General features: G+C 40.8%; 1 protein-coding gene across 2 annotated transcripts; it reads left to right on the top strand.

Annotated features, from left to right (window-relative positions):
• Window positions 1-17031: 17031 nt before the first annotated feature.
• Window positions 17032-61792, top strand: MDM1 (Mdm1 nuclear protein). Of its 2 annotated transcripts, XM_059683540.1 has the most exons (15): window positions 17032-17201; window positions 18183-18297; window positions 22067-22437; window positions 23693-23827; window positions 33717-33884; window positions 35355-35458; window positions 36158-36257; window positions 44234-44263; window positions 44588-44763; window positions 45796-46098; window positions 47361-47473; window positions 47569-47678; window positions 57639-57888; window positions 59624-59683; window positions 61005-61792. In XM_059683540.1, the coding sequence occupies exons 1-15, from the start codon at window positions 17184-17186 to the stop codon at window positions 61112-61114; spliced, it is 2163 nt and encodes a 720-aa protein (XP_059539523.1). In that variant the 5' UTR covers window positions 17032-17183; the 3' UTR covers window positions 61115-61792. The 2 variants fall into 2 exon arrangements, with proteins under 2 accessions (XP_059539523.1, XP_059539524.1); XM_059683541.1 differs by lacking the exon at window positions 44234-44263.
• The last annotated feature ends 10297 nt before the right edge of the window (window positions 61793-72089 follow it).

Below are 72089 nucleotides of genomic sequence, written 5' to 3'. Positions count from 1 at the left end.
TTATTTTTATTTTTTACAATACAGCCTTCCTTCACATACCTTTGCATGTGAAGATTACTCTGGATCAGTTATCAATCATGGGCAATTACTTAACCTCTCTGTGTCTTTGTTTCCTAAGCTGTAAAACAGTAATAATATTTATACTTTATAGGATTATTGTGAGGATCAAACAATTTGATATATGTAAAGCTCCTTAGATGAGTACTTGGTATACCGGTATAGTATAGTGTGTATTATTGTTACTAGAGGCCCGATGCATGAAATTCATGCAAGGGGCTTGGCCCTCACAGTTGCGGTGGCTTGCCTCGGCCCTCCCAGCCCTGGGTTCCTCCGAAAGGTCATCCAGAAGGACGTCCAGAAGGTCTTTTGGCTGTCCAATCTAATTAGCATATTACACTTTTATTATTATAGATCATCAAGGTTTTCGGAGTCTTTACCATTTTCTTATGGCTCTCCTAGGTGCAGGGTAGGGAAGCAGTGGAGCAGAGACATTGAATTTTAGGAAACACTTCAACCTTCTAGGATCTTATAATCCAATACATGCAAAAAATGACATATTTGGAACTATCTATACTAATAAAAGGGTAATATGCTAATTAGACAGGGAGACCTTCCAGGAGACCTTCTGGACGTTCTTCTGGACAAAGCCATGGTGGTGGGGCCAAGGTAGAAGTGATTAGAGGCCAAGAGGGGAGGGCAGTTGTGGGTGATCAGGCTGGTGAGGGGCGGGGCCATTGGGGGCAAGCAGACCATCAGTGGGGGTCAGTTGGAGGTAATCAGGACAGCAGGGGGGGCAGTTTGGAGTGAGCAGGCCAGCAGGGGGGCAGTTAGGGGTGATCAGGCTGGCAGGGGGGGGCATTTGGGGGCAAGCAGGCCATCAGTGGGGGGCAGTTGGGGGCAAGCAGGCCAGCAGGCAGAGTGGTTAGGGGCAATCAGGCAGGCAGGCAGGCAGGTGAGTGGTTAGGAGCCAGCAGTTCAGGATTTGCGAGAGGGATGTCCAACCGCCGGTTTAGGCCCAATCCCTGTAAGCTGGCAGTAGGACATCCTTCAAGGGGTCCCAGATTGGAGAGGGTGCAGGCTGGGCTGAGGAACACCCCCTCCCCCGTGCATGAATTTTGTGCACCGGGCCACTAGTATGGAATAATATGCTATAATATATAATTGTGGTCAAATGCTGACTTTAGATGTGGCAATAATAGAAAGAATGAGATCAAGTGGGATTATATACCGCAGGGAGATTGAACTGGGCTGAAGAACAGGTAGGGTTAAGACAGGTGGAGAAAAGTGAGGGGCACTTCAGGTGAGAACATGCAAGATAGCAGAGAGGCCAGAAAGAACATGAGATGATCTTGGGGCAGTGGGGAAACAGAGTGGCAAAGCAGGTGAGTTAAAGGAAATGAGATTGCACAGAATGGAGCTGTATTATGTAAGTTCTAGAAATTTCTCTCTCCTCAGAGGATTCTTCAACTGATGGGGATGGATACAAGGAGAGCTGAAAGTTTCTGACTGAAGGAGAGAACAATAAATGAGGTCTTAGATAAGATCTCCATGGTTTGGGGGTTGGAAGCTGAGTCCATGGAGACTAGTGAGGAGGTGGTTGCTCTGGTGGTGTTAGTGTGAGGAGATGGGGCTGGTCTGGAGCATAGGAGAGGGTGAAGAGGAAAGAAAAAGACTGAAGTGGCGTTTCAGGGAAAAATTAGTAGAAAAGTAAGCAAGACTGTCAACTGACTGGATAAAGGAATTGAAGTAGAGAGTAAATCAAAGATTATTACAAATGTTCAAATCTGTGGGCCTGATAATTAGAGATATCAAAGAAAAACTTGAGGAGAACTGATTAAAGGGGAAGAGAAGCAAATAAAGAGTTTGGTGTTGTATAAATTGAGTTTGCAGTGACAGCGTGATCTCCAATAATGATAACTAACATTTATTTACTATATGCCTGGTACTGTGTTTTACACAGGTAAACTCATTTAATCCTCATAGAAACCGTTTGTAATTGATATTACATTATTATTATTATTATTCACATATTTTGGAGGATGAGAGGTTAAATGTGACCCCGATTTTAAATAGTTATACTGAAATTTAAATTCAGGCCATCTGATTCCACTGCTTATACTAGACCACTACAGTTACCTTCAGGAAGTCCTCTCTGAAAAGAAGTGAATTCATAAAATAACAGTTGGGAGTCATCAGCAAAAAGGTGTTAATTGCAGTTATGGGAATGGATGAGCTTTCTGAGGGAGAAAGCATGCAGAAAGGAGAGCAGATGGCCAAGGATGAATGCTGGGGGAGGTGCATACTGAGAAGTTAACCACAGTGAATGGTGCGGAGCCCAAGCCTGCAGATCCCCAGCCCGTTAGGGTGAAGAGATCAGAGAATAGGCTGCAGGCCTGTCCCTGAAAGGACTGGGTTGGGGAGGGGCCTGAGACAGAAATTAGTATTAAGGAGAGAAAACTTCATCACAGACCAAAGGGGGAAGTTTTGTCAGGAAAATAAAGATTGTTTTTCTTTTCTTTTCTTTTCTTTTCTTTTCTTTTCTTTTCTTTTCTTTTCTTTTCTTTTCTTTTCTTTTCTTTTTTTCTTTTCTTTTCTTTTCTTTTCTTTTCTTTTCTTTTCTTTTCTTTCTTTTCTTTTCTTTTCTTCTTTTCTTTTCTTTTCTTTTCTTTCTTTCTTTCTTTCTTTCTTTCTTTCTTTCTTTCTTTCTTTCTTTCTTTCTTTCTTTCTTTCTTTCTTCCTTCCTTCCTTCCTCTCTCTCTCTCCCCCCCCCCCCCTCTCTTTCTTTTAACCAAAAATAAGAGAGACCTATAGCTCAAAAAGCTAGAGGAAAGAGGGGAAAAGTGAATACATGTGGGGAAAAAAGATCCTGTAGGAGCCATAAAAGGGAGAATCAATAGCTTTTAGTCTGGCTGTGAGGACTATTAAAATGTCAAGTCTTGGGGCTGGAAATGGGCCCTAAAATCTGGTCACCTGTCTGGCCCTTGAGATAGATGCACTACATTGAAGAGGATAAACTTGAATCTGCATTCCCCCGCACCCCCCAACACACATACACTCAATTTGTTCATTTAGCAAAGAAATACATGTGACATCTCAAATTGTATATCTTTTAGGTGTCTCAAAATTACTAAGTCCAAAATAACCCCTAATTTCTCACCCTTGCACCTGTACCCTGAATTTAACAGTTTCCCCTCCAGCCTTCTAGTTGTTTGGGCTACAAACCTTGGCTTCATCCTTAACTTTTCTGTTTCTCTCACACATGACATCAAATCATCAGTGAGTCTTGTCCATCTGTCTTTAAGATTTATTGATAATCTGATCACTTCTCATTATCTCCATGGAAATTTACCCTATTCCAGTGGTCTTCAACTAGTGTGCTGAAAGAATTTTTAAAACCTGCAATAGCTGGCTATTTTTTAAAAAAATTTATTGTTGAAAGTATTACATAGGTCCTCCTTTTCCCTACATTAACCTCTTCCAGCCTGCCCCCATCTCCTCCCCATCCTTGCCATAACCACCCCATTGTCCATGTCCAAGGGTTAAGCATCTATGCATACAAGTTCATTGGTTGACCTCTTCCCACCCACCCTCCTTGCCTTCCCTCTGAGATTCAATGGTCTGTTCATGCTTCTATGTCTCTGGGTCTATTTTTATTCATCAGTTTAATTTGCTCATTAGATTCCACATATGAGTGAGATCATGTGATACTTATCTTTCTCTGACTGATTAAAATAAAAAGCTTCTGCACTTCAAAAGAAACCATCAACAAAATAACAAGAGAGCCCACTACAAGGGAGGACATATTTGCCAATGATACATCCAATAAGGGGTTAATCTCCAAAATATATAGGGAACTCATACAACTTAACAAAAGGAAGACAAACCATCCAATAAAAAAATGGGCCAAGGACATAAATAGACACTTCTCCAAGGCAGACATACAGATGGCCAAGAGACATATGAAAAAATGCTCAAAGTCACTGATCATCAGAGAGATGCAAATTAAAATGACAATGAGGTATCACCTTATACCTGTCAGAATGGCTACCATCAACAAATCAACAAATGACAAGGGTTGGGGAGGTTGTGGAAAAAAGGGAACCCTAGTACAGTGCTGATGGGAATGCAGACTGGTGCAGCCACTGTCGAAAACAGTATGGAGTTTCCTCAAAAAATTAAATATGGAACTGCCATTTGACCCAGTGATCCTATTCTAGGAATATATCCTAGGAAACCTGAAGCACTCATCAGAAAGAATGCATGCACCCCTATGTTCATAGCAGCACAATTTACAATAGCTAAGTGCCCATGAGCAGATGAGTGGATAAAAAAGCTATGGTACATTTCCAGAATGGAATACTCTATGGCAATACAAAAAAGAAAGAACTCTTACCATTAGTAACAACATGGGTGGACCTGCAGAGTATTATGCTAAATACCTATTTAATTTGGGGTACTGACTTCTTTTCCCTTAGATTTTCAAATAAAACTAGGGGCCCAGTGCATGAATTCGTGCACCTTGAAAGGAACTGTGTGCTGTGAGGCTGCAGTAGGCACAGGGGTGGGTCTTGGCCCATCCTCTGTGTCCCCCCGCCCATCCCCTCCCGCCACAGCCCCCAGTCTCCTGTCTGCTGGCAGCCTTGCTCCCGCAGCTGCTCCCATGCGCTGACAGCACCAGCCCTGCTCGCACCCGCTGAAGGTGCAGATTGGGGCCGGTGCCAGCAGCAGGTGTGAGCAGGGCCAGTGTAGTCAGTGGATGCAAGCAGTGTCTGCTGTCCCAATTGCCCCTTTGGAGCAGGGGGAGGTGGAGAAGCTCTCAGGGGCTATCAAGGCCGGCAGCCACCACTTGCACCCGCTGATGGCGCCCAGCGATTGGGACCAGGACCAGGCACCAGCAGTGGGTGTGAGCGAGACCATCGCTGGCAGCCAGTGTGAGAGGCAGCTGCTGGCCCCAATCTCCCCTCAGGAGCAGGAGGAGGTAGAGAAACCCTGAGGGGCAATCGGGGCCGGCAGCTGCTGCTCGCACCTGCTGATGGTGCCAAGTGATCAGGGCTGGTGCCAGGCATCAGCAGGGGTGCAAGCAGGGCTGGTGCCAGCTGCAGGTGTGAGCGCCGGGTGGGACCATGGTGCATGCAGGAGCAAAGAATATTCAGCAACCACCAGAGGCTCACCCCGATGACAGTGACTGGCACCCTGCCTTGGTCTGGCGCCCCTGCTCACCTGCTCCACCATTCTTCTGCAGCACACATCATAGTGACTGGTTGTTCCGTTGTTCTGCTGTTTGGTCTATTTGCATATTAGCCTCTTATTACATAGGATGACAACAGACAGCACAACAGTAGCCATCCAGTGTGAATGCTCTGTCTTGAACCATGAATATATAGGTCATATAGTAGAGTTGCATCTTATTGGTCACATCACATAATACACTGAGTGGCCAGATTATTATGACCGGCCACATTATTATGACCACCCCATCATTACTTCATTGACACTTGCAAAAATACTGAATATTGAAAACTTCCTAAGCAAATGCTCTCAAGGTTTTATTATTATTATTATTTGCACAACTAATTCACCTCAGTGTAAGGTTGTGTATGATTGGTTAATTCTTGGTACCAGAAATCCTGATACACAAATATAGGTAACTGATTTTTTAAAAATTCACTTTGGAGCTAAAAGGGTAGGTAATAACTATTATTATCTTTATTTGTGTAAATCAATCAAAATTATACCTATTTTTTGTCAGGTCAGCAAAAAATATATTTTTAGTGTGTGCAGAATTTTAGAAATTAGTTTATGTGTGTCATGAGATGAAAAAGGTTGAAAATCACTGCCCTACCCTAAGCCATTGATAATATTTGCCTGGACTAGTGTGGCCTTCTACTCCCACCAAAGTTCCCTTACTCTTTGCCTCACAGAAGCAAGGGTCGTTCTGTAGCAATGTCAATTGTATCTTGGCACTGCTGTCCAGAACTCTGCAGTGGATCTTCCTCTATCTCAGAATAAAATCCAGAGTCCTTGCCATGGTCTCTCTATAAGAGGTCACTGCCTACCATTTCTCCCCAAGCTTCCTCTACTCCATATGCACTGACATTCTTGAACAAGCCCAGGAAGTTCTTATGTTAGGACCTTTGCACATGCTGTTCCTTATGCCTTGAGTTACTCATTCAACAAATGTTTCTTGAGTGCCTACTATGTGTTAGGCACAGGTAGCTGGGATATATCAGTATATAAGGTGGATAAAGAACCTTGTCCCTGCTGTACTTATATTTGCAGTATGTCTGCATCTCTTATTCCCTCTGCTCCACTGTCACCTTATCAGAGAGACCTTACCTGACCACATGACCTACGACAGCAATCCCATTATTCCATATTCCTTTATCCTGATTTATTTTCCTTAATAACACCTGTTACCATCTGACACATCACATCACTTGTCTCCTTCCAGTAGGATGCAAACTCCTTGGCAGGGACTTTACCTTTGCTGTAGTTCTAGAATGGGGTGCTTTTAAATATTTGCTAAATGAATTAAGGCAAATACTTGGTGAGCACTTTAATTTGGACACTCATGTTTTTAATTCTGGGATGATTTCTTGCATTTTTTGGTAATTTATTTTTCTACATTTTTGTTCTTGTTTTCTTTCTCAAACTCCTATTATAATGTCAGAATTTGAACCTTCTCAATGATTGTTGATTATTGTCTTTTATTTATTTTTATGAATTTTTCTTTTTGATCCAACTTCTAGAAGGTGCCCTGAACTGCATTTTCTCTTATATGACAGTTTAAGATTGTTTTATGTTTTTAGTTGCTAAGAGTTCTTTTATGTTCCCCCATTGTTCCTACTGTATTGGTATAATCATCTTACCTACAAGCTGGACTGAAAAGATAAAGCAGAAATTGACTTTGTTCTTTCCCATCTTCCCTGATAAATCCCATTCCTGGATGTAATCTGAGTTAACTCCCAAACTTTTCAGTCACTCTTAGTAAAAGAAAAAGCCTTGGTCATGTTTAGTCACGAGAATAGCCTTCTACTGGTGATTTAAAAAGTTCCCATGTAGAATAAAACTATGATCCAGTTCCCCTTTCCTTTCCTTTTGCCATCCCTCTCCAACCCCCAAATTGTGCCGGATTGGGGACAGATGCATAATTGACTTCTCTGCTTCCTTGTGTTACCCTGTCCTTAAATTTCTCCCTTTTTTTTTAGGTGCCATTTCTGACCTTTCCAGGGCCAGACTCAGAAGGAGAGGGGGTTAATGAAAAATGCCTTTTGTGGCTTGTGCTGCCTGTAATCTGATGATTTCCTCTGAGGTGGCAGGTGCACGATTGCTTTCCCTTGAGGGACGTTTTGGAGGTGTGCCCACTGAAGACTTCAGACTGCAGCTCCCTTGGTGTGGGTGGGTTGCACTGCCATAGCCACCATGATTCCACCCTTGGCATCTGGACTGTAGCAATCCACCAGCATGTCCATTTACCCTCTAGGCAATGCCCTTAGGTAGGAGTGAACATGACCCCAAGTTGGCTCCCTCCTATCTGTTTAACTTAACTCACAACACAACTCAGACATTCTTGTCCTACTGTGGGCAGAAGTGTAGTTTGTTCCTACTACTTTCTTCATTCTGCCATTACACCAGCAACTCTAGCTGTAATCCTTTATTCACCACTGTGTTTCCCCAGGCAGGAAATAGACAATAGCTTTTCTGTTTCACAAAGTCTAGGGAACACGTGTCAAACTCTCCAATTTTTCCCTTGAAGCTCTTCTCACTCAGCTTGAGATAATGGAAAGCATGCCCTTCCCTTTATCCAAAAGGAGGGTTCAAGGTAGCACTGTATAGGCACAGTATGTGGAAAGACTGGGGAACTGAGGAGCATAGAAATTAATTTTTCCCCAGCCAGAGGAAGAAAAAGAACTTTCTAATAATGTAGCTCCGTAAGCTGCCTAACAATTCACCTTATACTACGGGCAGCAGAAATGTCCCTGACATATCACTTTAATTTTGAGATCTATCTCTCTTACCCACAGTGTTTTAGAATAGTCAAAACATATGCCTCTGGTACTCACAGAGACAGAAAGTAATATTAAGAGAAATGTTCTGACAGATAATCAGTATTTACAAAGAGTTTTAAGGGCCATTAGAGAATACTTGTTAAGATCATAAGCATCTGACAGACTTAGGCTTGGGTTTTAGCTCAGCCACCTATTAGTGTGTAACCTCAGGTAAGTTATTGAACATTGCAGAATTTTAACTGCCAAAACATGTTAATGATTGCACTTACCGCCTAGATCAGCGGTTCTCAACCTGTGGGTCGTGACCCCTTTGGCAGTTGAACGACCCTTTCACAGGGGTCGCCTAAGATCATCCTGCATATCAGATATTTACATTACGATTCATAACAGTAGCAACATTACAGTTATGAAGTAGCAACGAAAATAATTTTATGGTTGGGTCACAACATGAGGAACTGTATTTAAAGGGCCAGAAGGTTGAGAACCACTGTCCTAGATATTAGAGTTGTCTGGTTGCTGCCTTGCCTGTTGGTAACTTGGCCCTATCAACATCACTTCTGTCTAAGGCTGGGAACTACCTTTCTCAGAGTCCCCCTCCCTATGTGGTTCTGGGTTGGAGTTTGTGAATGAGACTGAGTTGACTTGTGCAGACTTGGAAGGCAGAAGTGGAAAGAGACCACTGTTTTGGAGATAATGGTTGCTAAGGTTCATCAGGGCTTCACCAGACTCAGGCCCATACCCCTTTCCATTAGTTCTCACTGAAGCTACGACAGAATTATCTGATAACTTCCTCCTTTCCCCTCCCCCAGGAGCTGAGTTTCTCCACCCACTTCAGTCATACTGAAGACATCAGTGACTCTTTTCCCACTCATCTGGCTGCCACCTTCTAGACCAGGGGTGGGGAATGTCTGGCCTGCAGGCCATATAAGGCCTATAAAATCATTTGGTCTGGCCCTGTCAAGGCATTAGGGGTGAGTTGATTGATTGTTTGACCAAATATAGCAGGCTAATTTTTAAGTTGATAATTTTATATGATCCGCAAATGTTGTAAAAAATATCCAAATGGCCCTTGGCAGAAAAAAAGGTCCCCACCCCTGTTCGAGACCTCTACTCCCCCAGCTCCTTTCTCATCCATGTAAGCTGTCATTTCTATACATGAAGTCCTTTATTCCACATGCAGTGGCTGTTTTCCTGGTGGAAGCATTCTAATACAGCATATTCTTAAGACATGTAGCAAGCACTCAATAAACATTTGAGAATAATAATAAGAAAAGGTATTGTTCATAATAAATTTGAGCCTGAGAGATTAATAATGTTAAACTATGTGAGTTCCACTGTTTAAAAACGGCAAAGATGAGTGGTACAAAAGCAGACAATACCAGAAGTGCTCACAGTTCTCTAACACTTTTCAGTTCATGAAGTATCTGCACATATTTTACGTTTGGCTAAGATGAAGCATAATTGGAAATAGACACTGCTTTCTTAACAATAAAAATCCAAGATCAAGAGAGCATCACAATTCAACTAGGAAACTGGCTTATACTGTACAGAGAACATTTATTTGAAATATGGATTTGCTTCACAGGGTTTTCTCTCATCAGGAGAGAATGACATTGCCCTCTGGCTCATGTGGCCTCTAGTGTTATGGATCCTTGGATTACAAAGAATAATTAACAAATCCTAACACCTGTCCATATAGTACAGGGTTTAGATTTCTAATCAATTTATAAAATGCACTTTATGACATGAACACTTCTTATTGTGCTGCATGGTAATTAGACATAAATGGTAGTAGCCAGTTTATAAATGACTATAATTGGAATTAATTTTAGAGAGCCAATATTCTTTTCCCTTCTTGGTTCACTGATACTGACAATTTTTCTTAATATTGTGTTTTATATGCCTATAAGCCCCGGGCTCAGCGCAGGTCCAGTTCCTTTCCCCTTGCTCCCTTCTAGGGTGGGGGTTCTTGTGCTCCTCCCAGCTCCATTCCCATCCTTCCTTTGCCTGTGGAATTCATGTCCTATTAGCCCCTGCATCTGGCTTTTCTAATTGTTTAAATGGCACCAACACCACCAGCATCTCTGGAAGCACAAGGTTGCGGATGGTCTGCCACAGGTCAAAGCATGATACCGTGCCACATGGAAAGGTAAAGGAGATACCTACGGAAGGGAAAGGGGACAGCAAAATGCGGGTCTAGTGTTTTGTCTGGGGTTTTGAGCCAGAACTAAGGGCACCAGTGTTGATATGTACCCTCCTTCACTAATGAAAGTCTGGGGACTACGACTCTAAGAGCTGCATTGAGATTAGCTCCCAGCAGGAGGTATTTTTGTCTATGGCTTCAAATATGTGTTGCTTGTTAGGAACATTGACTGCTTAGTAGCTTACTATTATGATTAGTGTTCATATCCTGCCTCAAGGAAGGATAGTTGAGAATGTTCTTTATTGTCATTCCTTTAGGGATTGCTGTACTTGTACTACAGAGAGCCACTTTCCCCCAGGCTATGCCCTTCCTAGGGAAGCCCATTATGGCCCATGAAGGACAGTTCTGACAGGCCATTTTAGTTCTGGACTCCCCATGTGGGGACAGTGAGGCTGTCGTCAGGCTTGCCTTGCAACTCAACTTCTATTCAATTCTGCTCCTTTGCTGTCCCTTCCACAGGTGTGGATCCCAAAAGCTCTCACTAATAAACACTCAGCACACTCACCTTCATTGTGGGGCCTGCTTCCCAGAGAACCCAGCCTGCAACATACTCTGCTCTCCACATCACCAATATCTGTCAATATTTCCATGTTGCTGTTGTCTCCTCTGCCATTCTCTTTGACCTAGCCAGTTTCACTCATTTACCATCATTTTATAGAGTTTTAAGAGGGAATAGAGATAAAATGAAAGTGTCTAACCCACCACAGTATTGGTCAGAGAATATAATTTATTCTAGTTATTTAAAGCAGAAATATTATTTTCAGGATATTCAGTGCTGAGGCAGATTTATTGCAATAGTCCCAATTTTGCATCTTTCCTTAACAATGTGACTTTGTAACTCCTCCTATTCAGGAGTTGAATCTATTTCCATAGCCCTTGAATTCTGGCTAGATTTTTGACTTGCTTTGGCCAATGGAATGTGCTAGAAATGATGTGCCATTTCTAAGCCTAATCCTCAAGGGTCCTTGCACACTTTGTTTTTCGCTTGGAACTCCATGAACACAATCCAGGCTAATCTGCTAGAAGATGAAGGCCCCCATGGAGCAGTGATGATATGAGACCAGTCAGCCTCTAGCTAACCATCAGCTGATCACAAATACATGAGCAAGCTCAGTCAGGTCAGTGAAGCTCAAGCTAGACCAGTAGAACTGGCCAACTAACCCATGGATTAATGAGCAAAAATAAATGATTATTGTTTTAAGCTGCTGTATCTGGGATTTTTTTTAATACAGCATTATTGTAGCAATAGATGATGATACAAGTAGCTTACATGATTGGGAGAGATGAATTATAGACTCTAGGGCCAAGATTCTTAGGAAGGCAGGTAGGTAGCATCCTTTGATCCTACCATGACATCTGGTTTTAAGTGGTCAGAGAATGAATGCTTCCAAATCTGTAGAGTTGGCAATTCTAGAAAAATCTGTGTCCCTGTAGGTGCCTTTGTAGGATGGTAATTTAAGACAATGAATAATCAGTGAAGAAAAGGAAGGCAATTCTTAGATAACAGAATCATCGGCAGTGAAGGTGTTAAAATGAAAGAAATTTTATGACGCTAGATTTTGTTCCCTGTGTCTTGTTCAGCAGATGTCCAACATATTATTATGGGTGCCTGCAGTGGTTTATACCTCACTGAGAATTACTATACTCAACCATAGCCTTATATGGCTAAGAGTCCCTCAGGCGCGCACGACACACACACACACACACACACACACACACACACACACACACACACACACACACACACACAAAGTCTAAGCTGTAGAGAGAATCTAGAGTCTTTCCAAAAGGTGCCCTATGGATTCAAAATGCAGACACGTCTTGTCAACAAAGGCAATCCATAGCTATGGGTGTGAAGGCAAACTGCACTTGGCTCAGTGCTGAGTCGTAATCACAGACTCTGTTTATTCTTACTGACATTAATGTACAATATCGGCAATTTTGCTTCTGAAACAGAATTTCTTGATTTTGCCTTTTTTTTTTTTTTAATTGTGCAATCACAAATCCATTTAAAGGAGGAGAAAGAAGTTAATGCCTATGGAAAAACACCAAAGAAAATGGTTCTCAGACTGATTGCTTTTTGGCAAAGGCTGAGCTCAGGATTTACCAAGGAAACTCCAGTTAAGTGTGAGCCTAGAGACAGAGGAAGAGCTCAAGAGCTTTACCTAGCCTGGAAATTGAATTTTCAAGTTACCTTGTAAGGTATTTCAGAGAAAATTATATATGCAAATACAGGCTGAAATGTTAAGAAATGTTTCTAAAACTGCTTTACTCTGAAACAATAAGGAAATAGGAGAGAGACAACAGACAGCAAGTAATTTGCCTTTTTGGGAACCAATATTGAGAAAAAGTTAGTTAAATCTTCCCCAGGATCGTCTGGCCGGGATTCAGCTATCTGGGGCGGAACAAAAGAGAAAGTGAAAGGTCCTCTAGATCAGGGGTTTCCCAGGATGGAATTTAAAAGCAGCTCCCTTATCCTGTCTGCTTTTGTCTTAGATCACACTTTCTGGCACTAGATTTAAAAGCATCCTCAGAATAGGAGGGTGCTCACATTGGCCCCTTCCTTGCTTCCTTCTTTCTATTCATTTCCTGTGGTCTTTGTGTCTGTCCCCCCAAATTGATTGCAGTCAGATTTGAAGGCAGGGGCTGTGTCTCAACTCATCTTTGTATATTTTCTTTCAACCCTTGTTGTCTGACAATGTTTTTGTTTATATATAATACATTTTTGTTTGTTAAATAAAATTAAACATATAGAGGCAAATACATATATCCAATGTTTCAATTGCTGCTGAGAAAATGAAGATTATTAGATTTGTGATGTGATTGACTTCATGTTCTTAATAGAATGATTTGTATTTCAAGTGCAAATAAAAGTTGCTTTAAAGGACTTTGATATGTATTTTTCTCAAAGAAGGAACAGCCTTACTGTGATATATATAAATGAAAGTGAATTTAGAAAGGTTCGATGGAAGGAGTTAGTTATGTAAAGAGGATAGCCCCTAATGATAGTTACCAATGTCTTAAAGTTTCCATATCGTTATAAGTTGAATAAAATGCTTTTCATCTTTATAGCTACTGCTAATGGTGTTAGACTCATGAGGGGGAAAGTGTCTGTGAATGATGTCACTATAATATATCATTTTTCTTTCTTTTCTTCATCTTTCTTTTACCCCAACTTATGGTATAGTATTACACTCTTCCACACCTTGCTTTTTTTTTTTTTTTTTTAGATCCCACCCTGTTAGGTCTGCTAAGAGGGGACACTAGTGACTGAATGTACTCTTTTTTCTCTCAATAACACCTTATCAATAACCTTTTACTCCAGGGTGGGCAGTTCAGTGCAGTCTCCACCCCCTCCCCTTTTTTCTTTTTGGTATCCCCAAAGGCAGCCTCATTTTGTCCCTTCAGAGGCAACAGCACCAACTAAGCAGTGACCCCTTCTCAGAGCTGACCAACACCATGAGGCCTCTTCAGCAAACCTCAGTGTTCAACTAATTTCAACATTTTCCTTCTGTTCTTCCAGCCTCAGGGGAGGGAGCTGCTTCCTGGAATTACTATCTTTTCTTTCTCCTTTTAGCTTTTAAAGTTCTCCAGGAACTAATTAACCAATAGCTTACATTAAGTTTTCTTTGTTGAAATGCTTCTGGCAGTTTCTGTTTTCCTGGCTGGATCCTGATGAATATGGTACTTAAGACCCGAAGGGGGTCCAACTCCACAGGGGTCCATCCCTGGACCCGCTGGGTCAGAAGGTCTGAAGGAGCAGAGCAGAGCCTGCACTGGCATGTGGACCTGCTGCAGAGCTGGTTCTTACTCTGGATCCTAAAGAAACCATGATGCATTTAACTAGTCTCCTGCAGATGGATATTTATGCTGTTTCTAACTTTTGTTACTGTAGACAATGCAGCAAATAACCTCAAATAAAGATTTTTCACATATGGGCAAGAATATCTCTAAGATAGTTACAAAAGTGGAATTGCTGAGTTAAAAGGATTGCCCAGCCCTAACAGGTCTGGCTCAGTGGATAGAGCGTCGGCCTGCAGATTGAAAGGTCCCAGGTTCGATTCCGGTCAAGGGCATGTACCTTGGTTGCAGGCACATCCCCAGTGGGGAGTGTGCAGGAGGCAGCTGATTGATGTTTCTCTCTCATCGATATTTCTAACTCTCTATCCCTCTCCCTTCCTCTCTGTAAAAAAATCAATAAAATGTAAAAAAATAAAAAAATAAAAATAAAAGGATTGCCCAATTACTTTTTTTTTTTTGCTTTTTTTCCTCAATTATTCTTCATAGAGGTTGTACCAATCTAGTCTCTTGAAGGCAATAAACAAATTTATTTGTGTGAGAAACAGAGAAATTAACAAATGGATGAGGGAGTCAGGTATAGCAGGCGCCCTTGTCCCAGTAAGAGGGCCTTAACTGGTGGAAGAGAGCTCATCTAAGTACAGAGTGAGATGTATCACTACTTTCTGGCTTAGACTCCATGGACTTCCCTTTGGAGAGAAGGGAGGATAAAATACATGTGTTAAAGTTCTTTTCAATACTTTGGTACTCACCTAATAGAGGGTCACACAGAAAAGGGAGAGAGGCTTGCCACAGATCACCAACAGGGCTGAGCTGTCTGAGGAGGTTTCATGCTGTGCCCAGGGACACTCAGTACCTAGCAAGTGTGGCTGTGCTGGCCAGCAGCAAGAATGACATCTACAGACGTGTGGCTATCGGAATAACACAGCTATTTGGTACAGTTTACGTGGTAGCTATAAGCAAAGGGGAGACACTTTCTAGGGACTCCCCAAAACGCTTGGGGTGGAACTTTCTAGGGTACTGGGTCTGTTTCCTGCAGTATCAGAGAGTGTAAGAGCAGGCGAAACAGGCTACAAACTCTCATTTGCTAAGGTTGTCCCTTTTTTTCCATTTCTACATCTTTGTCTCAAAAAACTGGGGTAGGCTTTCATTTAAAAATAGACTAGTCTTCTCCCTATAAGACGTTTTAGCAAATTCAGGTTGTGACTCAGTTATTTTTCCCATCTGCTGTTTGATTTTTCTTGTCGTTTATTCCCTGTTCAGTGGAGCTCTACTACCGCAGTTATTATTGCTCTTGTTTAGTAGACCGGCTACACCCCACATGCTTGCTTTCACTGATGTCACCATGGCATCACTTGGTCACAAAGCTGTGTTCAACCACAGCTCCGTCTTCCCTGCCCTGTAAGATCTGGGCTGCCTTTTGTTTTATGTTTCACAGTGTCTTGTTTGTGCCATTCTTAATTTACACGGTAGAGATGCTATCATCACCAATTAACATTTTTCAAGGGCCCCCTGCATGCACGGCACATTGGGACTAATTTAATATTCTCTTTGTGTCAGATATAGCAGGTGGATCCTTCAAATGGATTTTTAAGTATCTCAGTGATGAAGAAGAAGAACAGAGGCATCAGTCAGGATTCGGGAAGACAAGCCTTTGCAGAACATGCTTTAAATAGAGCATCAAGGATTGGCATTAATATGTGAAAGTTTCCTTCGGCCAACAAATGACAAAAGTAAGAGACACTGCATTCGTTGCTCCTGGAAGAAGCTTTACCCCAGTCCATTCAGACATCTGCCCTTCGTTTGTGGCATTTCCCTCTTTACTTATTTCAGCCCTTCTGATCTTCAAGGCTGAGTCTAAATATTTCTCCCTGAGGCATTTTCTCATGATCTCTGCCCTTGGGGTGACTCCCTCCTCCAATTCCGATAGCCCTTATCACTTATACCAGTCATTTGGAAATTTACCACATGATGCATTATACTCTTATTTAATGAATATTTGTTAATACTCCTCAAGTATATTAGAGAACTGTCTACACCATTTCTTTCTTTCCCATTCTCAGGGTCTGCACGGTGTTCTGTCAATCGTAGAATATATTAAAGTCTATTAAAATGAAACCGAATTTTTAAAAAAGGGTGGGAGGGGAGACAGTGAGACTCACAAGCATCATTAATGTAAGAGTTATATGTACATTTTTTTTTTTTTTGAGGGGGTATTGGAGGAGGCAAGAACACCACTGGAAATCAGCAGTTTGTCTTTCAAGATATAATAAATTCTTTTTTTTTTTTGCTCTGCCTAAGCTGTATTTATTTTTTGGCCTAGCCCTTTCGATGTGGCAGTAAGTAGTCTACCATGGCTTTCTGTTAGCAGTGGTTCTCAACCTTGACTGCACATTAGAATCACCTGGGAATCTTTTTAAAATCCTGATTTCTGGGCCTCACCTTCCGGAAATTCTGTTTGTTACTAATGTTGTGGCCCCACGCTATAACAAAGAAACAGAATTTCCGGAGGAAGAGGCCCAGAAATCAGGATTTTAAAAAGATTCCCAGGTGATTCTAATGTGCAGCCAAGGTTGAGAACCACTGGGTTGTAGGAACTGATATTCAGGAGAACAGACCTCATCACTTTCCCTTTAGAAAAACAAACGTTCGGTTCCGTCACACATTTTGGAATGAAGAACACACCTTTATGCCTTATGACGTCAGGAACCTGGCCCCGCGAGGCCTGGGGCTCACGAATCCCACCACCACCGACGCCCATTGTTGCGCGGGAACCGCAATACCCGCAGCCGCGAGCTGTTTCCCAGACGAAGCTCCCGCGGGGCCCCGCCCACCGCGCTCCCGGGAACCTCATTGGCCGGCCCTCCGCCCGCCATCGCGATTTGCCCTCGGGATTTGGCACGGGAGGCGGGAGTCCCCCTTCCGGGCATCGATTGGTAAAATATTCATGACGGCAAGCAGTTTTCCAAGTTTCTATTGGTCCTTAGGACTCCGAGTGGGCGGGGAAAGGCAGAGCGACGGGGCTCAAGGAGGGAAGCGCGGAATGCGCCGGCGCGTAGTCGGGGACGCCGGGCCGAGGGTTTTGCTAGGAAACCGACTGTTGTTGCCCCGCCCCCTCGGGGCTTTTGGTCCCGTTAACTGTCGGGGTGCGGGGGGCTCCAGTGCCGGGCGACATGCCGGTGCGCTTCAAGGTGAGGCCGGGGTCCGCGGGCCCGAAGGCTGATGGGGGGGAGCCATGGCGGGGCGGGTGCGAGGCGTGGCGGCCTCGCTGGCTTTCTGCGCCGCGCCCCTCGCTCGGCCCCTGCAGAACCTGCCAGGCTGGGCGCCTGCCTGCCACCGCCCTGGAGGATGCTCGTCTCCTCTTACCGAGCTCCCTCTCGGCTCGCACTCGCTTCCGACTTACCATGTGGTCCAGTTGGATGGTGTTGAGATGGGTTGGGAGGCTCCGTGGAGATGGAGGGAGAGCACCTTCGAGTGGCCTTCAGATTGGGACACTGGGGGCCCACCTCCCAGTTTAGCGTTTAACGCCCCTCCCCTTGGAAACTTGAAAGTGCGTCTATCTTTTAAAGGCTTGAGAAATGGGACCTTGACAGGACGACAGGGTGTGAGAAATACACATCATTCATAGTCGTGCCTTTGGTTCGTTAAAATGTCTAGGTAGCTGACAGCGTCAAGCACCCTTCAACATAACGGCTTGGCCAAGCTTTCCACAAAACCCCGACTGTCTTAGCTTTGTATCTTAAGGGTTTGTATCCAGATGGGGATGGGGATTTGTCTTTCTTCTATTGACTTGGCAGAATTTTCAAAGGGACTAGGCATAATGCAGAATATTGTGTCCTCCTCGAGACCTTAATTAGGGTAATTATAGTGGTGAGGCTTTCGATTGTCACTGTTATTAGAAAAGAGCTCAGGCTTTGGAATCAGGGTAGCTGTTCTGAGTCTCAGATTCCTGCTGGCATCTGCCTCCAGTGGTTGCGAGGATTAAAGGATATAACGCCTGTGAACTGCTTAGCCCAGGGCCAGGTCAATATTAGCTATGGTGAAGGTGCTCTTCTTTGTTTATCTTAAGTCTTGCAAACCTTTATAGAGGTTCAGAAATGATTTTTACTGATGCCTTCTTTAAAACAACGCTCATTAATGACATTGTACTCCAATTGTACTTTGCATTGCAGGGGCTGAGTGAATACCAGAGGAACTTTCTGTGGAAAAAGTCTTACTTATCAGAGTCCTGTAACGCCTCAGTAAGTCGAAGGCACCCATGGGCTGGACTTAGATCAGATCAATTAGGTAAGTTGGGGAAACAGATAGTCATTATTACTTGAAAAAGCCTTGGGGTAAGTTTGCAAAGTGATTACAAAATTGTGAAGCATCAGTTGGCCTGGTTGACTTATGCATTTGTTTATATAACAAATATATATATATTTTTTAGGATTTACTATAGGCCAGGACCATTCTTAGCTTCTAGGGAAATAGTCTCTAACTAGACATTCTAACTTCCCTACATTCCTTAAATGTAGGGAAGAGCAGAACAAGTAACTTATTAAAAAAGCTAGGGGATTTCAGGTCGTTTTTTAAAATTGTAGGCGAGCATGATAGATACCTTTGGGGAGGGATGGATTGGAGAAAATATACTTTAGATTCGCTGTTTGAGCTGATATATGAAAACAGAGTAGACAAGCTTGGGGAGAAGTGTTCCCAAGGTATTGAGGAATTGAAGCGTAGATAGATTATGTTGCCCAAGGCTCACAGCTAGTAAATGATGGGACTATGATTTGAAATCAAGTCTGTACTGTTCACAACCATGAGTTCAGAGGCCACATTCTTGTCATCATACATGCTTCCTCCCTTTATACCAAGGAAGTCAGTGCCCTGGGCCAAGGTTTCCCAGAGCCTGGCAGAGGGGAAAAGAGAGGGACTGACTTTATTCTACCTGCTTCCTTAATTCTTCCTCACTAGAGTATAAAATCTCTGAGAGCAGCACTTTGAGTCTGTCTTCAGCACCTTGTTACCACGCAGTACCTGACACACTCTAGTTCTTATCACTAATTTCTGAATGAATGAATAAGCCTGAAGTGTGAATCCACATTAGCTGTGTGACCTTGGCAAATTTGGCCTATTTCACCAAGTGAGACTTAGGAAGCACATTGCACAGAACTGCTGGGAGGGATTAAATGAGCTGTTGCCTGTTAAGGGTCAGACCCATATATACAGATGAATGCTTGGTGCCTCATATGTGACATGTGGAAGTGCCTGATGTGTGGCCGGTAAGTTCCTCAAATGTTGGGTGTTTTAAGCCAGGAGAAGGAAAGGCTTATGAGTACTTGCCAGGCCTGGGAAATTAGTAAAATGAGGGTGTTCCCAGGATTAGGTTTGGGAAATAAAGGGAAGAGTTGAATAGAAGGGTGACTCTTTTAGGGATCCTTTGAAGTATCGGAATCTTTGCCCAGAGCCTGACTTCAAAGGCTGGATGTCCCTGTTTCTTGGGCAGGATGATGCTCATAATCCTCTCCAAATGATGAGAAGCTCCACAAATTTGATTAGATAAGAATCCAAAATAAATCTCTCTTACAGTGTGGATGCTCCACTGAGGGTCTAGAGCAGGGGTGGGCAAACTTTTTGACTCGAGGGCCACAATGGGTTTTTAAACTGGACCGGAGGGCCGGAACAAAAGCATGGATGGAGTGTTTGTGTGAATTAATATAAATTCAAAGTAAACATCATTACATAAAAGGGTACGGTCTTTTTTTTTTTTAGTTTTATTCATTTCAAACGGGCCGGATCCGGCCCGCGGGCCGTAGTTTGCCCACAGCTGGTCTAGAGGGAAATTGGGTAACCAAATAGTTGCCTCCATGTCCTTTTTACTTAGATGAGGTGTGTTTGAGGGTTGAGAGGTAATGAAATGATACTTTGGAGAATGATCCATACGAATAAAAGGGTAATATGCTAATTAGACTAGGAGACCTTCTGGAAGACCTTCCGGACATCCTTCCGGACAAAGCCATGGTGGTGGGGCCAAGGCAGAGGCAGTTAGGGATGATCAGGCTGGCAGGCAGAGTGGTTAGGGGCAATCAGGCAGGTAGGCAGGCAGGTGAGTGGTTAGGAGCCAGCAGTCCCAGATTGTGAGAGGGTGCAGGCCAGGCTGAGGAACACCCCACCTCCCCCCCAACCCCCCAGCATGAATTTTGTGCACCGGGCCACTAGTACATTATAAAAGGAGGCATGTTAATGGAGAATATTAGGTAAGGGGGAGGCCTGAGTTGAGAACTCCAGGATGTTCATAAAGGAAAGTGGGAGGTTTGCCAGGAACAACAGTAGTGTTACCTAGGACTGGCTGGGTGTTCTGTTAACAAGTATATTTTTTCCCCATAGTGTATTTTTGCTGGTGCTGGGAGATAAGGGGAGGCCACTTGAAAATCTTCTCCATTTATTTTGTTCTTCTACCAGAAGCGCCTGTCTGTGTTAAAGCAGAGAAAAGTCTAGTGGGCTTCAAACTTCAAGCTTTCATACCCCTAAAAGAACTTAAAAGGTGTTTATATTCCTTCACATTTTTAAGTTGATATTTAATTTTTTTTTATTATAAGTGTGATAAAGTTTCAAAAAATGTGATTTCTGGTATATTAAATATTGTACATGTATTTGACATATATTTTGTTAAAATTGGAGCTTCCACTTTAGCTCATTCAGTTTATGGTAAATGTTCATCATAGATATAATCGGTAAAGTTAGTCCTTGGCAAAACTAATCAAAATTATTTTCTGTGAGAAAAAAGAGGTCAAACTTTGCAATCCACATAAATGAGTTAATATGCATATATGCATTTCACATGATGACCCTCCACACCTGAATTTTAATTTAAGATAGGCAGATGGAAAAGCTGTGGAGCTGGGTGAAATAAGGCGTGGCTCCTTTGTTATTTCTAATCTCTGCCTTCTTTGCTTTGCTGCCAGGGGTTATGTTTTCTTGAATTGTCCCTTTGTTTTCCTTCCCTACCTGTGAGATATTTTTTATTCCCCGAGGCTGGTTGAGAGGTATGTCTGCCTTTTATGAAAAGTGGGAAAGGGGTGATTACGAAAGGTGTGGTGAGAAATAAAACTACAGATGGCAGATGCATCTCTTAGGAAGATCACTGTCAGGAAGTAACATATGGAAATTAGGATCTGGAAAATGATTTCCTTAAGCTGCCCATTTCTGTTTACCCTCCCCCCCCACCTTCAGAATATCTATATATGCCTCCAGACATATGTGCACCCATTTTGAATACCACTGGTCTAGGGGAGCCTTGAAAGGGTGGGGACTCTGTCTGTGGCCAGTGGTCAGAACATCCACGATAGAGGCCAAAGAACTATGTGTTTGTTTGTGTTTTACCTCATGCAGATTTTCTGTCCACCTCCTTCTCCTCCCCTTCCCTTCTAGTCTTATCTTTCTTCCTCACTCTGTACGATCTTCTTTCTATTTAAAGAATGGCACCAAACTGGGGCAGTATCTTAGTGTCTGTCATTCCACCGAGCTCCTCTTACCTCGCAGCAGGTTAAGTTTTTGGACATTTGTTGCCAGACAGAAATATAGAGAAATAGTATCTTAGCTCTTGTTAAAAGGGTTCATTCTCTTTAATTCTCAGGAAATCAAGGCAAATGTAGAACCAAGATCCATCATAATGACACCTCATCCCTTCTCATCTTGGTCTGCTGTGCATAAGAGAAGCTTTGTGAAAAGTTCCAAATTTTGACAGTACCAGGGCCCATTGTTCTGTTAAGTAGCACAGGAAAGAAATTAGAAACGGAGCAGCATGTGCCACTTGACTTGCCAGGCCATCACGTTGTGGTTCTAGTGACTTGTGTGAGGATAACTTGAACATTGTGACCCCAATTTTAATATTTTTTATGGTCAAACTTTTAATATTTCTTTAAAGCAAAATTAAAGATTTTATGTTGAAAACCTATGCTTGGATTCTCAGCTGAATTTGATATTTCATTTCATCTCTCATAAGTGTTATTAAAAGTTATCTTTGTAACCTTATGCTTTGGTATCTGCTACTTTTGTATACTCTATTTTGTAGGAATCACAAAAGAGCCAAGTTTTATTTCAAAAAGAAGAGTCCCTCAAAATGACCCACAGATTTCAAAATTTCTTGAGTGGAATGGAGCTACCTCAGAGAACAGTGTGGCTGCGTCACCAGAACCTGAAGCTCCAGGAGCACCGGACTCACAAGGGGCAGAACGAAAAGATGTTAACCAAGAAAGGGTTCTTGCACTAGAAGCCACCAAGGTTCCCAAGAGAACCACGTGTCACTCTCCAGACTCCAGAGCTGAAAGGGCTTCAGATATCGTGGAAGATAATACGGATGCAGTAATAAACCACATACCAGTTAATGAAAATGTGGAACAGGATAGTTGTACCAAGCTTCTCTCAGAAAAAACAGATAATAGGGTAAGTATATTCACTGTATTTCTTTTCAAAAGCATATAATATTTTTGTAGCTTTCATTCAGTATTATTACATTTAATGCTTAAAATTTTTCTGTTGTTTTTTGTCTATAGCAGAGTTAACAAGAGGCTACTGACTTTATTGTGAATTCTATTCTTCTTTTCTTTAATTCTTTATTGTTTAAAGTATTACATATGTCTCCCTTTCCCCCCATTGACCTCTCCTCATCACTCCCAATCCCCAGTACATACCCTCACCCCCGCCCCCTAGTGTCTGTGTCCATTGATTATACTTATATGCATGCATACAAGTTCTTTGGTTGATCTCTTACCCCCCACTTCCATCCTCCCCTGCCTTCTCTATTCTTAATAGTCACTTTGTACTGGTTATACCAAGGTATTTCTTCATTGGGTGGACAGCTTGCTTCTGGATTTTATTCATCATATATCAGTACCTGAGTCCTAAGGGAGAGATCAAGTTGAGACAGAGAAGGGGAGTAGGTCATTACCTCTGGCAGGGATGGTGAGCTGACTTCTACCTAGGCTCTTTTCAATTTATTATTGTAAACCAGGAAGAAAAAAACAAACAGAATCTCAATTGATGAAATGCAAAAGAAAGGAGAGTTTTGGCTGTATCTCAAAGATCTTGCAGTTCTCTCTTATGTCATAGCTGGCCTGCAGAAGGTCCCTGGGAGCACATAAGCAGAGGCTGCAGGGACCTGTGCAGACATCTCACTGCCTCCCACGTTTTTCTCCATTGCACTGTGCTGCTTCCCCATTTCATGTCCACTGCTGACTGGAACCACGGAGAGGCACTTAGAAGTGCTGGAGAAGAATCCATGGCTTGTGAAAACCAGGGTGCATAGGGGAATCAAGGAAGGTGATGTGTAAAGCTGGTTAACAGGGGGAAGCGGTGTCCCAGAAGCAATGTGTTGGTGAAGCAAGAGGCTGTTATTTCTCAGTAATGGATTTAATTATAAATAATTGGCAGGAAGGAACTGAAAGTTTTTAATCTTTTTCTGGGATGCATAATAATTTCTTGACAGCATTAAAGGAATTTTGAATAGTTTGACAATTTAAAAGGTATATTATCTGTTGAGAAAAGTTGTACAACAGTGTAGATGTAATTAATAATGCTGTACTGTAAACTTAATTTGTTAAGGGTGAATTTCATGTTATGTTTTTTTAACCACAGTAAAAAAGAAAAACGTGAATGGAAATTTTTAATGACTTTGGGTGGGATTGTTTTTCCCTAACAGTTGGATAGATTTCTGCAGAAGAAAGCTGGACTGACTGTTTCTCCTTCACAAAGTGCCTTGAGAAATTCTGAATATCAAAGGCAGTTTGTTTGGAAGACCCCTAAAGAAACTGCGCCAGTGTTTGCAGCCAATCAGGTAGTTCAATGGATGTAATATATTTTTGAATATCATCATTTATTCTAATTATGCAGATTTACATAGAACTAATTGCTAAAAGAAATTAGATACTTAAGTAGGCCTGGAGGTAGGTTCTAGAGAAGTGAAAATGAGAGTCTTGCTAAAATCATTTGATTACTTCTGATTCATGCTATATTGTCCTAGGCCACTGATGATCATTGTTGCCAGATGTACTATATATGCTAAGTATGAGACAGGGTAATGAAAACTTTTTTCTCAACTGATAAGTTTTTGCATGCTGTGAGTTCTTTTATTTATTTAAAAATTAACTCGGTTTTATTCTAAAATGTGTTTAGTTGACTAATATATTTTTTTGTCTTCTAAGAAAGGCATAACTGCCTTGGATATTTATTTCAATAAATATAAAATATCTTGATAGTAACAGAAGATATACAGTTTTATCTTTTTATTAAATGAACAGTAATAGGAATTCACAATTAACTACATTTATAAAATTCAAAAGCTATAATGATGACTAAATGATATTAGATTCATTGTACCCTTACACAAGTTTAGTATTGGATTACCATTACCAATAAATACTCTTGTTTTACTATTGTCATCCTCTAGACCAGTGTTTCTCAACCTTCCTAATGCCGTGACCCTTTAATATAGTTCCTCATGTTGTGGTGACCCCCAATTTCATTGTTACAAATTGAACATAATTAAAGCATAGTGATTACTCACAAAAACAATATTTAATTATATATGTGTTTCCTGATGGTCTTAGGCGACCCCTGTGAGGGGTCGCGACCCACAGGTTGAGAACCGCTGCTCTAGACAGTTCTTAGGCCCTTCACTCTTTTATGTTCTTAAACGTACTCCTAGGCCTAGGTAGGAAGTACTTCCATTTAGAATATCCTCAGAGGCTCGTGACAGCTCAGACTTGTTTCTCCTCATATTTGTGTTTTTCTTTATAAACACACACACACACACATACACACACACACACACACACACACACCTCTTTACACATCCTCACATTCATTTTCTCCTGTATCGCAACATTCACTTTAAACCCCTAAGTACTGAGAGGATAGTTAGATTTAGCTAGGCAAGAACATAAGTCATTTTATGCTAAGATAATATCAGTGATTCTATATATTGTGGAAGTTTTGGGCTTCTTTACTTGTTATTCAGTTTTTAAAATACCTGAAATTTATATAACATTTTAGGAACATATAAAATAATATAAAATGATATATACCCTTTATGAACCTAGTAAGTAGGATCAATACTTTTGCTGGTTTACAAGTATTCTTGGATAGTAAGTGTACCCAAAAATTACTTAATACCTAAACATTATAAATTCTTCAGTTTTTATAGAGTATGTCACCTTTAAAATAGAAATGATTCCAATTAAAGTACCATTAACAACTTTTACATATTTCAATGGGACTATTGTATAGAAATGTTCTTTTTCATAGGATTAGAAATATAATGTAAATCACTAGCAATACTATAGTAGTTTTATTGCTTTTATTATGAGGGTTTCAAATAATTTTGGGGGGAAGCAGATACCCTTTGTTACTTCAAAGCATATCAGTTTCAGGGTCTGTGGACTGAAGAGCTCTTTGAAGAAATGAAATTCTTGCTGATGGGAACCTCTAAAGGAGCTGTTTAGTTCTGTTTTATCAGACTCCTGTCTTCTGAAAGGATGTCTTATATTAATATATAAAGGAATAAGCAATATTTGGCAGAAAACTACTTGAGATTATATTGTATCTTAAAAAGATACACTGTTTGGATTCAATTTCAGTGAAGATGTACTGTTCAGAGTTATAAAGAAATAATATTATTTGAGCTTCCATCTTTTTCATTTGCTTTTGTTGTAAACAGTAGTAATATACTATAAAATTGAAACCATATTATGAAGTATTAAGATAAAAGGAAACATTTAAAAATAGGAACATAATAATTATGTGACTTTTCCCTTGCCTTAAACTACAAATAAGCAAAGAAACAAAAACTGAACAAATGAACATACCAGACATTCAAAATATTCAGCATTTTCTATTGCAGGAAGAAAAAAATACATGTTGAGGGGGAAAAAAATGGTAGAGTTGACAATAGAGTTGCCTTGTAAAACTAATTTCTATGTTCATATTATTAAAATACAAGAGGCCCAGTGCATTAATTTATGCACTGATGGGGTCCCTCAGCCTGGCCTGTACCCTCTTGCAATCCAGGACCTCTCGCAGGATGTTGGACTGTCAGTTTTGGTCCGGTCCCTGCAGGCCAGGCCAAGAGAACCCAACTGGTGCACGAATCCATGCACCAGGCCTCTAGTATGCATAAAAGATCTTTGGGTAACTTCTTCCTGCCCTCTCCCCTCCCCTCTTCCCTCTGAGATTCATCAGTCTGTTCCATGTTTCCATGCCTATGCATTGAATGTCTGCCCTCTGGTGGTCAGTGAACATCATAGCTACTGATCGAATGGTCGAATGGTTGCTTAGGCTTTTATATACAGTGGGGCCTTGATTTATGAGTGTCCTGACTAACGAGTTGTTTTGAGATACGAGCCGTCTCTTGGCCGATTTTTTTTTAATTGCTTAAAGTATTACAAAGGGTATTACATATGTGTCCTCCCCCCCCCCCCCCGCCCTTGACAGTCCCCTAGCCTCCCCTATCCCCCAGTGTCTTATGTCCATTGGTTATGCTTATATGCATGCATACAAGGCCTTTGGTTGATCTCTTACCCCCCTCCCTCCTGCCCCCCAACCCTCCCCGGCCTTCCCGCTGCAGTTTGACAATCTGTTTGAGGCAGCTCTGCCTCTGTATCTATTATTCCTTTGAGTTGCAAGCTCAAAAAAATTCCGGTTACGAGCCAGTTTCAGATACCCCACCGCTAGTTGGCGCAGCGAACGTCACAGTGATTTGACATACAAGTAATTTGAGTTATGAGCTCCGTCACGGAACGAATTAAACTCGTAAGTCAAGGCCCCACTGTACTTAGATGTCTATTCTATGAATTCCATTACCAAACTGATGGGAGACTTTGGGGAGAAAAGATAGAAAAGATATGATGCATTATTTTTCTTGGCTTAAGCATTATTTTGATTACAATAGCTATTATTCAGAACATAGTAGTAATGAATATAGAAAGTTGATCTTTGGATTTTTTTCCAGTTTTATTGAGGTATAATTGACAAAAATGATATATTTATGTGTACAATATAATGTTTATATATATATATATATTTACCACAATCAAACTAACACATCTATCCCTTCACATAGTTACCTTTTTTTTATGGTGAGAACATTTTTTTTGTATGCTGAGATCTACCCTCTTGGCAAGTTTCAAGTATACAATGCAGTATTATTAGCTATAGTCACCATGCTATACTCGAGAGCTGCAGAAATTATTTGTCCTGCATAATTGGAATTTTGAACCTTTCAACCAATATATTCCCATTTTCCCCACCCACTGGCCCCAGGCAACTGCCATTCTACTCCGCTTCTATGAGTTTGACTTTTATAGATTCCACATGTAAGTGCAGTTATGCAGTTTTTGTCTTTCTGTTCTGGCTTATTTTACTTAGCATATGTTCTCCAGATTCATCCATGTTGCAAATGAGAAGATTTCTTTTTAAGTTTGGATAATATTCCATTATATATACATGCCACATTTTCTTTATTTATTCATCTGTGGATGGACACTTAGGTTCATTCCATATCTTGGCTATTGTGAATAATGCTGCAGTGAACAAGGGAGTACAGATATCTCTTTGAGGTACTGATTTCAATTCCTTTGGAAATATACCCACAAATGGAATTGCTGAATCATATGAGGTTTTGTTGTTAATTTTTTGAGGAACCTTCATACTGTTTTTCATAATGGCTCTACTAATTTACATTCTTACCAACAGTGTTCAAAGGTTCTCCACATCCTTGCCAATATTTATCTTTTGTATTTTTGATAATAATAATTCTAACTGATGCGAGGTAATTGTCCCATTGTAGCTTTAATTTACACTTCCCTGATGATTAATGATGTTGATCACCTGTTTGTATACCCATTGGCCATTTGTATGTCTTCTTTGAAAAAAATGTCTATTCAGTTTCTCTGCCCATTACTAATTGAATTGTTTTTTTTTCTTTTGAGTTGTATGAGTTCTATTATTATATACATACTTTAAAATATGTTTTTATTGATTTTAGAGAGAGGAAAGGAGAGGGAGAGAGATAGCAACATTGATGAGAGTAAAACATCAATTGGCTGCCTCCTGCAGGCCCTATGCTGGGAACTGAGCCCGCATGTGCTTTAACCTGGAATGGAACCAATGACTTCTTGGTGCATGGGATGATGCTAAATCCACTGATCCACACTGACCGGCCTATCTTAATATATATAAAGAGCTAGGTGCCATCACAACCGAACAGGCAACTGGTCACCATGAAGTGCATGGAGCCCTCTCAGTCCCCCCGTCCCCCCACGGCCCCCAAGCTGCTCACCATGAGGAGGGGGTGGTGGCGGGGTGGGACTGGGGACTGTTGAGTGGCGGTGGTGGGCTGCTTTGCGGTGTGGCCGTGAACTTAGCGGAGCTGTCACCAGGGTGGCAGCGAGTTTCGTGAAGCAGTCGTGGGGGGGGTGAGGGGGGGGCGGAGTTTCGTGGAGCAGTTGTGGGGTCAGGGGAGGGGGGAGTTCGCAGAGCATCCAGCGGCGAGCTTCGCAGGGTGGCAGCAAGCTTTGTGGAGCAGTCGTGGGGCGGGGAGCCTCGTGGAGCAGTCACGGGGTTCACAGAGCATCCTGGGGTGGGGAGCTTCATGTAGTGTCACAGAGTGGCAGAGGCCATGTGCTGGAGGCCAGGCTAGGCCTAGGGACCCTAACTGTGCACGATTTTGTGTGCACTGGGCCTCTAGTTATTATATATTAATCCCTTATTAATATATGATTTTTAAATATTTTCTCCCATTTCATAAGTTTTTGTTTTCTTTTTGGTCAATGGTTTCTTTTGCTGTGTAAAAGCTTTTTGGTTTGATGTAGTCCCATTTTTTTATTTTTAATTGTTTGGTAAGAATTTGGGTTTCTCTGTAATTCAATGTTTAACATGTTATATTCAATTTTCTTTTATATACATAACATACATAATTTTACATAAATGTATAAATGTAATATAGAAATATTATAAAAGATTAATATCCTGAATATGTAAATAAATAACAAAGTATACAAGCAAGATCACTTAAAATCATCCCCTCTGAAATGATCACTGAGATAATCATTGTATGTATTTCAATGTGTTTTTAGCCTTTTTCTGGATATATATATATATATATATATATATATATATATATATATATATATATGATCATCTATAATAATAAAAACATAGTATGCTAATTAGACTGGACAGCCAAACGACCTTCCGGATGTCCTTCTGGATGAAGCCTTGGTGGCGGGGGCTGAAGCAGAGGCAGTTAGGGGCAATCAGGCAGGCAGGCGAGCAGTTAAGGATGATCAAGCAGGCAGGCAGAGATGGTTAGGGGCAATCAGGCAGGCAGGCGAGCAGTTAAGGATGATCAAGCAGGCAGGCAGAGATGGTTAGGGGCAATCAGGTAGGCAGGCGAGCAGATAGGAGCGATCAGGCAGGCAGGCGAGCAGTTAAGGGTGATCAGGCAAGTAGGCAGAGGCAGTTAGGGGCAACCAGGCAGGCAGGAAGGCAGAATGATTAGGGGTGATGAGGCAGGCAGGCAAGTGGTTAGGGGTGATGAGGCAGGCAGGCAGAGTGGTTAGGGGTGATCAGGCAGGCAGGTGAGTGATTAGGGGTAATCAGCAAGCAGGTGAGTGGTTAGGGGCGATAAGGCAGGCAGGCAGAGTGGTTAGGGGCTATTAGGCAGGAAGACAGATGAGCAGTTAGGAGCCAGCAGTCCTGGATTATGAGAGGGCACAGGCTGGGCTAAGGGACCCTCTCCCCCTGAGTGCACGAATTTCATGCACCGGGCCTCTAGTATTTTACATATAATTCTATATCCTGGCCTTTTTATTTAAGCTTAATGATATGCTGTATTTTGACATTTTACCTATTATATATTTTTTGAAAATAGGATTATTTTTTAGACTATGATCTATACTCGTGAATATTTTTTAAAAAAATCTTTATTGTTGAAAGCTTTACATATGTCCCCTTTTTCCCTGCATTGACCTCTTCTAGCCCACCTCAGGCTCCTCACCCCTCACCCCCGCCCTTTGCCACCCTATTGTCTGTGTCCATGGGTTATGCATATATGCGCACAAGTTCTTTGGTTGATCTCTTCCCACCTACCCATTCACCCACACCTTCCCTCTGAGATTCTAGTCTGTTCCATGCTTTTATATCTCTGGATCTATTTTTTCATCAGTTTATTTTGTTCATTATGTTACACATATGTGTGAGATCATGCGATACTTCTCTTTCTCTGACTGGCTTATTTCGCTTAGCATAAAACTCTCCAGGTTCCTCCATGCTGTTTCAAAGGGTAAGAGATCCTTCTTTTTTTACTCCTGCATAGTATTCCATTGTGTAAAATGTACCACAGCTTTTTTTCCCACTCATCTACTGATTGGCACTTGGACTATTTCCAGATCTTAAATATTGTAACTTGCACTGCTATGAACATAGGGTTACAAATATTCTTTCTGAATGGTGTTTCAGGTCTCTTAGGATATATTTCTAGAAGTGGGATCACTGGGTCAAATGGGAGCTCCATTTTTAATTTTTTTTTAGGAAACTCCATACTGTTTTTTATAATTACACCAATTGCATTTCTACTAGCAGTGTACTAGGATTCCCTTTTCTCCACATCCTTGCTAGCTCTTGTCATTTGTTGATTTGTTGATGGTAGCCATTCTGACAGGTATAAGGTGATACCTCATTGTCATTTTAATTTGCATCTCTCTGATGATCAGTGACTTTGAGCATTTTTTTCATATGTCTCTTGGCCATCTGTATGTCCTCTTTGGAGAAGTGTCTATTTAGGTCCTTTGCCCATTTTTTAATTGGATTGTCTTCCTTTTCTTTTCTTTTTTTAATATATTTTATTGATTTTTTACAGAGAGGAAGGGAGAGAGAGATAGAGAGTTAGAAACATCGATGAGAGAGAAACATCGATCAGCTGCCTCCTGCACATCTCCCACTGGGGATGTGCCCGCAACCCAGGTACATGCCCTTGACCGGAATCGAACCTGGTACCCTTCAGCCTGCAGGCCGACGCTCTATCCACTGAGCCAAAATGGTTTCGGCTGTCTTCCTTTTCTTAAATTGTATAAGTTCATTATATATTTTGGATAGAACCCTTTATCAGATGTATCATTGCCAAATATGTTCTCCCATGCAGTGGGCTTCCTTTTCATTTTGTGGATGGTTTCTTTTGCTCTGCAGAAGCTTTTTATTTTGATGTAGTCCCAATTGTTTATGTTCTCCTTAGTTTCCCTTGTCCTAGGAGAGTTATCCACAAACATATTGCTATTAGAGATGGCTGAGATTTTGCTGCCTATGGTTTCTTCTAGGATTTTTATGGTTTCATTACTTACATTTAAATCTTTTATCCGTTTTGAGTTTATTCTTGTGTATGGTGTAAATTGGTGGTCTAGTTTCATTTTTTTTTTGGCATATATCTGTCCAATTTCCCCAACACCATTTATTGAAGAGGCTGTATTTTTTAAAAAAATATATTTTATTGATTTGTACAGAGAGGAAGGGAGAGAGATAGAGAGTTAGAAACATCGATGAGAGAGAAACATCAATCAGCTGCCTCCTGCACATCTCCTACTGGGGATGTGCCCGCAACCCAGGTACATGCCCTTGACCGGAATCGAACCTGGGACCTTTCAGTCCGCAGGCTGACGCTCTATCCACTGAGCCAAATCGGTTTCGGCTGAAGAGGCTGTATTTATTCCGTTGTATATTCTTGCCTCCTTTGTCAAAATTAATTGAGTGTAATGGCTTGGGTTGATTTCTGGCGTCTCTGTTCTGTTCCATTGATCTGTATGCCTGTTCTTGGCCAGTACCAGGCTGTTTTGATTACAGTGCCATTGTGGTATAACTTGATATCTGGTATTGTGATCCCTCCAACTTGGTTCTCCTTTCTCATGATGGCTGTGGCTATTCACGGTCCATTTTGGTTTCATATACATTTTCGGAGTATTTGTTCTTGATCTGTGAAACATGCTGTTGGTATTATAGATTGCTTTGGGTAGTATGGATGTTTTAATGATGTTAATTCTACCAATCCATGAACACAGTATATTCTTCCACTTGTTTATATCTTCCTCTATCTCTTTTTTAAATGTCCTGCGGTTTTCTGAGTGCAAGTCTTTACCTCCTTGGTAAAGTTTATTGCTAATTATTTTAGGAATAAACTTTTTTGTTGCAATGGTAAATGCCATCGATTTCTGGGTGTTAATTTTGTATCCTGCTACATTGCCGAATTCATTTATTACATCTAGTATGTATTAGTAGCTTAGAATACTTAAGCTAAAAATAAGCATTTTGCTTATTTTGCTCATTGTCCAATCAACAAGTTATTTGGTTGATCTCTTCCCACCCACCCATCCACCCACACCTTCCCTCTGACATTTGTCAGTCTGTTCCATGTACCCATGACTCTAGTTCTCTTTTATTCGTCTGTTTATTTTGTTCATTAGATTCCACATATGAGTGAGATCACATGATATTTGTCTTTCTCTGACTGGTTTATTTCACTTAGCATAATAATCTCCAGGTTCATCCATGCTGTCACAAAGGGTAAGAGTTTCTTCTTTTGTACAGCTGCATAGTATTCCATTGTGTAAAATGTACCACAGCTTTTTTATCCACTCATCTACTGATAGGCACTTGGGCTGTTTCTAGATCTTGGCTATTGTAAATAATGCTCCTATGAACATAGGGGAACATAAAGTCTTTCTGATTGGTGTTTCAGGATATCCTATATAATAAAAGGGTAATATGCAAATCAACCAAATGGTGGAACGACCAGTTGCTATGATGCGCACTGACCACCAGGAGGCAGACGCTCAATGCAGGAGCTACCCCCGGTGGTCAGTGCGCTCCCACAGGGGGAGTGCTGCTCAGCTAGAAGCTGGGCTCACTGCTCATGGCTGGCGAGTGCAGTGGTGATAGCGGGAGCCTCTCCTGCCTCCGCAGCAGCGCTAAGGATGTCTGACTGACAGCTTAGGCGGAGAGCGGGCCTAAGCCGTCAGTCAGACATCCACCCCAGGGCTCCCGGACTGAGAGAGGGCACAGGCCGGGCTGAGGGATCCCCTGAGTGCATGAATCTTGTGCACTGGGCCTCTAGTTTAGGATATATTTCCAGAAGTGAGATTGCTGGGTCAAAGATAGTTCTATTTTTAATTTTTTAAGGAAACTTCATACTATTTTCTATAGTAGCTACATCAGTCTGCATTCCCACCTACAGTGCACTAGGGTTCCCTTTTCTCCACATCCTTGCCAGCACTTATTTATTTATTTATGTGTCTATTTTTATGCCTCTTTGCCCATTTTTAAATTGGATTGTTTTCTTGCTATTGTATTGAGTTCCTAAATATACTTTGAATATTGACCCCTTACGAGATCTAAGGTTTGCACATATTTTCTTCTATTTCATGTGTTGTCTCTCACTCTGTTGTTTTTCTTTGCTGTACAAAAGCTTTTAATTTGATACAATCTCATTTGTCTATTTCTGCTTTTGTTGCCCTTTGGACTTTATTTAGACATGTGAAATGAAATTACAGAGTCATATATAATTTGGTCTTTTTTATTTTCTGTGATTCAACTTTATGCGTGAAAATTTTTAACCTATTGAAAAACTGAGTTCTGTATAATTAAACAACAAAAAATTAAACTAAACTAATTTTTGTTTTAAGGTTTTCCACAATAAAAGCAAATTTGTTCCACAATTCAAAGGTAACTCAATAATCCATGAAAGTGAATACAAAAGAAATTTCAAGGGTTTGTCTCCTGTGAAAGAACCAAAATTAAGAAATGATTTGAAAGAAAACGGACATTTTGAAACAGTATCTCCTGATAAAAAGGTATTCATCAACTCTTTAAACAAAACAAAATCCTCATTTTAGACTCATATTTTTTTTTTCACTTACCACTACTTGGCATTTTTGTTATTAGCTAGTTCATTAAGTCATTTGTTTGTTCATTAAATGGCAGATGTTCATTGAGCACTTAGTAGGAACTGGGCATTGGATAGCTACTGAGAATACAGTGATAACTGTGCTAAGTTCTAAGCAGTTCTTGGGCTGTTGGGGAGACAGAAGTGGAAATAGCTAAATGTAAGACAGTGTGATGAATGCTTCACAAGTACAGCAGGTAAGTCTGCTATGTCTGATATCAGATGATTGACCTTATGGTAATGTGGGCTCCACAGGTAACAGCAGTTACAGAAACACGTACTTTAAATTAAATAATGGAAATAAAACAAACACACATACATACTAGTATTTTATTTTATTTTTTAAAATACTTTTACTGATTTTTTAGAGAGAGAGAGGAATGGGATGGGAGGGAGAGAAACATTGATGTGAGAATGGAACATTGATTGGCTGCCTCCTGCATGCTCTCCATTGGGGATTGAGCCCACAACCCAGGCATGTGCTCTGACCAGGAATTGAACCAGCAGCCTTTTGGTGCACTGGACAATGCCCAACCAACTGAGCCACAGCAGCTCAACATATGTATTTTAAATCAAAGTTTTAGCATGCCAAATTATAACCAGTGTAAGTCACATGCTTTACCTCAGGATATACAAGCATCTGCTTCTCTGTGAAATTATAGCTATTTAAATTGCCGCATCAGGTTGAAGTTATTGTAAGTTATAGGTAAACTAGAGGCCCGATGCATGAAATTTGTAGGCCTTCCTTCCTCTGGCTGCCGGCACCAGCTTCCCTCTGTCACCCGGGACCTGGGCTTCCCTTACAGCCCCAGCTTTGTCTGGAAGGTCATCCGGAAGGATGTTTGGTCTAATTAGCATATTATGCTTTTATTATTATAGATGGGGTATAAGTCCTGTATTATGTCTGATATTTTATGGGTTCTAAAAATAGAAATTATATGACTAACAGTAAAACTTTTGGGGCCTATGTTTTTCTTGGAGAGAAAAAAGAGTGGTTAAGTTATTAAGTAAAGCAATGTGGTAACTTATTAATTGGGGCCTTATATTTAATTACTATAACATAATTAAATGTAAATTTAGAGTATCAAGGGCAAATGTAAGATCACTGCTCAAAAGGTAGTAATGAAAAGTTTATTTACTTTGGTATTTATTTGTTAATTAAAATTTTTTTTCTAGCCAAGGAGCTAGAAAATGAAACTATATCCTGAGCTATACTTCAAAAAACTAACCTGGTAAACTAGTTTCAAAACTTGTTTGTTGATTTCTTGTGATTTCTATGTTATCTTTAGTAGTTAAAGCTTTCTTCTAAAAACAAAATTGTAATACAGTAGTCAAGTAAACTTTATAATATTTATGCTTTTAAATTTTTTCATTTTAGTGTAATAAAACAGACGATTCTTTAAAATTAGAACCAGAAATGGAATCAAAAGACTTAAGCCAGCTTAAAAAGAAGCTCACTCCTTGGAAACATCAAAGGCTTGGGTACGTATTTTATAAGATAAACTAGAGGCCCAGTGCGCGAAATTTGTGCATGGTGTGTGTGTGTGTGTGTGTGTGTGTGTGTGTGTGTCCCTCAGGCCAGCCTGCACCCTCTCCAATCTGGGACCCCTCGAGGGATGTCTGACTGCCCATTTAGGCCCGATGGTGGGATTGGGCCTAAATGGGCAGTCGGACATCCCTCTCACAATCCAGGACTGCTGACTCCCAACTGCTTGCCTGCCTGCCTGCCTGATTGCCCCTAACCGCGTCTGCCTGCTAGCCTGATCACCCCCTAACCACTCCTCTACCAGCCGGATCGACGCCTAACTGCTCCCCTGCCAGCCCGATTGCCCCTTACTGCCCTTCCCTGCTGGCCCGATTGCCCCTAACTGCCCTTCCCTGCAGGCCTGGTCACCCCTAACTGCCTTCCCCTGCAGGCCTGGTCCCCCCAGCTGCCCTCCCCTGCAGGCCTGGTCCCCCCAACTGCCTCCCCTGCAGGCCTGGTCCCCCCAACTGCCCTCCCCTGCTGGCCTGATCACCCACAGCTGCCCTCCCCTGCTGGCCATCTTGTGTCCACATGGGGGTGGCCATCTTGTGTGTTGGAGTGATGGCCAATTTGCATATTACTTCTTTATTATATAGGATACTGTAGTATTTAGATGATTGGCATGATGAAATATTTACTCACTTCTTTTCTGTTAGGAAGGTGAATTCTGAATATAGAGCAAAATTTCTGAGCCCAGCCCAGTATTTATATAAAGCTGGGGCATGGACACAAGTGAAGGAAAATATACCAAATCAGGTGAGTCTACATAAGCTCAGGAAGCCCACATTTTCTTTGTAGATTTAGTAATAGAGACAATATAAAGATGTATGATACAATAATAGCAATAAAAGTATCAGGAACTTAAAGTTGTATGTATTAGGATATAATTTATCAGTGTGTTTACTTTTTAAAAATACCAGCTAGCTCTGTAGAGATGAATAATGGATTATTATAAAGTCTTTAAAGTTAAAAATATTTTTACAGTCCATATTTGGTTGTGTTAATAAAGTCAGTTTATAGAATTGTGGTATGATATATTTGATTATTTTATAACATCCAGACTTCTACCTTTGCAACTGAAGATTAATTTTCTAGATTAGTTTGTCTGACAGTGGAAGCCGTTATCATTGTTTACCATTACAGTCTGTAAGTACAGGGAGGGAGTGGCCTGTGCTGATAGAGGTTTGAGTTACTAATATGGTGTCAGGATACCCTGACATATGGGGGAAATTCTGAGAATCCTAAAGAAAGGTTTGAGGGAAAGAGTAATCCTTGAATTATTAAGTGCTAGTTTAGTAACTTCTTATAGTCAAAGGATAAGCAGCGGAGCTTTTTTGGTTATTGTATAGTTAGCATCTTTTAAACCACATCTTGAGGGTTTTCTGCCTTTTCTGTGTGAATTAGCTAAATTAAAACATATTAGTTTAGGTTATACATCAGTAAATACTCCCTCCCCCTATCATTGTAAAGAGAGGAGTAATTTGAATGGGGAATGGATCTTTTATTTAACTCGATACTTAAAACCATGGTTAACAATTGCATGTCATCAGCTTCTGGGGGAAGGCATTGGCACTTTGAGTTGCTTGCTGGCTTTTTGCACTGTTAGCTCCCAGATTCATGTTCCAGTGACTTCTATGCTCCGAATGTTGTTTCAGGAGGTTTCTTGATTCCTTCCACTATTGCTGCTCTCTACTTCCCTACTTGAACATTGTTCAGAGGCAATACAGTCAGTAAGAGACAAAGCTTGAAGCTGTCCCAGATTATTATTGGGGACAAATTTTATATATTCACTCTGGTGAGAGCAAGTTAAAAATATGTGCATTGAGCAGTTTATAACCATGCCAGACCTTGGCGAGGAGCTCTATATCGAAGGAGTGTGGGGTGGGGAATGAGGAGAAGCTGGCGGCAAAGGCAGGACACAGAATGTGGCCATAGAGGACCAGTGTGGTGTTGGCCATTCTACCTGTTCTGTTTTTTTTTTTAATATGTTTTTTATTGATTTCATAGAGGAAGGGAGAGAGAGAGAGAGAGAGAGAGAGAAAGAAAGAAAGAAAGAAATATCAATGATGAGAGAGAATCACTGATGAGCTGCCTCCTGCATGCCCCCTACTGGGGATGGAGACCACAACCCAGGCATGTACCCTTGACCGGAATCAAACCTGGGACCCTTCAGTCCACAGGCTGACACTCTGTGCACTGAGCCAAACCAGCCAGGGCCCACCTGTCCTGTTTTTTAGGTGCTTCACTAGTTGGTTCATGAGAAGCTCCTTGTTTTGGAAAAATTATCTTAGTCTCTGAGACTTCTTTAAACTAAGATGAATTGGTATTTAGACATCAGATCTTTATGGACTAATGGGATCCTTATGTCTGATAGTCCTTATGCTGCCCTGATAGAAGAGAACATTTTTGTTGTTAATTTAAGAACTGTCTTTCAAGGTTTCCTATTATGATACCTTGGTGTGACTTTTGGGGGGAGTTTGTTTCATTAATTGCCATTAGTGGTGATAAATATTTAAATTAGTGGTATAGTTTGCCTTGACCTTTATTGGCAAAATAATTCAAAAAGTAAATTGAGTTAGAAAAGAATAAGAATTTTTAGTAAAGAGGTCAGTGACCACTGATGGTGATAAAAGTCTATAACCAGGATATAGACTTTAATGTGGCCACGTTTTATTTAAGTCTTAGGTTTTTTGTTTGTTTGTTTGTTTTTTGTTCTTTTTTTGTTACTGGAAGGCATTTACTGTATGTGAAGTGTCTAAACATAAGGTACTCCTTTATTTTTTCACTCCTAACATTTAATGAAGGAATACTATTCACACTCATCATTGCACTTGGATGTCAATGACTTTGTTATCTTATAATGTTAACTTATTTTTTGGAATCATATTACAATTTTCTAGTCCATATATCATCTTCATTTTCTTCTATGATGTTTGAGATATTACTTTTAAAATCTATTTATAGTCTAGTCACTGTATATTGTATTCTAAGTCCCAAATATCTAGTCATATAACATTAAGGTAGTTGGTTTTACTTGTCCAGTGGTTGTATATTTCTTCATAATATAAACACTGGCATCTTTTTAAAATGCTCACTTAAAGGATTATCTTTAATAATAACCAGCAATTGTAATTGTTAGCATGTATCCACAGAATAGCTACTGAATCCATGTTAAATTTTCTTTTTTCTTGATTGTTAGATAATCTAATAATTCAAATTACATTAAGATAATTGAAAATTTTTAAATAATTACAGTTGACATACAGTATTAGTTTCAGGTGTACAACATAGTGATGAGACATTTGCATACCTTATGAAGTGATCATACATAGTTATTATAATACTAGAGGCCCAGTGCACAGATTCGTGCACCAGTGTGGTCCCTCAGCCTGGCCTGTGCGCTTTTGCAATTAAGGACCCCTTGGGGGATGTCGGACTGCCAGTTTCTGTCCGGTCCCCACAGGCAGGCCAAGGGACGCCACTGGTGCAAGAATCCATGCACCGGGCCTCTAGTATGCATATAATATCTTTGGTTAATCTCTTCCTGCCCTCTCGCCTCCCTCCTTTCCTCTGAGATTTATCAGTCTGTTCCATGTTTCCATGCCTGTGCGTTGAGTGTCTGCCCCCTGGTGGTCAGTGCACATTATAGCTACTGGTCAAACAAACAAATGGTTGCTTAGGTTTTTATATATATACTAGAGGCCCGGTGCACAAAAATTTGTGCACTCGGGGGGAAGGGGGGGGCCCTCAGCCCGGCCTGTGCCCTCTCACAGTCTGGGACCCCTTGGGAGATAACGACCTGCTGGCTTAGGCCTGCTCCCGGGTGGCAGAGGGCAGGCCCAATCCCTAGGTGCAGCCCCTGGTCGGGCTCAGAGCAGGGCCGATTGGGGAGTTGGGGCGCCGCCTCCTGTCATGCACAGAGCAGGGCGGATTGGGAGGTTGTGATTCCACCCTCAGTCACACTCAGGGTAGGGCCGATTGGGGGGTTGGGGCACCGCCCCCTGTCACACTCAAGGCAGGGTCAATGGGGAGGTTGCGGTGCCACCCCGTCACGCACAGAGCAGGGCCAATCAGGGGGTTGGGGCGCTGCCCCTGTCATGCACAGAACAGGGCCCGTCAGGGGGTTGGGGCACTGCCCCCTGTCATGCACACAGCAGGGCCCATCAGGGGGTTTGGGGCTCCGTACCCTGTCATGCACAGAGCAGGGTCCATCAGGGGGTTGGGGAGCTCCCCCCTGTCACTCACAGAGTAGGGCTGATAGGGGAGTTGGGGCACCGTCCCCTGTCACACACAGAGCAGGGCGGATCAGCGGGTTGGGGCACCACCCTCTATCACCCACAGAGCAGGGCCAATCAGGGGGTTGGGGCGCCGCCACTCTCACACTCAGGTCAGGGCCGATGGGGAGGTTATGGCTCTACCCCGTCACACACAGAGCAGGGCCCGTGGGGGGGTTGGGGGGGGGGTTGGGGTGCCGCACCCTGTCACACACAGAGCAGGGCCGATCGGGGTTTGGGTGCTGCCCCCAGTCACGCTGATCCCAGTGCCGGGAGGCCTTGCGGCTCTGCTGATCCCGGTGCTGGGAGGCATATTACCCTTTTACTATATAGGGTGGAGGCCTGGTGCACTGGTGGGGGCCGGCTTGTTTGCCCTGAAGGGTGTCCTGGATCAGGGTGGGGGTCCCCACAGGGGTGCCTGGCCAGTCTGGGTGAGGGGCTGAGGGCTGTTTTCAGGCTGGGGGTGACTGAAGCTCCCAACCGCTCCTTTATTCCTTTTTTTTTTATTTATTCTGGGCCAGCTTTAGCTTGAGGCTTGGCTCCAGCTCTTAGGCCTCCACTGCTGAAAGTAGGTTTCTGGCCTTTGCTTACAATGTTGCGAATCTTCTGGCTGAAGTCCGGGGGGTATTTGTTACAATGTTTGAAACTGCAGGCTCAGAGGCCTGCAGCTGCAGGCGGGAACGTTGGTTTCCTCCGTCACTGAGGCAAGCAAGCCTCATGTTAGTTTCAAGCTGCCTGGCTGCCGGCCGCCATCTTGGCTGACAGTTAATTTGCATATCTCGCTGATTAGCCAATGAAAAGGGTAGCGGTCGTATGCCAATTACCATGTTTCTCTTTTATTAGTGTAGATAGACTAGAGGCCCGGTACATGAAATTCATGCACGGGGTAGGCGTCCTTCAGCCCGGTCTGCACCCTTTCCAATCCGGACATCCCTCACAATCCGGGACCGCTGGCTCCTAACCGCTCACCTGCCTGCCTGCCTGATCGCCCCTAATCATCTCTGCCTGCCAGCCTGATCACCCCTAACCGCCCTCCCCTGCTGGCCTGATCGCCCCTAACCTCCTCTGCCTCGACCCCCGCCACCATGGTTTTGTTAGGAAGGAGGACCGGATGACCAGAAGTTGTCCAGTTGATATGGTCTAATTAGCATATAACCCTTTTATTAGTATAGATTACTGACTATATTCCCTATGCTATCCTTTATATTCCTGTGACATTTTATAACTGGCAATTTGTACTTCTTAATCACTTTCACCTTTTTCACCCACCCCTCTCCCATCTGACCATCAGTTTGTTCTATGGGTAATTTTTTTAAAATGTGTCTTTCACAGATAGGACTTTATTTAAGATAAAGTTCCACTTTCTATAATTTGACAGGCATTGTAAGGACTGCTAGATATAAAGATGATGCCTCACTTTTGGGGGATGATTTTTGGAAAAAAAGAGTTTTTATATTCCCCCCCACCCCAGTTTTCTAAGTTTGAATTTTCTGTATATAGATTTTAAGTGACTTAGTTAAATTCTTAGTTGGGGAAAATAAATTCAGAAATGAAAACATTCTACTCATAGTGTTTATTATATCATGTAATCTGTTGACATTACTTTACCTGGAAAGAGATGTGTGTGTTGTTTGAGTTGAGTTTGGAATGGTTTATTTATATCCTTTAGTGCCTATGGTTCTTGGCTGTAAGGATTGTTCTTACTATTGTGTACACACCATTAATTTTTTAAAACTCTTTCTAATAGAATGCCTTAGGAGATATCAACCTCCTAATTTTTGTTGTTGTTAATTTTTCCATTGATTTTTAGACAGAGTGGAAGGGAGGGGAACAGAGAGAGAGAGAAACATCATTGTGAGAGAGGCATCCATTGGTTGCCTCCCTCATACACCCCAACCTTGGGCCGGGGATCGAGCCTGCAATTGAGGTATGTGCTGTTGACTGGAATCAAACCTGCGACCCTTCAGTCTGAGGGCCAACAGTCTAACTGCTGAACCACACTGGCCAGGTCTCAACCTCCTAGTTTTTATTTTAGTTTAGAATTGTAGAAGTTTAAAATTATGTATTTGTAGAACATAACATTAACACTAAAATTATTAATAAAGATTGCTGATAAAGTAAATTTTAAACATTGTTTTGAATGTCAGTAACAAATAGAACTGAGTAAACCAAAGTTTTACAGTATTTCTGTATCTCTTCTCCCTTCTTTAAAAAAATTGATGTCAAATAAAACTGGATCACTGTGTCCGTGGAGAGCATATTTATCCATCCTCTCATTTATCAAACAATAAGGTCCTCCCACATAGATAGAATGCAGTCTTCTTTGCTGTTCCTTTCCACTCCACCCTACACACAGTATAGGACTGACAGTCCCTGTTTTGATCCACTCTTTCAACTTATATCTCATTTGTTTATTGTGGCATAAACCATACTAATATTATGATAATAAATTATCATAGAGGAGGTGGTTTACTCCTCTACCAAACTGAGCACATTGAGTACAGGGACTTTCTTGCTTATCTTTGGCTACCAGCCTTTAAGCTCAGGTGGTGCACTTAGGCCACACTCAGGACAGGTTGTGGAAACAATGTTTAAATGCTACATTCTTCCTTACCTCAAGGAGTTCATAGGTTAATGGGAGAGAATGACACTAGCAATTAATTCCTGTAAGATAAAATAAGTACTAATGGGGATGTGCACCAAAGGCTTTAAGAACACAGAGGAGGAATCAGTGTAAGGCCAGCAGATTTTATCATATATTACAATTACTATTTTGTGGGATTAAAAAACTAGTATATATTTAATATATTTTTTAAAAGTTGAGGTTCTGCTGATTCCAAGGAATGCTGAGGAATTTGGGGGAGAAGCCTTGTGACTCTCTCATTGGGGGCTTCTATACTGATAGTAACTATATATAAAACTAAATTAAAACTTGGGCTTAGGGGGTTGGGACATTTTAGTAGTCATCCAGGGGCAGAGAATTAGGAGTAGTAAGTAGGAGTAGCCATGAAACATTTGAAACATGGGGTATGTATTAGAAATAAAATCTGGATTATACTATGGTACATTATAACCAGGTTTTTGTGCATTCAGAATACCTTGGTTAATAATTTGACAGACTTAACTCATGTGTCTCAGTTCTGCCTGTTAAATGCAAAAATCACTACAGTGAGTCCTCACTTAATATCATTGATGGGTTCTGTGACTTTAAGCAAAACTATGTATAATGAAGCCAGTTTTATCATATACTAATTGATATAAACAAGAGTTACATTCCTATGGCATCTGATCAATGTTATAATGAAACAACGTTGAACGAAACCAAATTGAGGATCTGCTATACTCCAAATTTTCATCGAAGTATAGGCATTGACAAAAATGATAAATGAACATGGGTCAGTTTTTTGGGCAGTGAAGAAAACAATATTTTGAATTATCCTTTAGTAATGTTTCAGGTTTGGTTCACTAAAGCATTTATATGGTTTCTTATATCATGGCAGATGTTGTCCTTTGACTGGCTAATTCACTAGAGGTGTAACATTTTTTCTTTGAATTCCACAGTGTCTTGGTACGGAGTTGAGGATTTGTTTCTCCAATGCTAAGTTTTAGTATTTGCTTTTTTTTTTGGTCTTTAAGTAAAAGCAAGGCGATTTAATCAGACAGTATCCAGATGGAATGCTAACATTCAACTTTATGATAGAAAAAATTAGGTCATTTTGAGAATAAAGATTGTTTTATTTTACTTACTTTAATTTTTATTTGATGTAACATTGTTTATAACCTTTAACAGATGATTTTAAATAGGATTTAAAATAATTTTTACATTATGGGCTTATATTTATGGAAGCCAGTAGGTGGCAGTATGATACATAAAATGAAAGGGTTTCAAAGGAGGGTGAGAGTCCATTTCATATGCAAATATGTTAGGAATTCAGATCGCTTTATAGTTCATCAAAACATTTTTTGTACTCTGCCACTTTGTTGAATATATTGCAATTACTATTTTGTGGGATTAAAAAACTATTATATATTTAATATATTTTTTTAAAGTTGAGGTTCTGCTGATTCCAAGGAATGCTGAGGAATTTGAGGAGAAGCCTCATGACTCACTGGGGGCTTCTATACTGATAGTAACTATTTATAAAACTAGGAAATTAAAACGAGTGCTTAGGGGGTTGGGGCATTTTAGTAATTGTCCCAGGGTAGGGAAATTGGAATAGTAATTAGGTTACCTGTCATGGACAGCATCTTAGCCATATAATAATGTGGCTGGTTTTTGAAGTTATATTAACATATCTTGGTTACTGAATTAAATGTTACTAAAATACCAAAATATTTGGTTGACAAGTTTGGTACATATACTTAGAAGGAAGAATAATAGGTATTTCATTGATTCCCATTAATATTCATTTATGGTATTAACCTGTCATTAAGTATGTTTCTGTATTTCTCCCCTAGGGTACTCTAAATGCCATGTGGTATGCAGAGGTTCGTTGCTTTTTAAAAAACTATTATAATGCATAGAGTACTTGTGTAATTTCAGTTGAAATAAGAAGTAGGTGTCAATATTTTTCTTAGCTGCTACAGATTTCTCCCTATGTGCTGGCTTGAAATAACTGCATTGTGCTTTAGCTTGACTGTTTTAATTTCTGCTTAAAAATTCACATAATTCGATAAACGTATGTGGCTATTGCTGCCTTCCATTCTCATTCGTCTCTGGTTGTATGTGTGCAATGTCTTTGATATGCTACTTGGTAATGTTTGCAAAGGAGCATTTACAGTAATGCATGATGTCTTAATTCTCCTGTGTAGGTTAAAGAACTCCGAGAGAAGGCTGAATTTTACAGGAAACGGGTTCTGGGCACACATTTTTCTCGGGATCATCTGAATCAGATTCTGTCTGATAACAACAGTTGGTGGGATGTCTCTTCGACCACGAGCTCAGAAGGAACCGTTAGCAGTAACATTAGAGCACTAGATCTTGCTGGGTGAGATGTTCTCTGTGTGTGGTGAAAAAGTATGCTGTAGCTTATGTAGATCATGGAATTTTATAGGTAAATGACATACTACTCAAAATTCATCTTCTACTTAAGTGGAGATATGCCAGCCATATATTATATTTTATTACTTTTAGTTTACTTTCTAAAAAATAAACCCATACATACTTGCTTTAAACACTTGTGTATAAATAATACATAATGTAAATCTGGAAGACTGGATTTTATAATGTTCCTTGTTAATAATTAAAAATAGAATAGGAATGATTATACAGCAGCTGTAAAAGAACTTTAAAAGTAAGCTATTATTAGTACATATCCATTATCATTTATTAATAAATTTCCATGGTTAATATGGAACTTAGGTCCTACTTCTATGGGAGAATTCTCTCTTGTGTTGGGCTTTATAGTGAAATGATCTAACTTTTTATAAGAGAAATAACACATTAATTTGTAGCAAATAAAATAGTTTTTAGTTGTTACAGTGTATTAATATAGTCACACATACCAAATTAAACAATAAATTCTAATTATGTGACATCTGATTTTAAGTTCATCACAAAACCTGTTCTTTAATAATTTTGGAAAAGATTAATCTATCTAAAGTATAAAATTTGAATCAGCTTACCAGATCTACAAGTACACTCGAGTTTGTGTACAAACTCTAATTGAGCAAGTTAGAACATGTGGGGTCGGTCCTAGTTTATGTGCATAATGCCAGTTTAGGGGATATGCATGAATTTTGTCAGTAGTGGTGCAGGCATATATATGTGAAGGTAGGAGTAAGAGGAGATAAATATATTTTATTTTGAAGTATTTTAATGGCAATTCCAGATCATAACTTTAATATATTATACTATAAAATGAACTCTTAGATTTCCTTCTTCAATATCTGGGCAAGGCAATATCTGTGGGAAATGTATAGTTGTGAATAGTGGAAGGGAATGATGGAGTCATTAAAATTGGTATAACTAGAAAACTCAAACTATTAGAGTTTAAAATAAAACTTATTTTGTTATGCAGAGATCCTACAAGCCATAAGACTTTGAAGAAATGTTCTACAAAACGAGAAGAAAAAAGGCCTGTCTTGGAAGAACAGCCCCAGAAAAATACCATGGAGAAACTGGGCATGTCAGATGCTCCCACTGTACCTGTTAGAAGGCGCCTGGCTTGGGATGATGCAGAGGTCACCAATGAAAACATACAGAAACAGTCGAGAGAGGAGGAAGATGCAGAGGACAGAGGAAGGGACAAGCAGGTTTATATGGGAGAGTTAGAGAAGTTGGAAGTACATGAAAAATCTAAGGCAGACAACATAAAAGAAGGGTGAGAGTTTTAAATTAATCAATATTTAGCAGCATTGTACACAGTTAATATGTATTTTGTTACTAATTAAGTATAGTGGGCTTTTGGTTTTATCACTAATAAAGATTTTATTTTAATCTCAGGAAGTAGGCATCCTACATGGTTTTTAATTTTATTTGATCAGGTATTTGAGTCATCTGAACTTAGTAATTGAATACTGATCTACTTGGGGAGGAAGTAGTGAGTGTTATTTTCATTTATGTCCTGCTAATTATGATTTGCTAGATTTGTGAATGTGTCTGGAAGAATGACTTTTCTTTATGATTTCAGGAAAATGGCTGATATTCTTAAATATCAGATGGCTATACCAAAAATGAATGAAAAGATAATCCTATATAATAAAAGGCTAATATGCAAGTCGACTGAATGGAACAACAACCAGTCGCTATGACATGCACTGATCACCACGGGGCAGACATTCAATGCAGGAGCTGCCCCCTGGTGGTGAGTGTGCTCCCACAGGGGGAGCACCACTCAGCCAGAAGCTGGGCTCGCTGGCAAGTGCAGTGGGAGCGGGCCTAAGCTGGCAGTCGGACATACCCTGAGGGGTCATTGACTGCGAGAGAGCACAGGCCCAGCTGAGGGACTCCCCCTCTAGTGTTTTATAAGTTAAAATATTTTGGCAGATAGCTAATTCCTATTGATTTATATGCAGATTTCTTTGGGGAGTGGTTCTCTACCATTGGTACTGGTACTTTTTGTCCATAGTCCAAATCCCTTATTGTTCTTTTAAAATATATATATATATATATATATAGTTCTTTTAAAAAATATATATTTCAGAGAGGGAAAGAGAGATAGAAACATCAGTGATGAGAGAGAATCATTGATCAGCTGCCTCCTGAATGCCCTCCACTGGGGATTGAGCCCATAACCCGGGTATGTGCCCCAACCCAGAATCGAACCATGACCTCCTGGTTCATAGGTCGATGTTCAACCACTGAGCCATGGCGGCTGAGCTCCCTTATCATTCTTTCATGAGTTTTGTAGTTAAAATGAGACTTAGGCTCTGATTTAATAAAAGAATTCTCTGCTGTGTTCTTGCTGACTTGCAATGATCTTCCCTCTTTTCCAGTATTTCAGCCACTCTTGCCTGCATGTGGATTTATTTAGTTTTTCAGAAACAAAATGGTCTTATCTTAAAAGTTTTATACTTTATTATTGCACAATGATAGCAGATTTCCTGGAGGAAATGCTTCATAATAGATTATTTTAATTTCTAGGTCAGATTCTTCTTCTGTATCCTCAGGAAAAGGAGGCAGGCTTCCTACTCCGAAGCTGAGAGAACTTGGTGGGATTCAAAGGACTCATCACGATCTTACCACTCCAGCTGTTGGTAATAGGCAAACACTATGCAGCTCTTATTTCACCTGCCTTATCTTCATGAAAATTTAGTTTAATTGAAACTTATCATCATCTGCATTTTTCCAGGTGGTGCTGTTTTAGTGTCTCCATCTAAAGTGAAGCCTCCAGTCCTGGAACAGAGGAAAAGAATGTCTTCGCAGGATGGTTTAGAGACTCCAAAGAGTGAATTTAGGAAGGTAACTATTTCTATTTTAGGGGAAAACATCTCTTCAGGAAGTGATTTTTTTTAGTAACATGTAATAAATGAATGATAATTTCAGATTTTAGAAAATTTTGTGTAACGTATGTGGAGATAATCTGTTAACTATTTTTAGTAAGGCAGAAGCATTGAATTGTTTTTTCTGGTGTTGACATTGTATTTCTGCTATACACTTTCAAATCTTGTCAGTAGTGACTCAACAGGAAGAGAAGAAAAACAGTTCTGCTTATTGAGTATCTAATGTGTGGCATTTGTGATCCAGCTATATTTTAGCACCAAAGATATAACCTTATTGAACTTACATTCTAGTAGAGGAGACAATAAACAGGATAACTAGGTAAAATACATAGTATGGTAGATGGTGATAAGTACTAAGAAGAAAAATAAAACAGGGCAAGTGAGTACGAAGGGGCCAGGGAAATTCTCACTGAGAGGTTGGCATTTGAGCAGAAGCTGAAGTTGGTGAAGGATTGACCCATATGCATATCTAGGAAGGCATTCTAGGCCAAAGAACAGCAAGTGCAAAATCCTGGAGTTGAGAAGGTAGCTCATTTCTTCAGGAATAGAGAGCAATAGAGGGAGAGTAGTATGGGTGATGAGTTCAGAGGCATAATGGGCCACTAAATTGTGTAGAGCCTTATAAGTCATAGCAAAGACTTTCAATTTTATTCTTAATGAAATGGGAAGCCTTTGGAGAGGCAGAGGAGTGATATGAGTCAAAATATTCAGGCAAGAATGATGGGCATTGGATTGTAATGGAGGTCATATGATAAAGTCTGATTCTGGATATTCATAGAAAGTATAGCTAATAAGATTTGCTGATGTATAAGATATGGGGTGGGAATAATAGAAAAATCAAAGATAACTCAGGAATTTTGGCCTGAGCAATAAGGATGGAATTGCTTTTTAACTGAGATGGGGATGACAGTATGAGGAAAAGATTTGTCAGGGAAGACCAAGAGTTCTGTTTTGGACATGTTAAAGTTGAGAAGCTTATTAGTCATATAAGTAGACATGTTGAGTAGGGAGTTGATTGAGTTTGGAGTGTAGAGGAGAGGCTGGGCGGCAGATAGGTTTGAAGGCTCTTTATCATGTAGGTGGTACAGGTATGTAAGGTCTTGAGACTGGCAAAGGTCATCAAGGAAGTGGATTTTAGAGAAGAGTAGGTTTATATAGGTCTGAGCCCCAGGCTTTTAATACTGGGAAGTTGAGGAGTAACCAGCAGAGACTGAAGAGAAGCAGCCATGAGGTGGTGGGAAACAGAAGACTGTGGTCTCCTGGAGGTGTCAAGGAGGAGGGAGTGCTAATGCTACTGATGGGTCAGTAAGGTATGATGGCTTGAACTAAGGAGGGTTGGCACAGATGGAAGTGGATGAGACTGAAGAATTGTGTAAGGGGAACGATGTCGAGGCTTGGTGCTGGTTGGCTACTAGGGGTGAGAGGCCATTAATGACTTCTGGGTTTCTGGCTTGCCCAAAAGGATTGGTGGAGGTTGCTGTGCACTGAGGAAGAGAACTCTGGATAGGAACCACTTTTAGAGAGGGATATCAGGAGTTTCATTTTTATTCACTCGATTCAGTATTTAATAGGCTCTTACTATATGCCAGGCACTGTTCTAGGATCTGGGGATTAATTGATATTCAGAACAAAATCCCTGCCCTTGTGGAGCTTGTGTTTTTATGGGAGAAATAGACAAATTTTATAAACTCAATTTAAGGTGGTAGTAAGTGCTATGAATGGAATGAAATAAAATCACAAATGACTTCCAAGGGCTGGATGAGGCTGCTTTACTTTGGGCCATAAAGACAGGCACCTCTGAGGAGGTGGAGTTTTATCTAAGACCTGACTAATGAGGGGAGGTGCCCATGCAGAGATCTGGGGCACAGATTGTTTTCCAGGGAGAAAGAGCAGCGAGTGCAAGTGTATAGCAGAGTTTTTAAGGAGTGAAAAAGCTGGTATGACCGGAGCCTAGAGAGGGAAGAAGAGAGTAGGGAATAAGGTTGGAAAGGGGAGGCTGGATAACAGGTGGGGATGTTGTTCTGATGGCACTGGGAAGCCATTGGAGGATTTAGAAGCAACAAAGCAAATATAAATCTCTGGTTTACATGGTAAATAAAATCATTCACTGCTCAGTGGAGAATGGACTGTACTGGGGGAGAGTGGAAGCAGTGAGGCCAATAAGGAGGCTTTAAGCTCAAAAATAGATCACAAAGTCAGTTAAATTAAACCTGGGAACCCTCCGTGTTTAAAATATTCTACCGATTTCATTCAGGTCTTTTTAACAATAGTAAAACCATTTTCATAGAGACCTCAAATTCTATTTATATGTATAGAAAATGAAAAATATCAAGGAACAGTTTTCCTAAATGATACTTATAGTTAAAAAGGGAAGCAAGAAGATTCGTAGTTTTTATCTTAATCTTGATTTAAAAATATGTTTGTTGGATAAGATCCTAGGCCAGTGGTTGGCAAACTCATTAGTCAGCAGAGCCAAATATCAACAGTACTTCTTCAAAATAGACTCGCCCAAGCCAAAAACCGACTTCTGCGCATGGGCCACGAAGTTTCAGTCGCACTGTACGTGTGCGCCCGCACGTGGTATTTTGTGGAAGAGCCACGCTCCAAGGGGCCAAAGAGCCACATGTGGCTCGCGAGCCGCAGTTTGCCGACCAGGGTCCTAGGTCATGTCTACTTTAAAGCAATGAGCTCTTTAATTGCAGAAAATGATGCCTAAGATCAGAAAGCATTGTTTTGAATATTGTATTGATATACTCAAAGTTAATAGCTAAAGGCAATAATTACAAGGATTAATCAGGAAAGTTTGGAGCTGTATTTGATTTTACTGGTTTACATTCTCTTAAAAAAGTGAAATTACACAGAGACTTTTAGGATAATGATATGTTATCATTGTGGAAAATTAAAAAAAGTGTCAAAATAAAAAAAAAATAATGTCATACTTACTGTTCAGGGACATCCACTTTTGAAATTTTGAATTATTTAGGTATATAGTATATTTTTTATCATACTGTAGATAAGGCTGGTCACTATGACACACACTGACCACCAGGGGGCAGACTCCCAATGCAGGAGCTGCCCTCTGGTGGTCAGGTCACTCTCACATGGGAGGAGCTCTGCTCAGACCCAAGCCAGGCTGATGGCTGCCAGTACAGCGGTGGTGGTGGGAGCCTCTCCTGCCTCCTCAGCAGCGCTAAGGATGTCCTACTGCAGTTTAGGCCTGCTCCCCGCTGGCAAGTGGACATCCCCTGAGTGCTGCCGGGCTGCCAGAGGGATGTCTGACTGCCAGCTTAAGCCAGCAGGTGGTCATCCCCTTAGGGGTCCCAGATTGCGAGAGGGCACAGGCCGGACTGAGGGAACCTCTCCCCCCTCCCTGCTGAGTGCACAAATTTTTGTGCACCGGACCTCTAGTTTCCATATAATTAAATATCATTTATATATAATTTTTAATAACATGATATACAGTCTATAGCAGCCATGGGCAAACTATGGCCCGTGGGCCGGATCCGGCCCATTTGAAATGAATAAAACTATTGAAAAAAAAGACCGTACCCTTTTATGTAATGATGTTTACTTTGAATTTATATTAGTTCACACAAACACTCCATCCATGCTTTTGTTCCGGCCCTCCGGACCAGTTTAAGAACCCATTGTGGCCCTCGAGTCAAAAAGTTTGCCCACCCCTGGTCTATAGTTATACAGTCGTCGTTTTAACTACATGCTTATTGTTGAAATCGATTTTTTAAAAGTAGATGCCTATTGTTATTTCTTAATTTTTCTATTTTGAAATACATCCTTTACCTAAATTTCTGTTGTCTTCTTGTGTAAATACTAAGTGGTGAAAGGATTCAAAAGTTTAAGGTTTTAGCTATGTTTTGCCAACTTCCCCAAAAGATTGTGCTCCCAACAACACTGTAGTGTCATTTTTTATATCCTTGCCAGCTCTGGGTATCATAGTTTGTTTTTTCAAAAAGTAATCTTTGTAATTTTGGAGGTAAAAAATTAGTACTTCAATGATTCTCTTGAAATATTTGATTATAAGTAGTGAATATGTTTGACATTTATAATTTGTGTGTATATGAATTGCTTATACATATCCTTTTTCTACTTTTTAGTTAGGTTTACCTCTTCTTACTATTTTTAAAGAAATACTTATGTAGCAATTATAGTAATTCATCAATCATCCTATCTAATAAAAGAGAAAAATGGTAATTGGCGTACGACGATACCCTTTTCATTGGCTAATCAGGGCTATATGCAAATTAACTGCCAACTAAGATTGGCAGTTAACTGCCAACTAAGATTGGCAGTTAACTGCCAACAAGATGGCGGTTAATTTGCATATGTAGGCACAATGCAGGGAGGTGAAAGGGAAAGCAGGAAGAAGCCCCCTGCCACTGACAGTGATCGGAAACCCAGGGGGGAGCTAAGAGCTGGGGGGCAGGGCAAAGGCGACCCTGGGGCCGCCTTTGCCCTGCCCCCCAGCCATGATCGGAGAATCAGGTGCATTTGCCGCCCTGGCCAGTGATAGCAGGAAGTAGGGGTGGAGCCAGCGATGGGAGCTGGGCACGGTCGAAGCTGGCAGTCCCGGGAGCTAGGGGTCCCTTGCTTGGGCCTAAAGCGAAGCCCACGATCGCAGGGCCGCTGCAGCTGCGGGTCCCCGCTGCCCGGGGCAGACGCCTAGGCCAGAGGTGTCAGGCCCGGGCAGGGGCGGAGCCTGCAACCACGGGGAGCTGGGGGTCTCCTGCCCAGGCCTGACGCCTCTGCCAGAGGCCTCAGGCCTGGTCAAGGGGCCGATCCGGTGATTGGTGATCGGAGGGTGATGAGGGTCAACTCCTCTGGCCAAGGCATCAGGCCTGGGTGGGGGGCGGAGCCGGGGATTGGGGGGATATGATGGTCCCCTTGCCCAGGCTTGAAGCCTGGGTCAGAGGCATCAGGCTTGGGCGGGGGGTGGAGCAAGCGATCAGAGGGAGATGGGGGTCCCCTGCCCAGGCATGATTCCTGGGCCAGAGGCCTCAGGCCTGGGCGGGGGCCAGAGCCAGTGATCAGGGGGAGATGGGGGTCCCCTGTCCAAGCCTGACACCTCTGGCGGAGGCGTCAGGCCTGGGCAAGGGGCCGATCAGGCGATCGGAGGGTGATGGGGGTCTATGCCTCTGGCTGAGGCATCAGGCCTGGGCTGGGGGCAGAACCAGTGATGGGGGGAAATGAGGGTCCCCTGCCCAGGCCTGACGCCTCTGTCAGAGGCGTCAGGCCTGGGCAAGGGGCCGATCCTGCGATTGGAGGGTGATGGGGGTCAACGCCTGAGGGCTCCCAGTATGTGAGAGGGGGCAAGCTGGGCTGAGGGACACTCCCCCCCCCACACACACACACCCAGTGCACGAATTTCGTGCACCGGGCCCCTAGTATGTTATATATTTTCCTCAAATTTGATTTTTCATTTATTTATTTATTTAAATATATTTTATTGATTTATTTTTTTAAATTAAATCTTTATTGTTCAGATTATTACAGTTGTTCCTCTTTTTCCCCCCCATACCTCCCCTCCACCCGTTTTCCCCCCCACCCTCTGCCCTCACCACCCCCCCCCCACTGTCCTCATCCATAGGTGCACGATTTTTGTTCAGTCTCTTCCTGCATCCCCCACACCCCTTTCCCCCCCAAGAATAGTCAGTCCACTCCCTTTCTATGCCCCTGATTCTATTATAATCACCAGTTTATTCTGTTCATCAGATTTTTTATTCACTTGATTTTTAGATTTACTTGTTGATAGATGTGTATTTGTTGTTCATAGTTTGTATCTTTATCATTTTCTTCTTCTTCCTCTTCTTAAAGGATACCTTTCAGCATTTCATATAATACTGGTTTAGTGGTGATGAACTCCCTTAGCTTTTTCTTATCTGTGAAGCTCTTTGTCTGACCTTCAATTCTGAATGATAGTTTTGCTGGATAAAGAATCTTGGTTGTAGGTTCTTGGTATTAATCACTTTGAATATTTCTTGCCATTCCCTTCTGGCCTGCAAAGTTTCTGTTGAGAAATCAGCTGACAGTCATATGGGTACTTCCTTGTAGGTAACTGACTGTCTTTCTCTTGCTGCTTTTAAGATTCTTTCTTTGTCTTTTGCTCTTGGCATTTTAATTATGATGTATCTTGGTGTGGTCCTCTTTGGATTTCTTTTGTTAGGGGTTCTCTGCGCTTCCTGGACTTGTAAGTCTATTTCTTTCACCAGATAGGGGAAGTTTTCTGTCATTATTTCTTCAAATAGGTTTTCAATATCTTGCTCTCTCTCATCTTCTGGCACCCCTATAATTCGGATGTTGATATGCTTGAAGTTGTCCCAGAGGCTCCTTACACTATCTTCATATTTTTGGATTCTTTTTTCATTTTGCTTTTCGGTTGGGTGTTTTTTGCTTCTTCGTATTTCAAATCTTTGACTTGATTCTTGGGATCCTCTAGTCTGCTGTTGGGAGTCTGTATAATATTCTTTATTTCAGTCAGTGTATGCTTAATTTCTAGTTGGTCCTTTATCACAACATCGAGGGTCTCATTAGACTTCTTGAGGGTCTCATTAAGTTTATCAGCGGTTTCTAGAAAATTCTTGAAAAACCTTAAAAGTGTGGTTTTGGTTCAGGATTTCAGTCTATACTAGAAATCCTTCCTTCCTTCCTTCCTTCCTTCCTTCCTTCCTTCCTTCCTTCCTTCCTTCCTTCCTTCCTTCCTTCCTTCCTCTCTTCCTTCCTTCCTTCCTCTCTTCCTTCTTTCCTTCCTCCCTTTTCTGTTTGCTTTTTAAAATAGCTTTGAAGGAATGGAAAATTTCTGGAAAAAAAAAAAAAAGTGTGGTTTTGAACTCTATATCCAGTCGTTTGCTTTCCTCCATTTCTGTCATTTGTGACCTGTTTCTTTGTCTCCGCATTTTTTTATGCTTCTCTGTGTCGATAGAGTGGCTTTCTGTACTAGGAGTCCTATAAGGCCCAGTGGCTCAGCCTCCCCAATTACCTGAGGTAGACACTCTTGGTGCACCCCCTTGTGGGCTTTGTGCACAGTCTTGTTGTAGTTAAGCGTTGATTGTTCTAGGTAAAGGTAACACTGGGAGGGATTGACCTCCAGGCCAATTGGCTGTGAGAATCAGCTGTGTCTGCAGTGGGAGAACTTCTGTGCTGGAGACACCCCTCTGGGACAATACTTGCTTCAATGGGACTTTGATGGTCACTGAGTCTGCCCCCTGAGTGTGTCCTTTATGAATCCGAGGAGCTGCAATCTGGATGGTCCCACTCTGACCACCGGGCACACTGGCTCCTGGATCTCTAAGGAGGTGTTAAACTAGCCTCTGCCTGAGGCTATCCAGCAGGAGCCAGCTGTGACGCAATGCAAGTTGCCCTGCGGCCTTGGGCCAGCTGCAGTTTGTTAGGTAATTATCAGATTTCAAAGGGCCAGGCCTTTCATATGCAAAAGCCTCCATGCAGGGCTTGGGCAGGGCAGGGTCCCAGGGGATCAACAGGGTTGATCTAGCAGTTATGGCTGCTCTCAGTCCTACCCTCAGAGGCCCTGCTTCTCAGTGTCCCGGCAATCGCTTCAAGCACCCCCCCCCCCCCCCCCCCCAGAGAAAGCCGCCCTTGACTTCCGACCAATGCCAGACAGTCCAGTTTCTCCCTTATGAGTCTGGGTCCCCAGAGACTCGCCCGGAACTGGAGCTCAGAGCTTGAGACTCCCTCCCGATTGAAAAAGACAACCGTGTCCTCAGCCGCCAACCCTCTCCGCATGCCCCTCTGTACCTCTGTATTTTACTTCCACACCGCACCTCCTCTGAGTCTTGGTATGCTTTTCTCTTTCCTTCTAGTTGTAGAATTTCCACTCAGCCAGCCTTCCTGTGGTTCTGGATGATGTTTGTTCCGTCTTTTAATTGTAGTTTTGAAGTGGTTGTGCAAGGCAGCAATCTCCGGTGATTACCTATACCGCCATCTTGGTTTTCCATTTTATTGATTTCTTACAGAGAAGAAGGGAGAGGGATGGAGATTTAGAAACATTGATCAGCTGCCTCCTGCATGCCCCCTATTGGGGATGTGCCCACAACCAAGGTACATGCCCTTGATTGGAATCGAACCTGGGACCCTTCACTCTGCAGGCTGACACTCTATCCACTGAGCCAAACAAGTTAGGGCTTTCTTTTATTTTTTAATGTTTATATATATTTTTTCTATAGCTAAATATGTTTATATTGGTTGTTAGGCTTATAAAACCTTCCCCATATGGACATTACATAAAGTTTCCCCATATTCTCCTACTGCTTTTATAGTAATACTAGAGGCCCAGTGCACAAAAATTTGTGCTCTCGGGGGGGGGAAGGGGGGTCCCTCAGCCTGGCTTTTGCCCTCTCGCAGTCTGGGACCCCTCAGGAGATAATGACCTGCTGGCTTAGGCCTGCTCCCGGGTGGCAGAGGGCAGGCCTAATCCCTAGGTGCAGCCCCTGGTCGGGCTCAGAGCAGGGCCGACTGGGGAATTGGGGCGCCGCCCCCTGTCATGCACAGAGCAGGGCGGATCGGGAGGTTGCGATGCCACCCTCAGTCACGCTTAGGGTAGGGCCGATTGGGGGGTTGGGGCACCGCCCCCTGTCACACTCAAGGCAGGGTCAATGGGGAGGTTGCGGCACCACCCCCTGTCATGCACAGAGCAGGGCCAATCAGGGGGTTGGGTCGCTGCCCCCTGTCACGCACAGAGCAGGGCCCATCAGGGGGTTGGGGAGCTCCCCGCTGTCACGCACAGAGCAGGGCGGATCAGGGGGTTAGGGCGCCGCCCTCTATCACCCACAGAGCAGGGCCGATCAAGGGGTTGGGGCGCCTTCCCCTGTCAGGAGCAGAACAGGGCCGATAGGCAGATTGTGGCCCCGCCCCCTGTCATACACAGAGCCACAGGGCGATCAGGGGGTTTGGGCGCTGCCCCCTGTCATGCTGATCCTGGTGCCGGGAGACCTCACGGCTCTGCTGGGATGCTGGGAGGCATATTACCCTTTTACTATATAGAATAGAGGCCTGGTGCATGGGTGGGGGCTGGCTGGTTTGCTCTGAAGGGTGTCCCGGATCAGGGTGGGGGTCCCCACTGGGGTGCCTGGCCAGTCTGGATGAGGGGATGATGGCTGTTTGCAGCTGGTCACACCCCCTTCAGGATGGGGGTCCCCACTGGGGTGCCTGGCCAGTCTGGGTGAGGGGCTGAGGGCTGTTTTCAGGCTGGGACTGAAGCTCCCAATCGCTCGTTTTTTTCTTTTTTTTTTTTTTTTTATTCTGAGCCAGCTTTAGTTCTGAGGCTCCAGCTCTCAGGCCTCCGCTCCTGAAAGCAGGTATCTGGTTTGTTTAGGTTCTACAATAGAAACTCTATCAACTCCAGATCTGAGATTCCGGCTAGCTGAAAGCTGGTTTCTGGGGTTTTGTTCAGCTTCTATTTTTGTAACTATGTTTCAAACTGCCGCCAGCTCAGAGGCCTGCAGTGGCAGGCGGGGAACGTTGGAGTCCTCCGTCACTGAAGCAAGCAAGCCTCATGTTAGTTTCAAGCTGCCTGGCTGCCGGCCGCCATCTTGGCTGGCAGTTAATTTGCATATCTTGCTGATTAGCCAATGGGAAGGGTAGCGGTCAAAGCCAATTACCATGTTTCTCTTTTATTAGATAGGACTAGAGGCCCAATGAACAGAATTCGTGCAAGTAGGCCTTCCTTCCCCTGGCTACTGGCACCGACTTCCCTCTGGCACCCGGGATTCGGGCTTCTCTCGCAGACTTGGCTTCTTCCGGAAGGACATCTGGCCTAATTAGCATATTATGCTTTTATTATTATAGATATTTTTGTGTGTATTTAAAGGTTTTATACACACACACACACATATATGTAAACACACACACATGTGGTGTTTTTTTGTTTGTGTTTTTTTTGGTCATTTAGAAAGAAGGTCATGTGGTAGCTCTGACTTCTCCAGCTGCTGGTATAAAAACAGTTGATCCCCTGCCTTTAAGAGAAGATTCTGAAATTAATATCACCAAATTTGCTGAAGCCACTCTTCCAGTTTCAAAAATTCCAGAATATCTAACAAACAAGTCTGGGCGGTCTCCTTCTCCACCCTGTGCTTCGTCCTACTGGCATCCCTGTCATCGAATTAACGGCTGTCTGAGAGATCCAGAATTTCAGCATAATGGTAATTATTTTGGTTTTAATTTTTTGTCTTTTAAAATGAAAGTCTTACACGTGTAGGTACAAAGGCTATAAGTATCTACTAAGTATTAATAAATTATGTTACTTAGTTTTTTAATTAGTGTATTTTCTTTAAATAGGAATTTAATCTTTGGAATAGTTCATTGTACTGTACCCAAGGTTACTTTTGTATAATCGTGAGGTGTGTCTCAAGTTCTTTCCCATACACATACAGGCAATGCACTAGATGACAATAGCACCCTTTCCTCAGGTGTGACAACCAAAAATGTCTGCATACATTGCTAAATGTTGCCTAGGTATAGAACTCAATGAATTATTTTCCTTTAGTTTTATTGGGCATTGCTCTGCTCTCTTCTAGCTTATACCATTACTGTTGAGAAGTCTGATACTCTCTTTATTTTCCATCTTTTGTATGTGTCTTTTTTATTCCTGGAAGCTTTTTGGGATCATTTCTTTATACCTAATGATCTGAAATTTTACAGTACAGTGGGGCCTTGACTTACGAGTTTAATTCCTTCCGAGACCGACCTCGTTAAGGAGCTCGTTAACTCAAATTACTCTATCAACTCAATGCAAAAAATCGGCCGAGAGACAGCTGGTGTCTCAAAAAACTTGTTAGTCGGGACACTCGTAAGTCAAGGCCTCAATGTAGTTCTTTTTTCATTCATTTTGCTGATACTCAGTAGGTCTTTTCAGTTCCTCACTTCTGGGACATTTTCATGAATTATTTAGTCAGTAATTTCTTCCCTTCCATTTTCTGTTTCATTTTTTTTCTGATACACCGATTATTCAGGTGTTGACCCGGTGACCATGATCATATTTTCTTACCTTACCCCTCCTATTTGCCATCTCTGTCTTTTTATTTTAATTTGAAAGGGTTACAATTTTTTATCGTTTTCCTTTTCTTCTGAGTTTTTTAAAAGAATTTGCCTATATTTTTAACTTTTAAGAATTTTTTTAACACTGAATTTTTTGTATACAGCATCCTGTTTTTATTTTGTAGATCACATGTTTTATCTCTTTCAGAAGATTAATATATATGATCTCAGAGTAGCTTTGATAAGCCTTTAGAGATGAAACCTCCATTTCTCTTCTGGGAGAGGAGTAGTTACCCACCTGTGCAAATTTAAATAAGGATCTGGCAGTCTGTTTTTTTTTAAGTTTTTATTTTTTAATTATAGTTACTTTTAATATTTTGTATTGGTTTCAGGTGTACATTATAGTGGTTAGACAATCATACACTTTACACAGCGTTTCCCCCAGTATTTCCAGTATCCAACCAGTTTCCTGGTTCAGTCTTATTCTCACTTCAACTTTCAGTGCTACTCAGTACTCCCAAATGCTGAGCCATGAGGAGAACAAAATGGTTGCTTCTTGGTTTACCTCCACTGTTGCCTTAAGAATATATTTTTATTGATTTCAGAGAAAAAGGGAGAGGGAGAGAGAGATAGGAACATCAGTGATGAGAGAGAATCATTGATCGGCTGCCTCTTGCACGCCCCCTACTGGGGATTGAGCCTGCAACTCAGGCATGTGCCCTTGACCAGAATTGAACGTGGGACCCTTCAGTACCCAGGTGGATGCTCTATTCACTGAACCAAACCTGCTAGGGCTAATAAAATTTTTGATAGCTTACTTTCACTAAGGGTTTGCTATAAATAAGATATACTGTTGGGTAGCTTTGAAAGATAATTTCTTGTGCCTTTTATTTTTTTAAGTGGGAAAAGCAAGGAAGAACAATTTCCAGTTACCGCAGCATGAAGCCTATAATGATGAAGGTATTTCCATAGTCCAATAACAAGATAAAACTATGAGGTTTATTATATGGCATTTAGTTTATAATAGTATAATTATCTTACAATTCATCAGCACTATATACTTTCCAAAATACTTCCACCAGGTGTTACTTCATTGGATCCTTGAAATCTTATGAGGGAGGTGAAGTTATCTCTATTTTACAAATGAGTAAACTGAGACCTAAAGGCCCAGTGAATAGTTTCTAAGGCAAACGGATGATAAAAGATTGAGCCTCAGATCACACTGAGGTCCATACCCTCTCTGTTTCCCCCCGGTGTAGGTGGAATTTGGCCTAGCATTGTATCCATTATTTTTCCAAATGCGATATATTCTTATCAATTTTTCATTCTAAAAAAAATACAATTTTGAAAAATGAGCTTTTTTTTCTGTGTAGTTTTCATGATGACAAATTCATTTGTTTCTAATAGTGGCAGGAGAAATTTTGAATTCTTGATGTGAACAACTAAAATGACAATTTTAATTTATCCTTAGAAATATGAAATTACTGAATTTGTAAATTTGGGGTTTGAAAGTAAATTTAAATTAATACTTTATGTATTTTAAGTTCATGTACATTAAAGGTTGTCTTTCCTCTTAGCAAGTTTGGGACGTTTTTTCAGAATTTAGTGAGCTGGAAATTAAGTTATTATGTTTAAAGTGCAAATATCTGGACAAGTTGAATCCAGTTCTGTTTTCTTTCTTTTTTTAAAAAATTTTTTTATTGCTTAAAGTATTACAAATCTGTTTTCTTTTTAATGGAAGAACAGTGTTTACAAATAATCTTATAATAGATTTGCTTACTCAGAGTGAGGAATTTCAGTAATAATGAAAGGTAGCATATTAAAGTCAAATAATATTTCTACATTAAGTAAGATTATTTTAGAAATGTGATATAAATACCATGTTAAGCTATGGAATTTTGTTTTTAAGAAGTTTTAAAAAGCTTTTCACTCAGAGCAGCTGTACTTTTTAAAGTAGGGCAGGACAGTCTGATGATGAATTGTTTCCAGGTAATACTGAAATCATAAGCCGTGTGTTGAGGTGATGACATTGTGGGATTTCAGGAAGGAGACAGAATGCTCATTTAACATTTAAATGTTTCATTCTGAATATGGTAAACTTGGTAAATTTACTATGAACTGTCCTGAAAATATTAGTATCTTATATTTCAATAGAGTACTTTTTTCTGTCAGTCAATATTGACGTTACAAAGCTTGATGCTTTTACTTTTCTGTTACTATTATAAAACAATATTTTTATAAGAGATATTTTTTGCATTGACTATAATTCTTTTCATTGCAGACGACAGATTATCTGAGATTTCTGCTCGCTCTGCAGCTTCCAGTCTCCGGGCTTTTCAAACTCTGGCACGAGCTCGGAAAAGGAAGGAGAATTTCTGGGGCAAAACATAATTAAACACACCTATTTGAGTTGCTTTTATTTAGGGAACTATTAGCACAGTTTTTCTTTATTGCTTTATTCTGTTAAGACTTTTTAAGTATTTGGATTTTTTCCTAACAGTGCCTACTTAAGAAGAACTATTTGATTTTCAATAGCCAATTCAATTTACTTGGAAAATTTTGACACAGGTTTACACAAATTTAACTTTTAAAGAATTCTTTTTACATCTATTCCAAATTATAAAGACATAGATTATAAAGTTCTTCACATGTTCTAACTTTTGTTTTAGTGTTATGGATAGTTGGTAGAATTGTGAATTTTACCTATCCAAAAAATATTCTATGTGAAGTAAAAATTAAGATTCCAGTGTGAAGTATATATTTCCCTAAGATTGCTTCTATTATCTTTATAATTGTAGATGTCATAAAATGAATATTTTGCTCTTTTATTTTTCTGTAGTGTTTATTTTTTAGTAACTTCCGTATGTGGTTATAATGTTAAGATACTTTTAGATTTAAAATATTAGCTGTACATATCTTTCTTATTTATGTAACAAAGTTTGCTGAGAGAATATGTATATTTTTTATCTTTATGTGTATTCTATTTGTACAAGTACTGGCTTATATTTGAATAATGTCTGAATTTTGAAAAATTATTTGTATAATGGAAAACTAAAACTTTGTAGATATTTCAAAATAAAAATCAAGTATTTCAATTCCCTGTTTATTTCAAGTGTTTGGCTCCTCCAAAATGTTAGTACCTAGGACAGATAATTATCTTTTAGAAACATTTTACTCATAATAGGTTAGTCAAATGTTATAGTGCTTTTGCATCAATCCAAATGCAATGAAACCAAGTCCATGATATCTTTGTATAAAAGTAGAAAAATATAGAATTTCCAAGGCAGAATAATTTTTAAAAAATTTAACACAAACTTTTTGACTGTACTTCTTCAGTCATAGGGACATATTCTGACTTTACCTTGTAAATCATGACAAATTTAATTTTCTTAAAATAGAGTTTTTATAACAATACAGAAAAGCTTTATGATAGTACGTAAAAGGTACTGAAGATAAAATATACGATTATTTGTGCTTATTGGTTAGAAAACAATCTGTTCTAAATTGCTTTATTTGGTCAAAAGTGCTATACAAAAATCATCGATTCACAGTAAGTTTGTTAAAGATCTTAGCATTATCATGAGGTTATAAAGAACTGTGGACATACAATTATTTGCTTATATTTCACTGACCTTTTAAAATAGTTTGTTGATAAAAAAAGTTATGAAGGCACTAAATATGGAAATAAAAATTATAAGTTAGTGTATAAGTGGATTTTTGAACACAAATCACCTTGGATTCTGTATAAATGTCTACTGAGGCATATTAATTTGGAACTGAGAGATGGTTAGTTGGCTAGGACAGAGTTTTCAATGGCTGACCACTGATTTACAGTAAAGTGAGGAATTATAGCTTAAGCTGTAGACGGTAGAGTCTGGGGTCACACACTGGAATAAATCACTCCACATGAACTTGATCTGTCGGGGGTTGGATGGGTTAGGGTGTGGTTCTCATGAGGTCAAGGTCATTACTCCACCTTGTACTGCTGACTGCCTCTCAAAAGCCCTACTCAGTGGCCCAGGGGAGAGAGCAATGTTGAGGGATCAATATTGTTTCATCACTCCTACTAAAAGATCAATTCAAAGGACCTGCATTTGAATTGGGTAAATAGTTTATACTAGAGAAATGGTTCATGAGACTTGTTGGTATTTAGGAGCTGGGATTGTTAATTCAGTGTTTTAATCAGTTTTATTAAAATATTCTTTCATGTATAATAAACTGCAATCATTTAAAAAATTACAGCTCAATGAGTTTGGAAAGAATGTATACATCTGAAACCAACACCAAGAAACATTACATTTCCAGCATCCTAAAAGTTTCCTCATTTCCTTTAGCAGTTAATTTCATTCCTACATATAGTATTATAAAGTGGTGATAACAACTTTTGTCAAAATTGGTATTTCATAAACTGGATTGGGGAGAGAACATCAGAATCACAATGGAAATTTTTCCAAAATGCACACACCTACCACCCTGTTTTTTTATCCCCCCCACCTTCATCCTAGATGCTGAGATTCCCATGTTTCTCTGGTTGAGAACCCAGACAAAAATGCACAAATAATGCATATGGAAACTGCATGTTCATTTTTGCTTTCATCTCTGCATCTCTTTGGGAATCTGAACTCTTAAGAAGGATGATTTTGAGAATTAAGGATAAAGAACATGATAAATTGCTTAGGGATGCTATCAAGAGATTTAAACATAAAAAACTTCATTTTATAAATGGGAAGACACTCTTAGATTAAATGACTAGACCAAGATCTCAGCTGGTAAATCAAATCTAGGTCTTCTTACTTGAAATCTACCCACGTTGCCTACTCTCTAGTGTTAAACTTGTGAGTCCTGCTGTGATTCAGTTCTCTGGTTGATTCATTTGGGAATTAAAATTTTAACTTTGCTTTCTTAGGAGATAAATGAAACACCTACCTTTCTAGTCAGGAAAAAAGAGTATACGGCATATACATATATTGTACAAATGGATTCAACCAGAATGAAATTGAGTTAATAATCAACACGTTTGTCCTTACATAGAACAATGTTATAATTGGCTACCCAGAATGGATTTTGTACCTTTGTTGTAGTTGTAGACACTCAGAAAATATTTATCCCAATTTTTGGAAATTTACCAAGGAACAAGTAATCTAAAATGTAAATGACCTCCGAGTCATTTACATTTGGTTTTGGAATAGGTTTTGGTACTTTTACATGTGGTAGCATTGGGCATGTTAGCATACTCAGGGCCCATACTTTGTCAAAATGCCATCATCACTCAGTTTCTGCTGCACAAAGGCTACTTCAGGAAACAGAAGTCTCTGTCATCGGACTAGATATGGTTGTGCCCTGCTGGGTGTGGGTCATGTGGGGGCTCTGAGAAGCCAGTCTGTTCCTCTAGCTTAACTCATGAATTAAAGGCAGGCCAGTGCTATCTTTGGCCCTTTGCTGCTCAACTTCACACTAATGTTGATCCTACACTTGGCATTGACCATATGTGTCTTTCTCCTATGGTGAGTGGACACAGAGACTCACCCCCTTCTTTTCTCTCAAGTTTAGAGCCAAACTTCCTGAAATTGTATTTCATGTTTTATTCCCACCCTGGTCCTACAAGGCCCATCAAGGATAGTGGAGGACAGCTCTCCCATAGGACTACCCCTGCTATAAGGCAGGTAAGAGAGAAAGAGGACATCCACTTCTCTTCCAAACGCTCCATCTACTAGCTCCATAGGCCATCATTATGCCCCAGATATATCAGAGCATGTTCTTGAAAACTGAGTGAGTGATGAGGACAGGGGGGCACTCAGGTTTTTTGGAAGTCAGGGCATGAGGCCAACAGATAGATGTTTGGGAAGTTCACAACCAATCTGAACCACCTGATGGACAATTTAGATAATGTTGGGAAATTGTTCAGTCCTGCCCCTCCCCCCTGCCCCATATATTCTAAACCTAGTAGTGTGCTGAATCTGTTTTTTTGGGGGGCCAATTGTAAAATATTCAGAAATTTTGTGAGCAGGATATTAAAACCAGTAGTTTAAAATTTGCCATGGTGGCTGTATTTATACCATGGAAGTGAGCAAATGCTATGGATCAGGGCTGCCTCCCCAGTTACCCTTCCTGGGCATTTATAGCCCCACTGCTGCAGCCATTACTGGTGTTGAGACTTTTCTTTCCATTCATTTTCTGATAAAACCCACTGCAGAAAAAAGAAAAGAGGCAGCTCAAGATAAGCTACTATTAATTTACTATACTATTCATATATTCCTTGGCTTATAAAGTACTTTATAAGTACTTTATAGTTTAGTTACATTTCTTGGCTGAAGTCTATCTAGAAAATAAAAACAAGCCACAAATAGCAGATAATAGACTGTAGAGAGGAACTACCCATGATCCACCCATGGGACTAGCCAGAGATGGAATGCTGTATATGTGATTCCAGGTGATTGTGATATGCAGGTAGTTTGGGAACCATGGCTTTGGGGTTATATTAAGCTTGAACAAACTGGTTAAACTTTGGAGCCTGTGTTCCTCATCTACAAAATTCACAATTCAATGGCTTAAGGTCTGTAAAAGTGTTTCATATAGTCAATGTTATGTAATTCAAAATGTTCCATTGTGTTGAAGGCAAATTATCTTTAAAACAGTGAGAGAAAAAGGTGTGTTTTAGAAAGCAGGAGGCAGTGTTTCCTGAAATCGTGGCATCTCGCATCATAGTCTATGTGTGATGACCTACATTTAGCTCACACAGAGGCCATTTGGGGCAGGAGTGCTGAAATGATTTGTCTGCTTCCGTTATGTGGTAAAGCAAAAAAGTCTGTGACTACAGTATTGTGACTCAGCGACTCCAGAAAGTGGAATCAATTACCTGATAGGTGCAAACTGTATAAGTATAACCATGAATCGGAGATCTTATCAGGTATGAGTCAGGCCATGCAAAGATAAAGGACCCACGTTAATTACTGATGAAAGGAAAGATAGTAAGGTTGGTTCCTGGATGAATGTGCAGCCAATATCAAAGATTTCCTACCGTGCTTCAAGTAATTTTTTAAAAAGATGAATTAGAACTTAAAGTTTTATAATTTCAAGAAGAAAAATCTAAACTAAATGTAAAATGCCACACATTGTGGAAAAATATAGAAGCTTTATATTCATACATTATAGTATAGTCATGGTTTGGGCTTATCACTCAGAAAAATTTTTCCCACAATGAGTACCGTTGCATTCGCTGTTCCCGTTAAAAATTATTTAGGTCAAAGCCGTTAAGGTTATGGAAAATCCAAAGAAAATTGAAAATTGGTTTGTATGACCATACTCACACTTTTGGTTCCAAAGAACCCATAATGTTAGAAACTTTAATTTGTAGTTTTGCAAGATGAAACATCTGGAGGGCTTTACTAACTAGGGAGTATAATCTGGCATAAACAATAGCCCTACATTAATCATAAATTAATTACTGTGAATGGTAGCTGATGTTAAAAACAGCACTGATCCATGCTCTAAGAACATGGCAGTTTCTTCCATTTAGAATTAAAATGTGGGGATCAAGAAAAAAATTTTCATTCAGATTTTAAAAATTTGAATAAACATAAAAATACAGAATAGTAGAGACTAATATACCAATATACCAATAGTTCTTTAGTCATTACTGAAATAACATAATAAAAATAAAAATTAAGAGCTAAATACTTGTGATTAGAGAAGCTCCTAGAAAAACATCTGATGATCCTCATTTTATAAACTGTGATTATGTTCATTCATTCACTCATTTATTAAAACTGCAAGCAAAATTTGCACAGGTATTTTCTGCCATGCACAACACATTAATCTCAGTGTCTCTTCAGGTAATCATCCACTTAATCTTAAATCCATCACAAATTGAAAAATAAGTTACCAGACATTTAGCAATTGTTTTTTGTTAATTCCATATAAGGAGAAAGATCATTTTTCACTCATGCGTCACGAATTTTCAAATTTTCTATGACAACTATTTTCCATTTCTTCTCTCTGAAGGTCAGCATATCCAGCAAGCGAGTCTTCCTCTTCTTTTCTGGCATCAGGTTCCCTTTGTTAAACTCCTAGTTCTTAATAATGATAAACCCAAGTCACAATAAAACAGTGTGTATGGTTTGTGTGTGCGTGTTATGTGTTTACATGTGTGTTAACAACACCAACACACAGCCATGTATCATTTATTGCAGGTGCATTAATTAAAAGAAAACTGTAATAAGTCTTGTAAGCTTCTCCCTCTGCCCACCTGCTTTAAAAAGTGTTTGCCCTATCTTTGCCTTCTGGTTTTCCATGGGTCCAAGGCATTGGTTAACTTTAAAACTCGTCTTTTCTGTGGCCTCTGCAAGGTGTCTCAAATCCAGACGTGGCGATGATACAAGATCAAATGTGTTAGAGTATCTTACCATATTTTTCTCTGGCTGAATGAGTAAACTTCCATAAGTCTTCCTATAATAGATTTTCTTTAACAATCTTAACAAGGCCACAAAGAAGCTGAGAAAAAGAAATATCCATCAGTGTTTGTTTTAACAGCTTATACGCTTGAATCTGACCAAGAGTGTTTGAATCTTGATTCTGCCACTTCTTAGCTGTGTGACCCTGAGCAGGTTGCCTAATTACTCTGAGCACCAATTAGGGAGTATGTTAAATAGGAATAATAATACCTTGTCTCAAACGGTTATTGTGAGAAATAATTTTAAGCATGTGAAGCACTTAGTGCTGGCACATGGAACTCAATAATTGTAATTACTACTATTTCTAGCTTATTTGATAAAATTGCTCTATTTTTAAAAAGGTGAGGGATTCCAGGAGGAATAGAAATTATTTTAACTTAGTATTTTAAGCAAGTGATACAGGAATTTAGGGCAGTGGCCAAATTGCCAGGAGGGCCAACCCTTACAGGCGTATTATGGCGTTGTCATCTTTTTGTCCAGACCTCAAGCATTCTCTCCACTGACTCCATCTTACCACCCATCTGAATGGGACTTGAAAGAGAAGTTAGAGAAAAGACAGAGGATGCTTTTCATATTGAAAACAACTACAGAAAATGCATGTACTCTGGAGATTAATCAGAGAAGTATCCAGTAAAGAGGTGTATTATTAAACCGGCTACCATGCTGGCTAACTGGAGCGTAGTACAGCTGAGAACATTCTGGGAGCTCATATCTCAGCACCAAGGGTTGGGGAGCACTGTCAGTCACTGGCTGAAGGATGCTGGGATGGGGAGGGAAGTGAATAAGCATTAATAGCATAAGTGCCCTGGCAACTGCTGCTGGAAGAAAGGGATGAGAAAGCCCTCAGGCCGAGGAGAGCAGGGGCTGCAGTTGGAGGTCAGCAGAGGTGCACTATGAAATCTGGGGGGCAGAGGGAGGGGCACTCCTAGTGTCTGAAGTCAAGTTCTAAAAGTCTGAGGACCATCCCATACCTACTGGCCTTGTGAAAATGGGTATATATTTTTTAAATATTGTATTAGCTTGTTAGGGCTGTCGTGACAAAGTATCACAGACTGGGTGGCTTAAACAACAAAAAGTTATTTTTTCACATTTTTGGAGGCTAGAAGTCTGAGATCAGCTAGTTTGGGGCAATGGTGTGCTGGAGCTGGCTGCACCTGCTCGTGGGAACCAACTGTGGCACCGTCAATATTCTCACTTTGAGAGCTTGAAATTGGCCATGGAGGGAATCTTTATACTGCAGACATTGGAAATTTTAACAAATCAAGACTTCTCCTCTTGGAGAACTGATTGATAAACATTTACCAGCACACCACTGATTTGGGAACTATGAGAAGAAAGGGGATCTCTGTTTCACTCCCTAGGTAGAGTCTAGAGAAGTGGCAACCCTTTGGAAATCTGTCTAGCCCATGTTTGACAAAAAGTAGGAATGACTGCGGCTGATTTCAGTAGAAAGGTTGTAAGACAAACAGTACCCCAGAATTTCCCATGGCCGCCGATGGCGTGAGAGAGCACTCAAATTTATCCTGTGCTTTTGAGAAGGGCTCAGATGTAATTGAAATGGAGCCATGTCTGTGGGCTTTGATGATCACCAATCAGCCAGGAAGATGTATATCTCAGCAGATAAAAGTGTGGTGACAATAGAGGACTTAGTTTCCTCCTTGCCCTCACTGGTGAGCAGGAATGATAGAGAAGTGAGAGAGATTCATAATTGATTGTGATGACTTGGACTCCATTCTACCACCCACCTGAATGGGACTTGAAAGAAAGTTAAGTCCCGTTATAGAGAAAAATGAGTGAAATGTGATTTTTTGCACACATGAGTTTGTAGCCTGAGCTTTAGACTCACCACTTGACCTGTTAAGAAAGTCATAAGAGCCCTAACCAGTTTGGCTCAGTGGATAGAGCATCGGCCTGCAGACTCAAGGGTCCCGGGTTCGATTCCAGTCAAGGGCATGTACCTTAGTTGTGGGTACATCCCCAGTAGGGGGCGTGCAGGAGGCAGCCTCTCGATGTTTCTCTCTCGTCGATGTTTCTAACTCTATCCCTCTCCCTTCCTCTCTGTAAAAAATCAATAAAATATATTTTTTTTAAAAAAAGAAAGTCATAAGACCCCGTGGGGTTTCTTTGCACAACTAGTTGAGAACCACTTCTCGAAGCCTTTTAGTTGATAAGGTTCTAAACATTTGGTAAGTAAAAGCAACACAGTATTAATAAACTTGGGATATCTTTTTGAAAAAATCATTTCCTTGAGTGATGTGGTGGTTTAGCATATAGGCTGTGGAGTTTGACTTTCTGGGTTTAGGTCTTCGTTTTGAAATGTTGATGTCATCTCTTAGGCAAGTTATTGAATAGTTCCATACACATTATTGAATAGCTCCCATGAGTAGTTCCATACACAGTGACTTGTACACAGCAAACTCTAGCTATTATTGGAAGAGAAGTAACAGGAATCAAGGCATTTTATGTGACTTGTCCTTGGCCTACATTATTGAATTAAATTTTCAGAACAATCTTATGAATGTTGTCTCCTGCAAGTAAAAATTATTAAGGCTGACACTGTAGAAAACAGTATGTAATTTCCCGCCAAAATTAAAATGGAACTCCCATTTGACCCAGTAATCCCACTTCTAGGAATTTATCCCAAGAAATCAGAAATCCTAATCAAAACGAATATATGCACCCCTATGTTCATAGCAGCACAAGTAGCTAAGATTTGGAAAGAGCCTAAGTGCCCATCAGTAAATGAGTAGATTGCAAAAAGGTAGTACATCTACAGAATGGAATACTACGCTGCTGTAAAAAAGAAAGAACTTTTACCATTTGCAACAGCATGGATGGAACTGGAGAGCATTATGCTAAGCCAGTTAGAGAAAGACAAATATCACATGATCTCATTCATTTGTGGAATATAATGAACATAAACTGATGAACAAAAATAGAGCCAGAGACATAGAAGCATCAAACAGAGCATCAAAACTCAGAAGGAAGGCATGGAAGGGAGGAGGGGGTGGGGTAAGAGATCAACCAAAGGACTTGTATGCATGCATATAAGCTTAACCAATGGACACAGAAAATAGGGGATGAGAGGATGTGCTGGGGGGTGGGAGTGGCTGGGGAGAGGTCAATGTCGTGGAGGGGGGGGGTGGGAAGGAGACATATGTAATACTTTAAATAATGAAGAATTTAAATTAAAAATTATTGAGGCTGAGCGATACTGAAATCCAAACTCAGACTTTAAAATTACAAAACCGTGTAGGTTCCTCTCCACTGCAATGAAGAAATAAGTGGACAAGGGGCACCTACATCTCATATCAGTGACAAATTGATAATTGAATTGTTGTTAAACTGCCCTAGCCGGTTTGGCTCAGTGGATAGAGCGTTGGCCTGCAGACCAAAGGGTCCCAGGTTCAATTCCAGTCAAGGGCACATACCTGGGTTGTGGGCTCGGTCCCACGTGCAGGAGGCAGCCAATCAATGATTCCCTCTCATCATTGATGTTGCTATCTCTCTCTTCCTCTCTGAAATCAATACAAATATATTTTAAAAATTGTTGATAAACTAACTGCAAGACATTCTGATTCTAAAGTCATGAGGAGCTACATAAAATCTTTTTGACTTTTGAAATGTAAATGAAAAACTAAAAGGTTTTTTTTATTAGAGAAGAATATAGAAACCAAGTTTATTCTAAACAAAGAAAGCTCAACCACTCAGTCTAAGAGAGGTGTAACCATAGACCCATGTATTCATTTTTATTTAAAATAAATATCAGAAAGCTTACTCTAAATTACATACTACTTTATTTTTACAAAGAATTCATAAATTAGTGAAGGTAGTCACACTAGGTATTGCATATAGCTGTATTTTTGCCATGCCCGGGGAAAGCCCAGCTGGCTGTCCTGTGGAGCCTGAGAATAAGACACCACTACTCATCTGGTGGCAGCTACATGAATGCCACAGGAGTGACATCAACAGATACATAGACACACCCAGGCTGAGGGGCTTGTCCTTAAAAGTACAATCCCGTGCTATTACCCATATCTAACAGGCAAAGTTCCACTTGCTTCTCTGAGACAGGGTTTAAATGAAAGGAGGTACAAGTTAAATAATTAGGTTGCACCATAAGAAATGGCCAGTTTTTCAGATCCCAAATCAATTTATGTAGTTCAAACTGCTGATTAGGTTAGCACTTCAACCCCAGACTAACCCCTCTTCTTCTGCAAAGTAGAGGATTATAATTACGTATCATAATAGGACGAGGAGTCCTTGTTGCTGTAAGCACTTATACTAACTGAGCCTAAGGGTTTTATATGTATTAATTCACTTAGTACCACAATAACCCTATGAAGTAAGAACTATCATTATTTCCATTTGAAAGATTTATCAGGTTATATATATGGTAGCTTTGAGCTTTGTATTAAATGCTCTACATGAGTGAACTTATTACCTATAAGATAAATACTACTGTTTTCTATATTCTTTAGAGGAGGACCCTGAGGTGAGAGAGGTTCAGAAACTTTCTGAGGTTCTCAAAACTAGTAGAGGGCAGAGGAAGAATTTGCAATGAGGCTGATTCAGTTTTGGGCCTCAGAGTGTGACCATGAAGCTATTCTTGTTCATTCCGTTGCCTTTCTGTCCCGCCTCTCCCAATCAAAGCAGCCTCCCCCATCCTCTCTGGTGCTACCACCAGTCTCACTACAGGCGTGATAAACATCCTTGCACACACCTACATTGCAAATGCTTTTTGAAAACTCAGCATTTCCAAACTGCTTGGGAAACTAGGTCAATCAAGGGCATTGATTCCAATAAAGGGCTTACTAAATTTGGCCTCCGTGCAAAACTGTGAAAGGGCCATAGACACACCACTGGAGTGAAGTGTGCTAAATGGGATTCCCAGATAAGCACCAGCCTCCTAGAGC

This window comes from Myotis daubentonii, chromosome 2, assembly GCF_963259705.1.
Source record: "Myotis daubentonii chromosome 2, mMyoDau2.1, whole genome shotgun sequence".
Taxonomy (NCBI): Eukaryota; Metazoa; Chordata; class Mammalia; order Chiroptera; family Vespertilionidae; genus Myotis; species Myotis daubentonii.
Note: the sequence above shows the minus strand (reverse complement) of the source record. Positions and strands in the feature narration are given on the sequence as shown.

Coding starts and splice junctions, on each gene's coding strand:
- MDM1 (XM_059683540.1), top strand. Junction 18,298..22,066: donor ACTTAGATCAGATCAATTAG/GTAAGTTGGGGA, acceptor TCTATTTTGTAG/GAATCACAAAAGAGCCAAGT. Junction 44,264..44,587: donor ATGCCATGTGGTATGCAGAG/GTTCGTTGCTTT, acceptor TCTCCTGTGTAG/GTTAAAGAACTCCGAGAGAA.